Genomic DNA, 71,379 nt, shown 5'->3' with positions numbered 1-71,379 from the left:
AATGTGGGCGCTTGGCAACTGGCATGTATTTAGGACAGTCGCACTGTCTTGGGATCATGTGATCACCATCTGTAACCTTCCCAGCTGTTTCTGACAAGCAACGTCAATGGGGGAAGCCGGGTTCGGATAACCACCCACAGATTAGATTGGATTGGATTGGGTTAGATTAGATTGAGTTGGGTTAGACTAGACTAGACTTGGTTAGATTAGATTAGGGTTTGGCTAGTTGGCGGGTCGAATCCCGAGTGCCACGTAGCAGAGTGAGCGCCTGTTACTCGTCCCAGCTTCTGCCAACCTAGCAGTTCGAAAGCACATAAAAATGCAAGTAGAAAAATAGGGACCACTACGGTGGGAAGGTAACAGCGTTCCGTGCGCCTTTGGCGTCTAGTCATGCCAGCCACATGACTACGGAGACGTCCTCGGACAAGCGCTGGCTCTTCGGCTTTGAAACGGAGATGACCACCGGCCCCTAGAGTTGGAAACGACTAGCACGCATGTGCGGGGGAACCTTTACCTTTACAATTAGTCTAGAGAGAAGATGGACTAGGGGTGACATGATAGCAGTATTCCAGTATTTGAGGGGTTGCCACAGAGGAGGGGGTCAACCTATTTACCAAAGAACCTGTAGGTAGGGCAAGAAACAACAGATGGAAACTAATCAAGGAGAGAAGCAACCTGGACTTAAGGAGAAACCTCTTGACAGTGAGGACGATCAACCAGTGGAACCGCTTTGCCTTCAGAAGTTGTGGGTGCTTCATTACTGGAGGCTTTTAGGAAGAGATGGGATGGTCACTTGTCTGGAATGGTATAGGGCCTCCTGCTTGAGCAGGGGGCTGGACTAGATGACCTCCAAGGTCTCTTGCAGCTCTATTCTGATTGATTTGCTTAACAACTTTGGTAAGAAAGGTCGTAAAATGGGGCAAAACTCACTTCACAACTGCCTTACTTAAAAAAGGTAAATTTTGGACTTAACCGTGGTCGTAAGTCAAGGACTGCCTCTAAACGAGCGTTGAAGCAGTGACTTTATTAAGTACGATGGTACAGACAGACAGAGAACCCACTTGGGAACGGGCTGCCTTTAAAGGCCTTTTATATAACTCCAGGCCCAGCAGCGCCATTTTTCCTGTCAGCATGAAGGTTGACTTTCGAGGGGAACATCCTTTCACATCTTCACTGAGACATATTTCAATGCCCATCACTGCATCTTTCTGAATGAAACCCTGGAACTATTTCCCAAACTTCTTGAAGTCAGCTCCTTGATGGGATTAATGAAGTAAGCACAGGTAGTCCTCGACTTCAGTGACCATTCAGTTACGGCACCGAAAAAAAGTGACTTACAACCGTTTTTCCACTTACGGCCACTAGATGGCCATATGATCAAATTTCAGACGATTTGACAACTGATTTACATTTTGACAGTGGCAATGTCCCCAGGATCACGTGATCCTCTTTTGTGAGCTTCCGGAAAAGCAAAGTCGATGAGAAAGCCAAGTTCACTGAACAACTGTGTTACTAGTTTAACGACTGCAGGGATTCACGTAACAACTGGGGCAAGAATATTCGTTAAATGGGGCAAAGTTCACTTAACAAAAGTCTCACTCAGCAACAGAAACTTTGGACTCAATTGTGGTCAGTTGAGGACTAGCAGTGTACCTCACGTCTGACCTCTCCTCAAAATTCTTGCTTCCCAGGCATCTTCCCCACACTGGGAACGTCTGTATGGCCCTTCAACAATATGACATCTGGTACCGTATTAAGGCTGTCTCTAGCATGAATTCTCTGGTGAGTTTTTAAGTTTCCCATCTGACTGAAGCTTTTCCCACACTGGGTACATTTATATGGCGTCTCCCCAGTATGAATTCTCTGGTGTATCTTCAAAACATTAGTATGAGTAAAGCATTTCCCACACTGAGAACATTTGTACGGTCTCTCTCCGGTATGAGTTCGTTGATGTCTCTTCAGAATCCCCGTTTCCCGGAAGCATTTGTCACAATGGGAACACTTGTACGGCTTCTCTCCGGTGTGAATTCGCTGGTGCTTCCTCAACGTTCCCATCAGATTGAAGCCTTTCCCACACTGCGAACACTTGTACGGGGTCTCCCCGGTGTGGATTCTGAGATGCCTCTTCAAAATTCCCGTTTCTCTGAAGCATTTCCCACAATGAGAGCATTTGTAGGTCTCCCCGGTGTGAATTCTCTCGTGTATTTTCAAACAGTTGGTGTGACTGAAGCATTTCTCACACTGGGAGCATTTGTAGGGTCTCTCGCCAGTGTGAATCCTTTGGTGGGTCTTCAGATTTCCTGACTGATTGAAGCATTTCCCGCAGTGGGAACATTTGTACGGCTTCTCCCCGGTGTGAATTTTCTGGTGCTGCTTCCAGTATTTTGCTTTATTGAAGCATTTGCCGCACTGAGAACACTCGTACCAGCCTTCTTCGGTTTTGCAAGCAAGGGTTTTGCAGAGCGAGTTCACCCTGCTGTTGGTTTTGGCATGTTCGGGAGAGTTATGTGTTTCTCCAAGATGGTTACTCGGAGGTGTATTCGCGTTATTAACCGCTGCATTCCCAGTGATTTCAAACCTTTTCTCAATTACCATGTTTTTTTTATTCGTGCTTGTATGCTGGTAGCTGTCCTCAAACCTCTGAGGATGTTGCTCCAATTTCTCCATAGAAGGCACTGGATTCAGCTCCATGTGGTAGAGGTATCCTCTCTCATACTGGGAAAACAAGGGCATGTTATTCTCCTTGGAAATAGTGGCCTTTTCAGTAATAGCAGTAGTAAATTCCTGTTGTAGTGAAGTACGTTGGTTCTCACACCCCAGGGCAGGCTTTTGCTGCTGCTGCTCTCTTGACTTGTAACCTTTTTCTTCCATTTCTATTCTTATTGGGAGATTCCCAGAATTAAACTGTGGATCTCTCTTGCATGCTGACTCCGGTTCCTCTCGATTCTCAGAATTCTCCATTTTGATCTCTGTTCCTAGTCGGTTCTCTACAGAGGAAGAGAAAGAAATGTTAAAAGTGAGATTATGTTGTGATTCAGTGTCAGCCTGTGCTCCCAGCAGCTGAGTCCAATGAATCTGAGGAGGAGGAGGAGGGGGGGGGTGTTGGAGAGCCTTTGGTGTCGGAGGGAGGCTCTGATGCACTGCAGGACTCTTAGCCTGGCGCCTCCAGTTATGTTCCTCATGAGGCTCAGCTGTGTGAGGAGGAGGTGTTGGACTCAGAGGAGTCACAGCTGAATCTGTTCAGAGACGCTAGAAGCAGAAGGCAATCCAGCAGAACAGAGCAGAGAAAATCAATGAGGCAACTCAGTGAAGAGAAGGAAGTGAGAAGCCACGCCTTGGGACTGATAATAAAAGGGGAAGGTGTGGGTGGGGCTGGTTGCTGAAGGCAACCGTTTGAAGACACTCAAAGAGAATCCTGGTCTGTTCTTGCTAATCTGTTTGACTCTTTGTTTGTTAACTCTTGTTTGATGTTTTGAATCATTTTTGAAGGAAATATTCTGTTGCCTTTTTGTTTGAACTGTAAATAAATTTGGGTTGGGTTTTTCCAGCCTATTGATTGTTTAAAGGAAGAAGGGGTTGTCCCTGACACACAAACAAGGCTGGTCGTAGGCTGGAACAGAACACATTACTTGCCTCCAAGATGTTTCTAATCTTCTTCGGAATGGTTTTTCCTTCCTATGCCTGTCTTTCTGACTCAATGATTATATTAAAATCCCTCCTTACTAGTAATCACATCTCAGCCTTTTGAGTCAGACCCGGTTAAGGTAACAGACCCGAAGGAATACCGCAATCCTGTTTTATTGATTTAAATCAGTGTTTCTCATCCTTGGCAACTTTAAAGCTGTGTGGACTTCAACTCCCAGAATTCCCCAGCCAGGCTGGGGAATTCTGGGAGTTGAAGTCCACACAGCTTAAAGTTGCCAAGGTTGAGAAACACTGATCATATTGAAGTTCTCCGCCAGAAATGTGGATTTTTACATTACAGTCTTCGACTTGCAACCCATAACTGAGCCTGATTGTTAAGTTGGGCCGGTTGTTAAACAAGACCGTGCCCGATTTTATAAATTGTCTTTTTTTTTGAGGCGGTCGTTAAGCAACTGCTGTGGTCATTAAGCCAATCCATTGTCCACAACGGGTACTTTTTGCCGGAAACCAAAGCAAACATTGGTTTCTAGCAAAAATAATTGTAAATCATGTTCGTGTGACCGCCGGTTGCTGCAGATGGCCAGAAATGTGGGCACTCAAAAAGTGATCATGTGTCTGCAGGAGAGAGGGGCGGCCATTGGAACTTTGAATCCAGATCCTGCTGACTCAGGAATTCTGGGAGTTAAAGTCCATGAGTCATAAAAGAGCCGAGGTTGCCTACCTCTAAGGCCATGCTGTAGATCAGGGGTGTCAAACTGCCAGCCCACGGGCCGGATGTGTCAGGGCGAAACCGCCCCCACCCCGTTGCCGTCAATGGGAAAAAAGTTGAGATACGTTGCGACACGTCACATGAGGTTGCGAGTTTGACACCCCTGCTGTAGATACATCACCCAATGAAAACGTTACTCGCTAAGAAGGTTAGAAACTCTGGGGGGTGTCTTCTGAGGGCACGATAAGCCCTTTGCATAAACATGTGTATTCTGGATTTTCCTTCACTATGCAGTGTCTCCTTCTTGCTCTTTCCTAAAGGATCACACCAACTCCTGCTTTTGTCTAGAGTAGGGGTCCCCAACCTGAGGACCGTGGCCCACTAGTGGGCTGTGAGGAGTTTGTAACAGGGCCGTGGAAACGGCTGGTACATGCGCGCATCCTTATGTGTGTCAGCAGCGAGCGAGCGAGCTCGTGCATGCATGTTGTCAACATTGCTAACATTGAATGTTCTTGCTTGACAAGAGATGAAGAAGCAGCTATTTCATATGTTAAACTTGTGTATTGCTTTAAGAGATAGGGTTAAGGCTGGGAGGAGGAAGATTGTACCTCAAGGCCATCTGAAATTAAAGAAGATAAGAACTTGGCTGGTTGTCTAACGGAAGGGAAACTGATTCCTTATATTAATTGGAGAATATGATTAATGACAAAATTAGAAAGGTGGAGAATTGTGTTTAATATGCTCTGCAAGGGGGCGGAGATTTCAGATTCCAGCTTCCTTCGAGCAAGTTTTTGCCGCTGTATTAGGCTAAATAAAGGACTTTTAAGGTAAAGAATGCCTCAGAGTCACTTGAAAAGCTCATACGTCGGAAACCTGACACATGTTCCATTTGCGTGAGCGGCAGCCGCGAATGGAGCGCTGTGTGTGTGTCTGCTTGCCAGCAGCTGGCCCAAACGATCCGCTTCCCTTCCCCACCAGTCCACAAAGCCAGAAAAGTTGGGGAACTCCGATCTAGAGCAGGGAGTCTCCAAAGTTGGCAACTTTAAGACTTGCGGATTGCCACTCCCAGAATTCCCCAGCCAGACCCCTGATCTAGAGGTGTGCAGCGTGAGGTAATTTATTTTGCTGATAGCTACGTTAAATGGCTAATAAGGATTAAAAATATTTTAAAACACCCCAAATTAAGCTTTTTTCTATATAAGGTAAAGGTTCCCCCCGCACGTTTGTGCTAGTCGTTTCCGACTCTAGGGGCCGGTGCTCATCTCCGTTTCAAAGCCAGCGTTTGTCTGAGGACGTCTCCGAGGTTATGTGGCCGGCATGACTAGACGCCAAAGGTGCACGGAACGCTGTTACCTTCCCACCGTAGTGGTCCCTATTTTTCTACTTGCATTTTTACGTGCTTTCGAACTGCTAGGTTGGCAGAAGCTGGGACGAGTAACAGGCGCTCACTCTGTTACGCGGCACTTGGGATTCAACCCGCCAAACTGCCGACCTTCTGATCGACAAGCTCAGCGTCCTAACCCACTGAGCCACCGCGTCCCTTTTTTCTATATACTACAGGCTATTCTAGAATATCCTATTGCCATTAGATAAAATTTTAAAACAGGATATTGATATATATTAGTGAAAATATATTTTGAATTTTATTGACTGGCCTATAACTAGAAATATACTAACTTGTTTATTTTGAGTATGTAATTACTAAGGGAACTAGAGAGGGCATCTCTGTTGATGTAACCTGAACTATTTGTAACTGGTTATTTTTTATTTTAACTACCCAACCACCATATTGTTTCACAAATACATTTACATGTAAATATTAAAAAATCAATAAAACTTGTATATATATAAAAAAATTTAAAAAAACCTTGTGAAAATTCTTTGCGTGGTTACTTTTTCCAGCTGCCTTCCTAACACGTCCATGTGAAATTACTCAGCCTACCTAAGGACCTTTTTACTCCTGCCTTTGCGTTTGAGAAGAAGCTTAGGGAACGTTCCCAGGGTGCTATTCAGCTCCCAGAAGGAAAACTGGATCCTTTGCTAGGATAGCTGGGTTAATGCATTGTTCTCCTTACCTAAATCACCTACGTTGTCGTGTTCCTCCTGTAGGACTTGCCAAGCGACCGGCTGTTGAACTGGCTGTGTCACCTTCCACTTGGTTGCCTGCAAACCCGCCTCTGACTCCTTGTGACCCATGAATTCCTACAAAGAATAAGAGGCAGCCAAGGCCTTCCCATCAGAGATTCTGCTGCAGAAAAACAGGATGAAGGTAAAGCTTCGCATTCGCTACAAAATCTGGAACAATTCATATTACAAAAAATCAAGACCACTGACCACGGTTTATAGTTTCGGGAGCAACAGAGATCTCCTCTCCTATTAATATTTGGGGTGGGTGGGTGGGTGGGGTAAACAGCAACCCATATTTTAGCACGTGACCCAAATTTATTTTTACCGAGTTAAGTTGGCCGAAGTTCCGTGTCCAGAACGGTCCTCAATTTACACCCATTTGTTTAGCGACTGTATTGAACATACAACGGCACTGAAGAAATTTTACTTATGATCATTTTCCCCACTTGTGACCGTTGCAGCCATTGCTGTGGTCACATGATTAAAATTTGGACACTTAGCAACTGGCATGTATTTATGACCATTGCAGTGTCCCAGGGTCATGTGACCAACTTTTGCGGCTTTCTGACAAGCAAAGTCAATGGGGAAGACAGATTCACTTAACAATCGTGTTACTAACTTAACAATGGTAGTCATTCACTTAAAAACTGTGGCAAGAAATGTCGTAAAAATGGGGCAAAACTCACTTGACAACGGCTTAGCAATGGAAAAATCTAGCAATCTAGATTAATAGTATGAGGAAATGATAGTATGAGGGAATAGAATAGAATAGAATAGAATAGAATAGAATAGAATAGAATAGAATAGAATAGAATAGAATAGAATAGAATAGAATAGAATAGAATAGAATAGAATAGAATATATGGAATGGAATGGAATGGAATGGAATGGAATGGAATGGAATGGAATGGAATAGAATAGAATAGAATAGAATAGAATAGAATAGAATAGAATAGAATAGAATAGAATAGAATAGAATAGAATAGAATAGAATAGAATAGAATATATGGAATGGAATGGAATGGAATAGAATGGAATAGAATAGAATAGAATAGAATAGAATAGAATAGAATAGAATAGAATAGAATAGAATAAAATAGAATAGAATAGAATAGAATAGAATATATGGAATGGAATGGAATGGAATGGAATGGAATAGAATAGAATAGAATAGAATAGAATAGAATAGAATAGAATAGAATAGAATAGAATAGAATAGGAATTGGAAGGGACCTTGGAGGTCTTCTAGTCCAACCCCCTGCTCAGGCAGGAAACCCTATACCATTTCGGACAAATGGCTGTCCAATCTGTTCTTAAAAACTCCCAATGTTGATCAAGGTCAAGCACATATAAAAAGGATATATCTTGCATTGATAGAAATTGATTCAGAGACGGAACTTGTTAAAGATTGCATGATAAAGTGGGCTCAGAATATTCAAGAAGTCATTACAATGGATACTTGGGAAAAGATCTGGGTGAGAAATGTAAAATTTACACAGGCCCAAAATTTAAGAGAGAACTTTTACAAAATGTTTCATAGGTGGCACTTAGATCCTAAAAAATTAGCAAGTATGTATCCGAATTGCCAGCCCAAATGTTGGAGGTGTGGCTGTGAGGATGCAACGTATTTTCATATATGGTGGACTTGTAAAAGGGTTAAAGCTTTTTGGATTAAAATTTGGTGGAATATGCAAAAAATATTCAAGAAAAGGATAAAGTTTTGTCCGCAACTGTTTTTATTGGGTATTATCACAGATACTACCGTTGTGGACACTAAGTTGATGTTGAATTTAATTACGGCAGCGAGACTTTTAGTAGCGCAATATTGGAAGAAGGAAGAACTGCCGACTATAGAAGAATGGACTTTAAAAGTTTCCAACTTGGCGGAAATGGCAAAGATCTCAGCGTATTTGAAAGACCAATCGCAACAGAGATACATTGTGGAGTGGAGAAGATGGATTGATTATATCCAGAATAAATATGGGACAAAAAAGTTTCATTTAGCATTTGAATAAGTAGCGGATATAATGTATAACTAGCTTGTAGTCATTTTATTAAGAGTTAAAGTGCGATAGAACTTAATATTTTATAGTTGTTTGCATATTTTAGATTATGTTTGTTTGTATTTTTATACCCTGTATTTTGCTCTGGGAAGTCGGGAAGGGGGGAGGAGAGGGGAGGGTTGGGGGGGTTGGGGAGAGGGGAGGGGGGTTTGTATTTAAAAATGTATTATAAAACTTTTCAATAAAAGAAAAAACTTCCAATGTTGGAGCATTCACAACTTCTGGAGGCAGGTTGTTCCACTGGTTAATTGTTCTGTCAGGAAATTTCTCCTGAGTTCTAGGTTGCTTCTCTCCTTGGTGAGTTTCCATCCGTTGCTTCTTATCCTGCCTTCAGGTGCTTTGGAAAATAGCTTGACTCCCTCTTCTTTGTGGTAGCCCCTGAGATACTGGAACTCTGCTATCATGTCATCCCTAGTCCTTCTTTTCATTAAACTAGACATACACAATTCCAGCAACCGTTCCTTATATGTTTTAGCCTCCAGTCCCCTGATCATCTTTGTTGCTCTTCTCTGCACTCTTTCTAGAATCTCAATGTCTTTTTTACATGGTGGTGACCAAAACTGGACGCAATATTCCAAGTGTGGCCTTACCAAGGCCTTGTAAAGTGCTAGCAACACTTCAGGTGATCTTGATTCTACCCCTCTGTTGATGCGGCCTAGCACTGTGACTGTGAGAGACGGTAGGAAGAGCCACAGACTAGACAAGGAAGCAGAGAAGCAGAAGCTAAGTCTACAGCAGGAATGGGATGGGTAAAATAGCACTAGCACGTAGACTTATACGCCGCGTCACGGTGCTTCGCAGCCCTCTCTAAGCGGTTTTACAGAGTCAGCATATTTGCCCCCAACCATCTGGGTCCTCATTTTACCAACCTCGGAAGGATGGAAGGCTGAGCCAACTTTGAGTTGGTTGGGATCGAACTCCTGGCAGTGAGCAGAGTCAACCTGCTGTACTGCATTCTAACACTGCGCCACCATGTCTCCCAACCGTGTCTTCTAAAAAGGACACCCCCTAGTTTTTTGGATTGTAAATGTAAGAGGGGGAGAGAGATTTACTTTCTCACTTGCCAGATTTTGTTAATAGTTAGAGCTAGTACTTCTGGGTCTGCTTCTTGTCTGGACTATCTCACAAGGCTGATGTCACTGTTGCAAGTCTGTCTGTCCTCAACTATCCACAAATAAATAGCTGGCATTCTAGTTAAAAACAATGCCAACCAATTATTGTTTAATCCGAAACGGTATTTTCCAACCTTGGCAATTTTTAAGATGTGCGGACTTCAACTCCCAGAATTCTCCATCAAGCATCCTGGGAATTCTGGGAGTTGAAGTCCACACATCTTAAATATTGCCCGGGTTGAGAATCACGGATCTAAAGGGAGCAGTGCAAGCAGCCAAGAACAGCTCTTTATCTTGATGCAGCCTTCTCCCAAATCTGGTACCAAGCAAACTGTTTCACAAGGTTGACATACACACCTCTCTCGGTGCGGATTGGACCATCCCAAATCGTTCGGAAGGAAATAATTGGATGGAGTGATTCAAGGATTTGACTTCATGTCCTGCGGGTGAGAATCAAGGCATTACAATAAGAACATGTTTACCCCTTTTCTCTTGGTGGTTAGAAATGCATACAATTTGTACCAAAAGGAACTGCAGTGTCTAATCTTCCAAAATCGGCCCAAGTTCAAGAAATGTTAAAAATATTTAATCATGTTCCACATCTATTTAGCTCCCTAAAAATGCTTTACAAAGAGGGAAGTACAGTGTACGCATAATGTACAAGTCCAAAATTCTGGATTCATATTATTTGATCCTGTTACAATTCTCTTTTGGTTTCAACTCCTCACATCTGTTAATACAGCCTTGGAGAAAATATGGTTTTAAAATATAGTTGCAAAAATATTGAATTTGACTTCTGATGCAAGAATGCTGCCTCTGTGGAACCTGGGGATTGGCTACCATTATTAGATAATTCTCAGACGACCAATGGCAATTGGAATCAGAATTGATGTCACTAAGCGACATGGTCATTGGGTTTGGGTAGATTAAAAAGTGGTATTGTCAAGGATGAAACTTCGGCAGCTATGTGCCTCTGTAATTCAACTTGCCTTTAGATAAAGTGGGGGAGGCGTTACTTTTATGTGGGTAGATGGAGAAACGAAACGTCTTCGATTCAGCTGCAGACTGTGGGAGCCTGAAGCCTTGTCAAGGACACCAGAACAGGTGTGGATTTGAAGCAGATAGTTTCCATAACAAAACGGACTTGTTGATATGGATTACGTAAGATGTTGGGGGTTTAGCTGGGAAAACTATTGTTTAAATCTATGGTGTGGGAAACTCAGAGGTAGTTTTGCTTCGACATAACCATGCAGCGTATTCAATAAACAGTATGATTTTCGGAAACGGAAAAAACTGAGTTTTTTTCTTGAGCTGGATGTCGACAGGTATATATGGCACAATAAAAATGAAAAAATAGAAAATTATGTTTTATATGATCTAGATTTTATATTTATGTATTTAAGGAATGTATGGGGCTGCCAAATCAAACAATTATGACTGTGGGCAATTTTACCAATATTACCAATACAGGTAGTCCTCACTTGATTGCAACTCCATTCCTAAGTGTTCTCATCGTAAAGGGAAACCCGACATGACCATGTCCAACTTACAATGTCCACTCCAATTGCAGTCATTAAGCAAATCACCCGAGGTTGTTAAGCACAACATCACATGACCATTGACTTATGACTTCTCACCAGCTTCCCCACTGACTTTGCTTGCTGGAAGCCTGCAATGAAGCCTGCAAATGGTGATCATGTGAGCACAGGATATGCAGCATTATAAGCGTGAGCCAACTGACAAGCTGCCTTAATTGTGATCATGTGACCCCAGGGCAGGGGTTAGGCAACCTTGGCTCTTGTATGACTTGTGGACTTCAACTCCCAGAACTCCTGAGCCAGCCATGCTGAGGGGAAAGGGAGAGGTTTCCAAGCTGAGCCATGCTGGCTTAGGAATTCTGGGAGTTGAAGTCCACGAGTCATAAAAGAGCCAAGGTTGCCTACCCCTGCCCCAGGGGATACTTCAACAACTGCAAGTTCAAGCGCTGGCCATAAAAAATATTTTTTTTAGCATGTCGTTAACTGTGAACGGTTGCTGAAGCAAAGACTGCCTGGATCTTAAAGAACAGAATCAGTGGGTTAGGACGCTGAGCTTGTCGATCGGAAGGTCGGCAGTTTGGCGGGTCGAATCCCGAGTGCCGCGTAACAGAGTGAGCGCCTGTTACTCGTCCCAGCTTCTGCCAACCTAGCAGTTCGAAAGCACGTAAAAATGCAAGTAGAAAAATAGGGACCACTCCGGTGGGAAGGTAACAGCGTTCCGTGCGCCTTTGGCGTCCAGTCATGCCGGCCACATGACCACGGAGACGTCCTCGGACAAGCGCTGGCTCTTCGGCTTTGAAACGGAGATGAGCACCGGCCCCTAGAGTCGGAAACGACTAGCACGCATGTGCGGGGGAACCTTTACCTTTTTACTATGTTAATGCTATAAGACTTTTCTCTTTGTTAAACTTTTAGTGTATTTTAGTGGAAGCTTTTACTGTATTTATTTAGCGCTCTTGTTTATAAATTTTTATTGCACTTGTCGGGGCCTTTAATATTTGCTTTTTAAAAATCTCACTAGAATCTACAATAGAAATACAGTACATTAAAAGGCCTCCAGAAAACCAATCAAGGGAACAACACTTAGCCACAGATTTTGGCTCCCTGGCCTCAGCATCCCAAATATAAAAAGCTGCATTTTCTCCCTCCAGAGTCTTCTTACCTGACACGCTGATTTCCACTTCTTCATTTTCTCTCTTCACGGCCTCCAAGGTCTCTTTCTCTGAATATAAGAAATCGACATGTTCTTCATTCATTGAGCCCTGAAAGAGTAACACACTCCTTCTCACAACAAAGGGACTCCTTTGCTTACCCCCCCAAAAAAATCTCTCACTGGTCCCCCCTCCCAACGCCTACGAGGCTTGTTGAAGGTGAATCAAGCTACAATATTAACCTGGTCCTTAAAAGTTTTGGATTAGGACAAGTGGTCCTCGACTTACGACCACAGTTGTGCCCCAAATTTCTGTTGCTAAGCAAGACAGTTGTTAAGTGAGTCTTGCTCCATTTTACGACCTTTCTCGCCACTGCTGTGAAGCGAATTACTGCAATTAAGGGAGTCATTTTGTCACTAAGCGAATCTAGCTTCCTCCATTGACTTGGCTTGTCGGAAGCCAGCTGGGAATGTGACAAGAGGGCGATCACATAACCCCGGGACAATGCTATTGTCATAAATACATGTCAGTTGCCAAGCGTCCAAAATTTTGATTGTGTAGCTATGGCAGGGGTAGGCAACCTTGGCTTTTATGACTCGTGGACTTCAACTCCCACAATTCCTGAGCCAGCCACGCTGAGGGGAAAGGGAGAGGTTTCCAAGCTGAGCCATGCTGGCTCAGGAATTCTGGGAACTGAAGTCCACGAGTCATAAAAGAGCCAAGGTGGCCTACCCCTGGGCTATGGGGATGCTGCAATGTCGTAACTGCGAAACATGGTCATAGGTCACTTTTTTCAGTGCCACTGTAAGTATGAACTTTCACTAAATGGTTACCTGTATTCTTCGTGTCCCTCCATCCCAGTGGTTTGTAAAATGTTTCACCCAATTACCTAGTCCATTTTATGCACTTGAATATTAACTCCATTAAAAAAATGACAAAGAATTACAAATTGTTCCTCTACCCCAGACAATGATATGATATAGGAAGCCCTGAACCAAGTTATTTAGTCAACCAAGTTGTGTCAACCAAATTTATAACCGGTCCTCACACGACCATCGCAGAGTTCCCACAGTTTGGATGCTTGGCAACTGGTTGCAGTGCCCTTGGGTCATATGATCAGCTTTTGCGACTTTCTGACAAGCACAGTCAATGGGGGAAGTCAGATTCACTTAACAACCATGTTACCAACCCCTGCAGTGATTCACTTAACGAGTGTAGCCAGAAAGGCTGTAAAACGGGGCAAAACTCAGTTAGCAACCGTCTCACTTAGCAACAGAAATTTTGGGCTCCAATAAGGGTCGAGGACTACCTGTATATTGTCAAACATACCTGATGTGACCCTGATTCGGCCTCTTGTTGGTTCCCCAGGAAGTCCTCCACCAGGGCCACCACCTGGGAGCACGTCTCAGGTCTTCTAACTTGAACCCAACTCCGGAGCTTTGGAGGCAGGCTAGCCAGGAATTGCTCCAAGATCAAGAGCTCCAAAATCTGCTCTTTGGAGCGTCTCTGCGGCTTCAGCCACTGGCAGCAAAGCTCCTGAAGTTGGCTTTGAACCCTTCGTGGGTCTTCCACCTCCTGGCAGCAGAACTGCCTGAAGCGCTGACGCTGGGCCTCCATTCTCACGGCTTCCCCTTTCAAGATGGCGGCCTTCACCTTCCCATAGTTGTCCCGCTCTCCGATTTCCAGCTTCTGAAAGGCCGCTTCGGCTTCACCGCTCAGGGCCGGCAGGAGGCAGGCCACCCACTGCTCTCTGGGCCACCGGCAGGCTTGGGCCACTTGCTCGAAGGAGGCCAGGAAGACCTTGGGGTCTTCCCAAGGAGAGGCCTCCGATAACCGGGACTTGCCGTCTCCTGGGTGAACCGGTTGCAGCGTCTTGAGGAACTGTTGCCACTGCGTCTCCCAGCACTCCTCCATCCCCACGAAGAGGGCCCTCTCGCTGGTCTCAAAGGTGCCCCGTCCTGCTTGTTCAGACATAAACCGAGGCTGAATGGCAGAAGGGGGTTTTCCAGTGGCCTCCGGCCCTTTCTCTGGATGTAAGGCTTTTTTCTCCATTGCCAAGTTATCTGCCGTCAGCCCTCCGAAATCTAGAGGCAGAGCATGTTCAAAGTGGATCGTTTGGTTATCCTTTTAACCCCACGCCACGTTTTAGAGACCCCACTAAACCTTAGGAGAAAAGTATTTTAAAAAAGCGGGTTTGATTTCCTGCCCAGGGAGTCCTCGACTGATGACTGGTCGCTTAGTGATCGTTCAAACTTACAACAGATCTAGCTTGGGGCTCCTTATGACCAGGATTCAAAGTTACCTCGGCATTCACATGAACAAACTGCACTTAATGGATATTTGCAGGGTCCTGAGGTCATGCCTCCTTAAGTAACACCAGCTGCCTGCAATTAGTGCAGGTTCGCATCCCACCAGGCTCAAGGTTGACTCAGCCTTCCATCCTTCCGAGGTAGGTAAAATGAGGACCCAGATTGTTGGGGGCAATTAAGCTGACTTTGTAATAATGCCGCTGGGGTGTGTGTGAAAGCCCTAATAAGCAGGCATATACATAGAATGAAGGCTACTGCTAAGCTTGTAAGCCGCCCTGAGTCTTCGGAGAAGGGCGGGATATAAATGGAATTAAAATAAATAAAAAAATAAAAATGTGACTCTGTCTTACGACAGTTTTGTTGAAAACTGCACCTATTAGCCTACCACTGAGTCACTTAACAACCGTTTGCTTAACGACCTTGATGGTCACTTTACAACTGCCAGGCTCGCTTAATGACCACTGCAAAAAAGATCGTGAAATCAGGTTGGTCATGTGACCGACCCATCTTATGACTGCCACGACTTAGAGGACCGTGATGAGCAGATTCCATTACAGTCATAAGTCAAGGCCTACAAAGCCCTGTAAATCAGCTGTGGAGAGAATATCTCCTGAAATAATCTAAAAAAATCTTGGGGCAGAAAGGGGATAAGATGTACGTTCAATCAGAAATGATTTTCTGGCTTCTATTTACCCGTTTCATTCACTTCTGAATTTTATTCATTCTCTGTAACAGCTTCATCTCTTTAAAAACCAAGTTTTGTTCCCAAGCCCAGGGGAGTTAATGTTTATTATTTGTTTAATATGCCCTGTTTTATTTTGTTGATTTTGCTGTTAGATTAGTCAGGGCTGTTCGGTTTAATATTTTTTAAGCTGCTTTTAGGTTTTCTCTAGTTTTGTACCCTGCCAAAATCCAGCCAAGTTGGGCAGCTAATAAATTTAAATCAATCTGGGTTTGCAGGCTGCGCCCCCCCCCTGCAAATGATCCCGAGCAGCAGCCAATTCCTCCAACCCATAATTGGGAGATTTTACGCATACACATAAAACAATCCCAAACTGCTAAAACTACAGTAAGGACCTAGCTAAGTCGGGGGAATCCAATTTAAATCCAATAAATTGGAATCTCCCCCTCCACAGGAATAGATGCAGGTTTTCAAGGCTTCCTGGCCTGATGGGCGATGGGTTTGGGTTTTTATTGCTTTTTATGTATTTTAACTGATTGTTATAGTTCTTTGGGCATCTTGTTTAATCTCTTTTCATTTTTGTATTCTTGTCTTTTAACATGTATTGCCCTGTTCACCGCCCTGAGTCCTTCGGGAGAAGGGCGGTATACAAATAAAATTATTATTATTATTATTATTATTATTATTATTATTATTATTATTATTATTATTATTATTATTATTATTATTTATTATTATTATTGTTTATTATTATTTATTATTATTATTATTATTATTCCTCGCGTAGCCCCCTCTGGATAAAAAGCACTTTTAACATCCCGCAACTTTAAAGGGCAAAAAAAAAAACCATCCCTCGACACTTTTAGGGTTTATTATCATCCCCCCACTCCACGACAGAAACCTCTGCAGGGGTCTTCAAACTTGGCCCTTTTATGACTTGTGGACTTCAACTCCCAGAATTCCTCAGCCAGGCATGCTGGCTGAGGAATTCTGGGAGTTGAAGTCCACAAGTCTTAAAGTATGCTGGCTAGGGAATTCTGGGAGCTGAAGTTCTCAAGGCTTAAACTATGCTGGCTGGGGAATTCTGGGAGTTGAACTCCACAAGCCTTCAAGCAGGAGTCTTCAAACTTGGCCCTTTTATGACTTGTGCACTTCAACTCCCAGAATTCCTCAGCCAGGCTTCAAACTTGGCCCTTTTATGACTTGTGCACTTCAACTCCCAGAATTCCTCAGCCAGGCATGCTGGCTGAGGAATTCTGGGAGTTGAAGTCCACAAGTCATAAAAGGGCCATGTTTGAAGACCCCTGCTCTAGAGAATCATTGTTTACGCTTCACTTCTTCCCTTTTATACCCCACTCCGGGAAGGGTACCCCAAAACCAATGCCTTTGTCTCCCTGAAAAGTCAAAAAGGCGAGGAGGGGCTTTGCTTCCAGCCCCGGGGGTGGGTGGGTGTGGGGTGTAGGGTTGGGGGGTGTCCCCGCGCTTGCTGCCGCCTTCTCCCGCAAGAGCTCCGTACCTTTTTGGGGCCAGCCCGGGACAGCGAGGACGGAGGAGGGTGGCGGTCTCCCCATCCTCCCCCGCGACCCGCCGAGACCCCCCGCCCCCGAACTGCACGCCGGCTTGAAAAAATGCAAGCAACGCAACGCAGTGAAAACGCAACGCAACGCACGTAATGCAATGCACCTAGCCCAGCACCCCCTCTTGGCTTGGGCGAGACGGAGCCAACCGGGGCTGCAGGAAGGAGACTGGGGCTCCCCAAAACGGAGGGCGGAGGCCTCCCCGTGCAACGCTGCGCCCGCGGCTACATTGCAAGACGGAGGCGATCCTGCAGCAGCAGCAACAGCAGAGATTAGAGGAGCCCGTACCGCAAAGACGACCGCCTTCCTGCCGCCTCCGTCGGACGGACGAGAGATCCCCCCCCCGGGACGCCCCCTGCACCCGGTCCAGGCAGCCGCTTTGCTTTCCCCCCCCCACCGACCTCCCCCCCGCCCCCCCGCTACGCCATTCCCCGTCCTCCCTTGTCTTTGCGCTCCGCCGCTGACCGGGCGGAAGAGCGCCCGCGGGCGCCCCCTCCCGGACTGGGTGACTTATTTTATTTATTTTATTTTAATCCCATTTATATCCCGCCCTTCTCCGAAGACTCAGGGCGGCTTACAATCTAAGCACAAATCAATGTGCTTAACAATAGCCTTCATTCTATGTATATGCCTGCTTATTAGGGCTTTTGGGCCCCCCCAAGCGGCATTATTACAAAGTCAGCTTATTGCCCCCAACAATCTGGGTCCATAATAATAATAATAATAATAATAATAATAATAATAATAATAATAATAATAATAATAATAATAATAATAATAATAATAATAATAATAATAATAATAATAATAATATGTTGGAAGGGACCTTGGAGGTGATCTAGTCCAACCCTCTGCTAAGGCAGGAAACCCTATACCATTTCAGACAAATGGCTGTCCAGTCTCTTCTTAAAAACTTCCAGTGTTGGAGCATTCACCACTTCTGGAGGCAGGTTGTTCCACTGGTTAATTGTTCTAACTGTCAGGAAGTTTCTCCTTAGTTTTATTTTATTTTATTTTTATTTTTATTCCATTTATATCCCGCCCTTCTCCGAAGACTCAGGGCGGCTTACAAGCTTAGCAGTAGCCTTCATTCTATGTATATGCCTGCTTATTAGGGCTTTCACACACACCCCCAAGCGGCATTATTACAAAGTCAGCTTATTGCCCCCAACAATCTGGGTCCTCATTTTACCTACCTCGGAAGGATGGAAGGCTGAGTCAACCTTGAGCCTGGTGGGATGCGAACCTGCACTAATTGCAGGCAGCTGGTGTTACTTAAGGAGGCTCCACCAAGGCTCATACCTTAGTTCTAGGTTGCTTCTCTCCTTGACTAGTTTCCACTTCTCGGAGGTTGCGTGGTTAAGAATAAACAGAGCTAAAGAGAGAGCTGGAAGGGACCTTGGAGGTCTTCTAGTCTGACCGCCGGCCCAAGCAGGAATACTGCAACCAGTTTTGGACAGCGTACTACCAAAAAAAAAAAAAAAAGAGGCGGAGACTTTGGAAAAAGTTCAGAGAAGAGCAGCTATGGTGATCCAAGGGCTGGAGACTAAAACATACAGGACTTGGGTTTGGCTAGCTCAGGGGTAGTAGGCAACCTGGGCACTTTTATGACTCGTGGACTTCTGGGAGTTGAAGTCCGCGAGTCACAAAAGAGCCCAGGTTGCCTACCCCTGGGCTAGCTAGTCTAAAGGAAAGAAGAAACGGGGGAATTCTGGGAGTTGAAGTCCGCGAGTCACAAAAGAGCCCAAGTTGCCTACCCCTGGGCTAGCTAGTCTAAAGGAAAGAAGAAACGGGGGAATTCTGGGAGTTGAAGTCCGCGAGTCACAAAAGAGCCCAAGTTGCCTACCCCTGGGCTAGCTAGTCTAAAGAAAAGAAGAAACGGGGGAATGCTGGGAGTTGAAGTCCGCGAGTCATAAAAGAGCCCAAGTTGCCTACCCCTGGGCTAGCTAGTCTAAAGAAAAGAAGAAACGGGGGAATTCTGGGAGTTGAAGTCCACGAGTCACAAAAGAGCCCAGGTTGCCTACCCCTGGGCTAGCTAGTCTAAAGGAAAGAAGAAACGGGGGAATTCTGGGAGTTGAAGTCCGCGAGTCACAAAAGAGCCCAGGTTGCCTACCCCTGGGCTAGCTAGTCTAAAGGAAAGAAGAAACGGGGGAATTCTGGGAGTTGAAGTCCGCGAGTCATAAAAGAGCCCAAGTTGCCTACCCCTGGGCTAGCTAGTCTAAAGAAAAGAAGAAACAGGGGAATGCTGGGAGTTGAAGTCCGCGAGTCATAAAAGAGCCCAAGTTGCCTACCCCTGGGCTAGCTAGTCTAAAGAAAAGAAGAAACGGGGGAATTCTGGGAGTTGAAGTCCGCGAGTCATAAAAGAGCCCAGGTTGCCTACCCCTGGGCTAGCTAGTCTAAAGAAAAGAAGAAACGGGGGAATTCTGGGAGTTGAAGTCCGCGAGTCATAAAAGAGCCCAGGTTGCCTACCCCTGGGCTAGCTAGTCTAAAGGAAAGAAGAAACGGGGGAATTCTGGGAGTTGAAGTCCGCGAGTCATAAAAGAGCCCAAGTTGCCTACCCCTGGGCTAGCTAGTCTAAAGAAAAGAAGAAACGGGGGAGACATGATAGCAGTGTTCCAGGATTTGAGGGCCTGCCACAAAGAAGAGAGTGTCAAAACTGTTCTGCAACGCACCAGAGGGCGGGACAAGAAACAATGGCTGGAAACTGATCAAAGAGAGAAGCAACCTGGAATTAAGGAGAAACTTCCTGACAGTGAGGACGATTAACCAGTGGAAAGGTTTGCCTTCAGAAATTGTAGGCGCTCCATCACTGGAGGTTTTAAAGAAGAGGCTGTCACTTGTCTGATATGGTATAGCTCAGGGGTAGGCAACCTCGGCTCTTTTATGACTCATGGACTTCAACTCCCAGAATTCCTGAGTCAGCATGGCTCAGCTTGGAAACCTCTCCCTTTCCCCTCAGCGTGGCTGCCTGAAGAATTCTGGGAGTTGAAGTCCACGAGTCATAAAGCGGCCTAGGCCAGGGGTAGGCCACCTTGGCTCTTTTGTGACTCGTGGACTTCAACTCCCAGAATTCCTGAGTCAGCATAGCTATGCTGACTCAGGAACTCTGGGAGTTGAAGTCCATGAGTCATAAAAGAGCTGAGGTTGCCTACCCCTGGTATAGGTTCTCCTGCTTGAGTGGGGGTGGGAGGTGGGGGGGGCTGGACTAGAAGACCTCCAAGGTCCTTTCCAGATTCTATTCTATTCTATTCTAATTCTAATTCTAATTCTAATTCTATTCTGTTATGTTCTATTCTTCTGTTATATTCCAGACAAGTGGCTGTCCAGTCTCTTCTTAAAAAAGCCCATTGATGAAGCACCTATAACTGTAGTGGCGAATCTGTGGCACGCCGCAGGGCCTTCTCTGTGGGCACATGCGCCGTCGCCCCAGTCCTAGGCCTTCAGCTAGGTTTTATAAAACCTTTTCACTTTAGGCCTCCACCGCCGTGTGCCAAAAAAAAAAGATTCAATCAATCAATCAATTTCAACTTCTCGGGGGTGAAAAAAAAGATCTCGCAAAGTTGGAATTGCTTGATTGAACTTTTTAGTCCCACCCAGTCTGCCGTTATCACCACAGCCACGCCCACCCAATGGGCCACACCCACTCGGCACCCGATGATACATAAGTGGGGTTTGGGTTGCAGTTAGGGCACTCAGTCTCTAAAAGGTTCGCCATCACTGACCTATAACGTCCGGTGGCAAGCTGTTCCACTGGTTAATTGTCCTCACTGTCAGGAAGTTTCTCCTTAATTCCAGGTTGCTTCTCTCTTTTAACTGGGGTTTTTATTTTAAGGGATAATTTAATCTTTTTAAATTGTTTTTTAACTTTTGTATTTTGTACTATTTGGATTTTAAATACCCTGTAAACCGCCCTGAGTCATTCGGGAAAGGGCGGTATATAAATTTATTAAAATTAAAATTAAATTAAAAATTAAATTAGTTTCCATCCATTGTTTCTCGTCTTGCGTTCTGCTGCTTTGGAAAATATGTTGACCCACTATTCTTTGTGGCAACAATTGGGCGAATGGATGGAGACTTCCGGTGGCGGCGCGGCGCCGAAGACAGCCTCTCCTGGCTGCCCGCGGCTCAGCTGTTTGTTTTTTCGCCCGAAACAGCGCCGATCAGCTGTTCGGGCGAAATTGAAGCCCCCTCCTCGGGAGAAGAGGAGGGGGTGAGGCCCCAGGTAGGGGTAGAGTTCTCCGAGGCCGCCTGAGCGTGGAGCTTGGGCGGCTGGAGGATTGAACTCCCCCGAAGCCTGGGTTGCTCCCAGCTGGCCGGCGTCTCTGCTCCGAACTTCTTGGAGCAGAGCCAGGCGTCTGCGAACCATCCCTGCCTGAAGAAAGAACTATGATTTAAAGGAGCAGGCAGAGCGGTACAAGAGGGAAAGGTGAAGAGGATTATTTTACTATACTTTCTAGCTTTTTGGACTTTTTAAACTTTAAGTGAAAGTGCGTCATAATTGAGGACTAAAAGATGGCGGCGAAACCTCCCCCTAAAACTCTTCGGAGCGGTGGATCCTCGCTGGTGCAACAATCATCACTACAGGCGTTGCACCCTCCTGAAGTGCTGACACCGAAGGATTTACGAGATGCTCTGGATAAACTTTTGGAATCAATCAATCAATCAATGGGTGATAAATTTGCACAGATGGAGGAGAAATTGGAGAAATTGGAGGAGAGAATGGAAGAGAGGATGGAACAGAAGTTCAGCGTGATGAAGGTAGACATTTTGTCTTCAGTGCATAAAGTGGCGGGATGTGTGGAAGAATTAGATGAAAAAATGGATGATCTGGCTCAAAGGAACGCTATATTAGAAGTAAAAGCACGGGAGAATGAAAATGCAAGAGACAAAATGGAAAGGGAGTTAAGCCTAGCCCAATATTACCAGATGCAGTTTGCTGTTAGAATCAGAGGGTTAAAAGAGAATATTAAAGAAGATTTAAAGCAGCTGATCTCTGAGGCTCTTGAAGTGGTATTAAACCAGCCAGCATCTGAAATAAGAGTAGCTATGGATAAAGTGTTTCGGGTGAACTCATGGATTGCCAGACAGAGAAAGTTGCCTAGAGATGTGGTGGTTTATTTTGCAAAAAGAGAGATTAGAGATCAAGTTATACAAGCTGCCTATGATGCTAAAGTGGTGATTGCTGAACAAGAAGTTTTGGTTTTAAAAGAAATTCCTCCAAGGATTTTAAGGGGAAGGAAGGACTATACATTTCTCGTGCATGAGCTTAAGCAAAGAGATATAAGGTTCAGATGGGAGATTCCAGATGGGCTGATGGTGATGCATGAAGGCAAAAGGAATCGGCTGATTACTGTGAAGCAAGCGCGTGATTTCTACAATAATGTCTTAAAAGCAACCCCATCAACACTTCTGGAAGCTGGAAAGGGAACGGGAGAAGGAGAACATCAAGAGGATGAAACAGAGGAAAGTGGTCCTGGAGCAGATCAAGCTACAACTTCTTTGGATGATCCTAGAGAGCAAAGAGTAACGCGTGCTGCTTTAAAACGAGCAAAGAAAATAAAAGAACAAGATCAGCAAAAGTCTTCAGATTCTTCACAACGTACGCAAGCTGTGGGAGGAGCACGGCCTAAAGAAATTAGCCCTATCAAAGCTGTGCTCCAAGAGCTTTGGGAGGATATGCATGGCAACTAAATTCCTAACTTGGAATGTTAATGGACTAAATTCACCGCAGAAGAGGAAGAAAGTTTTTCAATATTTAAAACAATTTAAGATAGATGTTATATGTTTGCAAGAAACGCATATTAGAGTTTTGGATCAAAAGCATTTATTGAACTCGAGACTGGGTACGCAATTTGTTGCCTCTGCAGAGAATAAGAAAAATGGAGTGGTTGTTTATGTTAAAAGTGCCTTAACAGCAGACTTAATTGAAGCAGATAAGCATGGAAGATATGTTATGATTGAGCTGTTGTTAGAAGGTAAAAAGACGCTTCTAGTTGGATTATATGCACCTAACCAACAACAAGCTGATTTTTTTAGCTTACTCCACACAAAGCTTACCCAGTTGGATTATAAATCTTTTATTTTTATGGGAGACTGGAATGGTGTTTTGGATGTACAGTTGGACAAGGCTGGAGCTTTTAAGCGCATTCCAAGTCATGCTAGACTGCCTAAATCTTTTTTTGAAATGAAGGATGACCTGGAATTGCGAGATATTTGGCGTGAGAGGCATTTGCAGGAGAAGGATTATACTTTTTATTCTGATAGACACCAATCTTTTTCGAGGATTGATTTTATTTTGTTGACTAATGATTTTTTTTTGAGAACTAAAAAGGTGAAGATTTGTGCAAGAACTATTTCTGACCACAGTCCAGTTTGGTTGGAGATTGATAAGGAGAAAAGAGACAGGCGCTCATGGCGTGTAAATGAGAATTTGTTTAGAAATCAGAGAAATGTGGAAGAATGCAAACAGCGGATGAAGGACTTTTTTGAGATTAATATGAATAAGGGTACCTCTATGGATATGGTTTGGGATGCTAGCAAGGCCTATATGAGAGGGGTGTTGATATATATGAATAATAGACATAGACGTGCAGTGGAAACTAGAAGGAAAGAACTGGAGAATGAAATAAAGGAAAAAGAAAAGGCTTTGATTCTGAATCCAGAGGATGTGAAGGTCAAGGAGGCTATTAGACTGCTAAGAGGACAATTTGATAAATTAATGGCAGATCAAGTGGCAACCAATCTGCGGTTTGCTAAGCACAATACTTTTTGCAACGCTAATAAGCCAGGCAGATGGTTAGCTTATAGACTGAGGAAAAAACAAAGGGCCTCTAATATAGATAAGATTGACTATAAAGGAAGGGTTGTGTTTCAACAGAATCTTATTAAGGATGCTTTTGTGGATTTTTATTCGAAATTATATACTAAAGAGGAAATTAATGTAAAAGATATTGACATATATTTGGAGAATGCTAGCATCCCAGTTCTTACGCAAGTACAAAAAGAGGGGATTAATCAACTGATTACAGAAGAAGAAATTCTTACAGCAATTAAGGAATTGAAGTTGGATAAAGCGCCAGGTACGGATGGCTTGACTGCAGCCTATTATAAAAATTTACAACTTGAGATGATAAAGCCGTTAAAGGAACTGTTTCAGACAATTCAGAGGGGGGGAAAGGTGCCACCGTCTTGGAGAACAGCTTTTATTTCTTTGATTCCGAAGGAAGACCAGGATGCTACTCAAGTTAAAAATTACAGACCGATATCGCTTTTGAACACAGATTATAAGATATTTGCTAAGGTTTTGGCTAATAGACTGATGAGGGTTCTGCAACAGGTGATTCATGGGGATCAAACGGGGTTTATTAGTGGTAGGCAAATGAAAAATAATGTGAGACATATAGTTGATGTTTTAGAGTTTTTGGAAAGGCACAACCAGATCTCTGCAGCGCTAATTTTTTTAGATGCTGAAAAGGCCTTTGATCAATTGAATTGGCAATTTTTGTTGAAAGTTTTAGATAAAATGGATTTTGGGGAAAATTTTTTACAGCCGATTAGGGCATTATATCAAAAACAAACTGCCCGAATCATAGTTAACAATAGCTTGACAGCAGCATGTAACATTGAGAAGGGCACAAGGCAAGGGTGTCCGTTATCGCCCTTGTTATTTGTGTTAACATTAGAGATACTATTGGTTAAGATTCGGAGTTCGGAAAAAATCAAGGGGATACAAGTTGGAGATCAGGACTATAGATTGAGAGCATTTGCAGATGATCTGGTTGTTACAGTGACCCAGCCAGAGAACTCTGTTGTGGACCTGATGGAGATAATAACACAATATGGGAAGGTTTCTGGATTTAAGGTAAATACACAGAAAACTAAAATTTTGGCTAGAAATATGACAGTTTCACAGAAGGCTCTCTTAGAAGGATTAACTGGATTTGAGATTGTTAAGAGGGTTAAATATTTGGGGGTGATTTTGTCGCCCTCTAATACAAAGCTATATAAAAATAATTATGAAAAACTATGGGGGAAAATTCAAAAAGAATTGGAGAGTTGGCAAAAATTGCAATTGTCTTTGTTGGGACGGATTGCAGCAGTGAAAATGAATGTCCTGCCCAAATTTTTATTTTTGTTTCAAATGATACCGATTCTTAAGAAAGATTCTAATTTGGAGGAATGGCAGCGTGGTATCAATAAATTTGTGTGGGCAGGGAAAAAACCACGAGTTAAACTTAAGATTATGCAGGATACTCGTGAGAGAGGTGGTCTTAAATTGCCTAATTTTAAATTATATTATGAAGCTGCTGCATTAGTAGGAATAAGTGATTGGATTAATTTGACGCAAGGGAGGTTATTAAATCTTGAGGGCCATGATTTGTGGTTTGGCTGGCATGCATATTTGTTGTATGATAAGAAGGTAGACAATGTGTTTAGGGTGCATATTTTAAGACAGGCATTGCTGAGAGTTTGGAAGAAGTATTGACATAAGTTGAGTTGCAAGATACCATTGTGGGCAATTCCAAAACACGCAATAGAAAATATACATGCTGGCCTTAAACATGATGTGACTACGTACAAGGAGATTCTAACTTTGGAAAGAAATGTCTGGTGTTTGAAGTCATATAGCCTCTTGCGAGAAGAGAAGGTTGTTCAAAACTGGTTTCAATATACTCAGCTATGGGCCAGGTGGAAAGAAGACCAGAAAAATGGTTTTACAATGACTGATGAAAATTTGATAAAGCAAGTTAGAAATCAGGGACCAGCATATATCAAACGGATATATCTTGCATTGATAGAGATTGACTCAGAGACAGAGCTTGTTAAGGATTGCATGATAAAATGGGCCCAAAACATCCAGGAAGTTATCACAATGGACATGTGGGAAAAGATTTGGGTGAGGAACGTAAAATTTACTCAAGCTCAAAATCTAAGAGAGAACTTTTACAAAATGTTTTATAGATGGCATTTAGATCCTAAAAAGCTTGCAAGTATGTATCCGAATTATCAGCCTAAATGTTGGAGGTGCGGTGATGAAGATGCAACATATTTTCACATATGGTGGACTTGCAAAAAGGTTAAGGCTTTTTGGATAAAAGTCTGGTGGAACATGCAGAAGATTTTTAAACAGAGGTTAAAGTTTTGTCCGCAATTTTTTTTGTTGGGAATAATTACAGATGCCACAGTTGTGGACACCAAGTTGATGTTGAATTTAATTACGGCAGCAAGACTTTTGATAGGCCAATATTGGAAGAAAGAGGAATTGCCGACCATAGAAGAGTGGACTTTAAAGGTTTCCGACCTGGCAGAGATGGCGAAGATTTCGGCCTATTTGAAAGAGCATTCGCAAGAACGCTATATTATGGAATGGAGAAAATGGATTGAGTTTATCCAGAACAAGTATAGGGTTAAGAAGTTTTATGTAGCATTCGAATAAGTCTTCTTTCGTTTTTTTTTTCTTTTTTATTCTAGTTTTTTATATATAGTTAATATTGTTAAGGTGTGTCTTATCCTATATAAGCTAGAGAGTAATGGATTTTAGATTTTATAGTGGGTAGTATATGGTTGTTTATGATTGCCTTTTTATAGATATATACCTTGTATTTAGCTCTGGGAAGTCGGGGGGGGAGGGGGGGATGGAGGGAGGGGAGGAGGGAGGGAGGTTGGGGGGAGGTGGGGGGGGAGCAGGGAGGGGGAAGGGGGGTTTTTTAAAGGAAAACTGTATTTTAAAACTTTTCAATAAAAAAAAAATTGGGCGAATGGATGCTACACCACCTGAGTTGGCTTTTACCTGGAGGGGATAGGAATGAGCTAAAGGGACATGAACTTCCCTGGACAAAGGGTGAACCCCAGAATGGAGAGATGTATTTGGGGGCCGTTTGATGAGCCCATTTCTTTCCCTGGTCTATTGCATTTGTCTCCCGGCCATGAGAAAAAATCTTTGTGGAAGAGCAGAAGAAAATAAGACAGGGAAAGCATTTGAAAGTGAAAGAGCCTGGTTAGGGTTGGTACAGGTTGTAAGAGCATGCACCATCTTATTGCACTGAGATAACCCAGGAGTAAAGACAGTAAACAGTGGCCTATATTACATGGTGGTTTATATTACACTTATCTACAATATCATACACCAGGAACAATATACATACATGTGTTAATACAGCAGTTACAGCAGGAAAACAGAAGAGAGAGAGAGAACACAGTAACAGAGCCTTCTCTTTTATACAAAGGCTCTTAAAGAGACGCAGACCCTGCTGAGTCATTCCCAACATTACATCATACATCTTACATTACATCATCTGGTTAGATTTAAATTATTACCTTGACACAGGTAATCCTCAAACTTACAACCATTCGATAAGTGAACATTCGAAGTTACAACGGCCCTGAAAATAATGACACAATCATTTTCAATACTTTGCACGAGCATCCCTATGGTGACGTGATCAAAATTCAGATGCTTGGCAACTGGCATGTACTTATGGCAGTTGCAGTATCCCGGGGCCATCTGATCCCCTTTTTCCACTTTCTGAGAAGCAAAGCCCATGGGGAAGCCAGTTTCACTTAATCAGGTGACTAATTTATCAGCTGAAATTATTCACTTAACTGTGGCAAGGAAGGTCGTAAAACAGGGCAAAACTCACTTAGCAAATGTTTTGCTTAGCAACGGAAATTTTGGGCTCAATTGTGGTTGTTAAGTCGAGGACTAGCTGTAAGCTAGCTACTCCAGATGAATACATTATACTCACTATTCCTGATTCCACTGCCTGTTCTCCTCTGCTACAAATATTTCAAAATTTTAGACTCAAGTCCTCCTCTCTGCAAAAATTTTAAAAAATGGACTAAGCATGGAAGATACGTTGGCTGTGATGGCCGGCCAGCCATGTTCTTGCATTCAGCACTTTCATTAGCTTTGCACCAGGAAAAGAAAGCAGGTGGTTGACATTGAAGAAATTGATCAGAGAAGGTTTTGAAGAACTAAAGATGTCTTTGGATGTATTTATTTTTATTTTTATCCCATAAATAAAGCGTTTAAGCAAGTGCCACCCATGAACACCAGGGCACCCTCAAGGCCTCAGAGAAGCGGAGGTGTTTCTCTAGCAACAATCTGGGAACAACTAAATGTTGTCTTTAGAAGAAAATATTGATCAAATAATGAATGTAGTGATCTTTAGCAAAAATCTGGGTTTAATTGAGTTGTATCAACTGCTTACACTTCTCGAGCTGTGTTCTCTTGCTGGTTTTACAGGTGGTCCTTGACTTATGACCACAGTTTCTGTTGCTGAGTGACACATTTTGCCCCATTTATTGACCTTTCTTGCCAGAGCTGTTAAGTGAATCAATGCAGCTAGTAACACCGTTGTTAAGTGAATCTGGCTTCCCCTTTTGACTTTGCTTGTCAGAAGGTCACAAAAGGGGATCCCATCATCCTGGGACACTGCAACTGTCATAAATATGAGTCAGTTACCAAGCATCTGAATCTTGATCACGTGGCCCTGGGGATGCTGGAAGGGTTGTGTGAAAAATGGTCGTAAGTCACTGTTTTCAATGCCATTGTAACTTCACCCAGTCACTAAATGAACTGTTGTAAATGGAGGACTACCTGTGCTATCTCAACGGACCATCTCGCCCAATGTATTGTATCGCTTTCTTCTTTTGCTGAGTGTTATGCTTTTATTGCCTGGCTGGGCAGGGGAAAGCTTGAGACTTCTGATCCTTTTCTAACTAATACTCAGAAAAGGAGAAGAACCAGTAGCAAGAGATTTTCTGAGGAGGTGTGAAGCAGTGAGGAAGTGGTGAAGTCACACACAATCTGTCGCATCTTCAAAGGAGCTGCCGGCTGGGAGGTGACCCAAAGACAGGGTGATCTTCAAACTTGGGCCTTTTATTAATTGTGGACTTCAACTCCCAGAATTCCTCAGCCAGGCAGGCTGGCTAAGGAATTCCGGGACTTGAAATCCACAAGTCATAAAAGGGCCAAGTTTGAAGATCCCTGCCCAAAGACAATTAAAAATGGCCTCCCTCCCTCGGTCAGTTCAGATGTTTCTCCTGATTCACCTAGATCAGGGATAGGCAACCTCGACTCTTTTATGACTCATGGACTTCAACTCCCAGCTGACTGAGGAATTCTGGGAGTTGAAGTCCATGAGTCATAAAAGAGCCGAGGTTGCCTACCCCTGACCTAGATCCATTTCTAATGGGCTTGGCCTGGAAAAAGAGGCCCTTGTATGTTAGAAACAAACAGGGAAGCCCACATTTATATATATTTTATATTTATATTTTATTACATTTATATACCGCCCTTTCCCGAAGGACTCAGGGCGGTATATAAAATGAAAGAGGCAGTGAAAATGTTTGGACAGGCGACAGTTAGCAACAGAGATGATTAGGAGACTGGAGACTAAAACATATAAGGAACGGCTGCTGGAATTGGGTATGTCTAGTTTAATGAAGAGAAAGATGGGGGGGGGGACATGATAGCAGTGTTTCAGTATCTCAAGGGCTGCCACAAAAAGGAGGGAGTCAAGCTATTCTCCAAAGCACCCAAAGGCAGGACAAGAAGTAACGGATGGAAACTAACCAAGGAGAGAAGCAACCTAGAACTAAGGAGAAACTTCCTGACAGTTAGAACAATTAATCAGTGGAAACAACCTGCCTCCAGAAGCTGTGAATGCTCCAACACTGGAAGTTTTTAAGAAGAGACTGGACAGCCATTTGTCCGAAAAGGTATAGGGTTTCCTGCCTGAGCAGGGGGTTGGACTAGATGACCTCCAAGGTCCCTTCCAACTTTTATTATTATTATTTTATTATTATTATTGTTGTTGTTGTTGTTGTTATCATCTTGTCTTGCAGATGCTTGGAATGGAACGAGGGATCAGTAAAAGGGACAGAAATAACCCCAAAATTAGTTTATCCAGGATGCCTCACTTGGTTGTCAATTTCCTGGATTTGCCCATAGCATAATCATAAATTGCTTAAATTATATACAAAAAAAATCTAACCAACATTCAAAGTAATCCATTTTACTGATTCCGTATTTACCGTGCGAATACACAGGTAGTCCTCAACTTACAACCACATTTGACCTCAAAATTTCTGTTGCTAAGTGGCACATTTGTTAAGCAGATTTTGCCCAATTTTGCGACCTTTCTTGTCACTGTTATTAAGTGAATCACTGCGGTTATTAAGTTAATAACCCGGTTGTTAAGTGAAGCTGGCTTCCCCAATGACTTTGCATGTCAGGAGGTTGCAAAGGGGGAATCACATGACCCCTGGGACACTGCAACTGTCATAAATATGAGCCAGTTGCCAAGTGTTTGAATTTGGATCAGGTAACCATGTGGATGCTTCAATGGTCATAAGTGTGAAAAACGGCCGTGAGTCACTTTTTTCAGTGATGTTTTAACTTTGAATGGTCACTAAACGGACTGTTGTAAGTTGAGGATTACCTGTAGTCAGTCACTGGGTGTTTGACTAACTTGGCTGAGTATGCCAGGGTGGGCAACTATGGCAATTTTACGACCTGTGGACTTCAACTCCCAGAATTCCTCAGCCAGCCATGCTCATCATGAGCCATGCTGGCTCAGGAATTCTGGGAGTTGAAGTCCACAGGTCATAAAGTCGCCATAGTTGCCCATCCCTGGAATATTATTTTATTTATTTATTTATGGGATTTATATCCCGCCCTATCTCCCGAGGGACTCAGGGCGGCTAACAACATCAAAACTTAAAGGTCTCTGTACAGTAAATTAAAAAAATAAAATTTGAAATAAATTAAAATAAATTAAAGAATAAAGTTAGAATTGTAAATATAATTAAAATCCCTGTGAATATGCTCTGTGAACCCAACCATTTAAAAAGCTGACGCTTAAACAAAAAAATTGAGGGGTTACTACCAGTTTAACCAAGGCAAACTTTTGATGTGTAAATAAAAAGTGGGATGAGCTCAGTGTAAATAAATTCATTTATTGTCTTGTAAATAAATCTCTTCACCTGTATAGCAATTCTGTCGTTTGATTTAATCCCTCCACCCCATACAGTCACAAAACATCTTGCCTAGAGGACAGGAGCTGCAACTACTTTGATAAGATCAAGCACACCTAGAAATGACAATAACATTTACCCAGCAGTCTCATACTCAGCACAAGGTGTGGCAGAAATTCTGTTAACGGAGTGTTTCTTGACCATAGCAACTTTTAAGATATGTGGACTTCAGCTCCCACCTGGCTGAGGAATTCTGCAAGCTGGACTCCACATATCTTAAAGTTGCTGAGGGTAAGAAACACTGGCTTAGAGATATAAGGACTATCACGGAATACGGGCATTTGTGGATTCAAATTCTACAAAAAGCACAAATGTTTGGACGCTTCAATAGGGAAGATTCCGTCAGCAATCATAATTAAGATCAATTCTAGACACGAAAGTCACCGGTACAGTGAATGACGGGTCATCTTCATTCCAAAAGCTCCAGACACATTGGACACCTGAAAGAGAACATGTTATAACAGGAACACAAGTTTTGGCAAACAATGTGCTCATGTCTGCACATGCTATCTCGAAACAGTTGTGCACCACGCAATCATGGAAAAATTGAATTCTATGCAGAAATTACATTTGTTATGTTATAATAATAATAAGTTGGAAGGGACCTTGGAGGTCATCTAGTCCAACCCCCTGCTAAGGCAGGAAACCCTATACCATTTCAGACAAATGGCTGTCCAGTCTCTTCTTAAAAACTTCCAGTGTTGGAGCATTCACCACTTCTGGAGGCAGGTTGTTCCACTGGTTAGTTGTTCTAATGTTGGTTGATTCTTACCTGCCCGGCCCCCAAGCAGCAGATAAAAAGCATCATTGTCCTCAGCTGGAGGAGGCTGCGGCTGTACAGATCATTTTTAAAGAATTACAGGTAATTCTCCACTCACCACCAGTCATATAGCAGCCAAGAGACTAACATATCTGTTGTTAAAAAGAATCATTCAAGATGCTGATGCTTAATAAATTGGTATTCTTTAATGCAAAAAATATATATATAATGAGCTCCCCAAAAGCTACTCAGCAGCAGGTTTGAAATTCACATGTCTTCCATCCAGTGCTTTTTTGGTAAAAGAAAAAGGTGCCGGAACTCACACATGTCATACAACCCGCCTTGCCTACCCTACAAGGTTCCATCCAAAAAAGGTGCCGGAACTCCGTTCTGAGCGTTCTATGAGAAAAAAAGCCCCGCTTCCATCGTAGGTCCCAAGTTCCTAAACAGGGTCCGAGGGCAGTGAAAGCTTTGTAAAGTCTGATCGGGAATCTACTATATGTTGTCATAAGAGGCCATGTGGCTTACTGGAAATTGCTTATTTAATTATTTGTTAGGTTAACACTCCCTCTGGCCTTCAAAAGCATCAAGGTGAATAAATAACAAGGAATAAGTAGCAAGCATCCCCTTCATGGATTACTGCCTTGTCGTGGCGAAGGGGCTTGCGTAATTCAATGAAGCTATGAGCTATGCCGTGCAGGGCCACCCAAGACGGACAGGTCATAGCAGAGAGTTCTGACAAAACGTGATCCACTGGAGGAGGAAATGGCAACCCACTCCAGTATCTTTGCCATGAAAACCCTATGGACAGTACCAAAAGGCAAAACGATATGACGCTGGAAGATGAGCCCCTCAGGTCGGAAGGCGTCCAATATGCTACTGGGGAAGAGCAGAGGGCTAGTACTAGTAGCGCCAGAAAGAATGAAGCGACTGGGCCAAAGCCGAAAGGACGCTCAGCTGTGGATATGTCTGGTGGTGAAAGGAAAGTCCGATGCTGTAAAGATTTTTTCTCCATAGGAACCTGGAATGTAAGATCCATGAATCAAGGAAAGCTGGACGTGGTCAAACAAGAGATGACAAGACTAAACATTGACATCTTAGGTATCAGCGAACTAAAATGGACAGGAATGGGTGAATTTAATTCAGATGACCATCAGGTATACTACTGTGGGCAAGAATCCTTCAGAAGAAATGGAGTAGCCTTCATAGTCAATAAAAGAGTAGGAAAAGCAATACTGGGATACAATCCTCAAAATGACAGAATGATCTCAGTTCGAATCCAAGGCAAACCATTCAATATCACAGTAGTCCAAGTCTATGCCCCAACCACCAGTGCTGAAGAGGATGAAATTGACCAGTTCTATGAAGCACTACAGCACCTTATAGAACTAACACCAAAAAATGATGTTCTTATCATCATGGGGGATTGGAATGCTAAAGTAGGAAGCCAAAAGATAACTGGAATAACAGGCAAGTTTGGCCTTGGAGTGCAAAATGAAGCAGGGCACAGGCTGATAGAATTCTGTCAAGAGAATACGATGGTCATAGCAAACACTCTTTTCCAACAACCCAAGAGACGGCTCTACACATGGACATCACCAGATGGTCAACACAGAAATCAGATTGACTATATGCTCTGCAGCCAAAGATGGAGAAGCTCTATACAGTCAGTAAAAACAAGACCAGGAGCTGACTGTGGCTCAGACCATGAGCTTCTCCTTGCAAAGTTTAGGCTTAAACTGAAGAAAGTAGGGAAAAGCACTAGGCCACTCAGGTATGAATTAAATCATATCCCTGTTGAATATACAGTAGAGGTGACAAATAGATTTAAGGAATTAGATCTGATAGACAGAGTGCCTGAAGAACTATGGACAGAGGTTCGCGACATTGTACAAGAGGTAGCAACCAAAACCATCCCAAAGAAAAAGAAATGCAAGAAAGCAAAATGGCTGTCTGAGGAAGCTTTGCAAATAGCTGAGGAAAGGAGGGAAGCGAAAGGCAAGGGAGAAAAAGAAAGATACACCCAATTGAATGCAGAATTCCAGAGAATAGCTAGGAGAGATAAGAATGCCTTCTTAAATGAACAGTGCAAAGAAATAGAAGAAAACAATAGAATAGGGAGGACCAGAGATCTTTTCAAGAAAATTGGAGAAATGAAGGGAACGTTTAATGCAAAAATGGGCATGATAAAGGACCAAAATGGCAGGGACCTAACAGAGGCAGAAGAGATTAAGAAGAGGTGGCAAAATTACACAGAAGAACTATACAAGAATGAGCTTAACGTCCCTGATAATTACAATGAGGTGGTCACTGACCTCGAGCCAGACATCCTAGAATGTGAAGTGAAGTGGGCCTTAGAAAAGCTGAGCAACAACAAAGCTAGTGGAAGTGACAGTATTCCAGCTGAGCTATTCAAAATCTTAAAAGACAATGCAGTAAAAGTGCTACACTCAATTTGCCAGCAAATTTGGAAAACTCAACAATGGCCACAGGATTGGAAAAGATCAGTTTACATTCCAATTCCAAAGAAAGGCAGTGCCAAAGAATGTTCAAACTATCGCACCATTGCACTCATTTCTCATGCTAGTAAAGTCATGCTTAAAATCCTACAAGCTAGACTTCAGCAGTATGTGGATTGAGAACTACCAGAAGTGCAGGCAGGATTTCGAAGAGGCAGAGGAACTAGAGATCAAATTGCCAACATACGCTGGATCATGGAGAAAGCTAGGGAGTTCCAGAAAAACATCTACTTCTGCTTCATTGACTATGCTAAAGCCTTTGATTGTGTGGATCATAACAAACTGTGGCAAGTTCTTAAAGAGATGGGAGTACCAGACCATCTTATTTGTCTCTTGAGAAACCTATATGCGGGCCAAGAAGCAACAGTGAGAACTGGACACGGAACCACTGATTGGTTCAAAATTGGGAAAGGAGTCCGGCAAGGCTGTATACTGTCGCCCTGCCTATTTAACTTATATGCAGAGCACATCATGAGAAAGGCAGGGCTAGATGAATCAAAAGCTGGAATTAAGATTGCCGGAAGAAATATCAACAACCTAAGATACGCAGATGATACCACTCTAATGGCAGAAAGTGAAGAAGAACTAAAGAGCCTCTTGTTGCAGGTGAAGAAGGAGAGTGCAAAACTTGGGTTGAAACTTAACATTAAGAAAACCAAGATCATGGCATCTGGCCCTCTCAATTCCTGGCAAATAGATGGGGAAGAAATGGAGGTAGTGACAGATTTTATTTTCCTGGGCTCCAAGATCACTGCAGATGGGGACTGTAGCCAAGAAATTAAAAGACGCTTGCTCCTGGGGAGGAAAGCCATGGCAAATCTAGACAGCACACTAAAAAGCAGAGACATCACCCTGTCAACAAAAGTGCGTATAGTCAAGGCTATGGTCTTCCCAGTTGCAATGTATGGCAGTGAAAGTTGGACCATAAGAAAGGCTGAGCGCCAAAGAATTGAGGCCTTTGAACTGTGGTGCTGGAGAAGACTCCTGCGAGTCCCTTGGACCGCAAGGCGATCAAACCGGTCAGTCCTAGAGGAGATCAATCCTGACTGCTCTTTAGAAGGCCAGATCCTGAAGCTAAAACTCAAGTACTTTGGCCACCTAATGAGAAGGAAGGACTCACTGGAGAAGAGCCTAATGCTGGGAAAGATCGAGGGCAATAGAAGAAGGGGACGACAGAGAATGAGGTGGCTGGATGGAGTCACTGAAGCAGTAGGCGTGAGCTTAAATGGACTCCAGAAGATGGTAGAGGACAGGAAGGCCTGGAGGAATGTTGTCCATAGGGTCGCGATGGGTCGGACACGACTTCGCAGCTAACAACAACAACAACAAAGTAGCAAGAAATCACAAAGAGTTTTTCTCACCGGAGAGCAAGCACAAAATTGACTCATTGGGAACACAGGAAAAATGAAATACAAGATGACAAAACCCGCACTGTCTCACACATCCTCTCTCACATCAGAGTTTTTAGAGGTTTTTGACGGACAGCATGAAATGTTTGACCCAGTTTTACAGCTCTAGCAAAAGGGCAATTGCTGGGAGGAACAAAACTTTTTAAATTTCATTTGGAAAAGCCCAGACAACAGAGGACTTCTCTGTAGCTTTTATCAAAACTGTGTTGATACATTTCATTCTTATTTTTTCTAACTCACCATTACAGTATGCTTTTCACTGGAAATGCCCTTCCACGCCATTATTCCCAAACCAGAGGCCCTGGGTTGTGCTGTTCCTATGTGGGTTCTCTAATTAGCATTCTCCCTTAAACTTTTTTTCATTAAAGTGTAGGCTACTATAGATTCTCTTATAGAAATTTTGCACCTGTGCCATATGGGTGTACTCAGGCTGAGAACACCTGAATCCTCTCTTTTAAGTAAAGGTTCTCTGCTGTCAGGTTGAAGATTTTACCTCACGGAGAACTTTAACATGGAATGTCATCAAAGGTGCTTTTTCAAAAGGCAACAGGTCTTGTGTTTTTTTTTCCTTTAAAAAAACTTTTCGATTCTCATCCAAACAGCTTTTTCAGAACTGAAGAAGCTTCTTGGATCAGAAGTGAAATGTTTTCAAAAAAAAAAACAAACAAGAAATTCCTGTTGCCTTTTGGAAAAGCACCTTTGGAACAGCCGTGACCTGAATGATTGAAAATCTCCATAGACATTTTAATACAGAACAAAGTGTCAGGAAGAGGCTTTTAGATCATCCCAATCCACAGGAATCCAGACCCTGTTTGAATACATTTGGAGAAAAGGTGTCCAGCGTAAGTGGTCCAACATCACAAGCTTTCTTATTCCTGATGAATGGTTTGAAGTTCCCTGGAGTTTATCTGGAATCTACTTCCTTACATTCGTTCTCCTACTTTACACTCTGGAATGTAAGGGAACATGTCAGCGTGAGTATTGCCAAGAGTATTCCTTGCAAATATAAGGAAGTGGAAATCTTTAGAGGTTCTTCAAGGCCTCTCCTAGACATTGTTTTTTTGAGACCTTCGGCTAGGTTATAGGTCTGCAACCCATGGCTCCGGAGCCGCATGCGGCTCTTTCAGCCATCTCCTGCGGCTCCCAGTCCTCTGCCATGTGCAGTCCAAAAAAAAAGTGGGACTAAAAAGTTCAACCAATCAATTCACATATGCAGGGTAGGTGCATATCTCGCCTTGGCTCCACTCTTCAGTCAAACCCTGTTCTGCGCATGCGCGCATGTACGCATATGCGCACACATTTTTTGCGGCTCCCAGTTTTTCCTTTTGTGAGGGAACCGGTTCCGAGTGGCTCTTTCACTGTTTCAGGTTGCTGACCCCTGGGCTAGGTGTTCCACAAGTGTGAGATTTTTTTTAATGTTTCTTCAAAATTCTTGCCCCATAGAAGCTTTTCCCACTTTGATAACATTGATATGGTCATTTTCCAGGATGAATTCTTGAATGATATTAAGGCTCTCTCGGGCATGGATTCTCTGATGCCTCTTCAAATTTCCTCTCTCGTTAAAGCATTTCTGGCAGTGAGAACATTTGTACGGCTTCTCTCCCGTGTGAATTCGCTGGTGTTTCTTCAATGTGCCCAATCGATTGAAGCCCTTCCCGCACTGAGAACATTTGTAGGGTCTTTCACCCGTGTGGGTTCTCTGATGTCTCTTCAGGATTCCCGACAGGCTGAAGCATTTCCCACACTGGGAACACGTGTATGGTCGTTCTCCAGTGTGAATCCTTAGATGCCTCTTCAGGATTCCCGTCTCTCTGAAGCATTTCCCACACTGAGAACATTTGTAGGTCTCCCCAGTATGAATCCTCTGGTGCATCTTCAAACAGTTGGTGTGACTGAAGCACTTCCCACACTGGGAACATTTGTAGGGTCTCTCCCCAGTGTGAATCCTTTGGTGGGTCTTCAGATTTCCCGACTGATTGAAACACTTCCCACACTGCAGGCATTTGTACGGCTTCTCCCCGGTGTGAATTTTCTGATGCTGCTTCCAGTATTTTGCCTTGTTGAAGCCCTTCCCACAGTGGGAACACTCGTACCATTCCTCTTCAGGAGCGCACACCGGAAACCTGCTGAGTGAGTTTGTGTTAGTCAAGGTTTTCCCACATTCAGGAGAATTGTTCTGCGTTTCTCCGAGATGCTTCAAGTTATTCCCTGTTTCATTCTCAGAGATGTCAACCCTTCGCTCGCTTACGATGTGTTTCTCCTCTCGATTCACGTTTGAAGTATGCTGGTAGCTGTCCTTAAACCTTTGCGGACACTGCTGCAATTTCTCCATAGAAGGCACTGCATTCAGATCCACTTGAGAGTGGCATCTTCTATCATATTGAGAGAATAAGGGCACATTATTCTTTTTGGACATAGTGGCCTCTTCAGTAATAGCAGGAGTAAATTCCTGCTGAAGCGAAGTATGGGCGGGCTTCTGCTGTTGCTGCTGCTCTCTTGACTTGTAACCTTTTTCTTCCATTGCGATTTTTATTGGGCGATTCCCAGAACTAAACTGTGGATCTCTCTGGCATGTTGACTCCAGTTCCTCTCCTTGATTCTCAGAATTCTCCACTTTGATCTCTGTTCCTAGTCGGTTTTCTACAGAGGAAGAGAAAGAAGTGTTAACAGTGAGATTACTTGCCTCTGAGATGTTTCTAATCTCCCTCGGAATGGTTTTTCCTTCCCATGCCTGTCTTTCTGACTCAACGATTATATTAAAATCCCTCCTTACTAGTAAGCACAAAGAACATCTCGGCCTTTTGAGGCAGACCCGGTTAAGGTAACAGACCCGAAGGAATACCGCAATCCTATTTTATTGATTTAAATCAGTGTTTCTCAACCTTGCCAACTATAAAGCTGTGTGGACTGCAACTCCCAGAATTCCCCAGCCAGCACATGCTTAAAGTTACCAAGGTTGTGAAATACCGATCTAAGTTATAATAATAAGATTCTTGAAAGCCTGGCTGCATTGCCCCTTGCTTCCTTTACACGCTTAATTTAGACTTGTCTGAAACTGTCCGTAGGTGTCAAGGGGGTTGATGGGTAAGCAGAAGGTTGCAAATGGTTGCAGATGGACTGACACACACAAACATACACACACTTCCCAAGTCTCAAGTACGTGTTATGTGGGAATGCCAGTCTTACATGCTGATTGGTTGATCCGATTTCTTGTTGGGAGGCGGCCGGAAGGCAAGGCACATTCAAACAACAAAATGGAAGTTGTGGAGGGGAGTCTTGCTGGTGAAAAGAATGGATATAAACATTTGTATGATGTAATGGATAAATGCTACAAAAAACAGGCGCTAACGGCCCATTCACGGAGGGGAATTGTAAAAACTTTGGAGGAAGTGGCCAAATAAATGTTATTTGTTTGCTGTTTACATTGGTGTGTTTAAAGGGGTTATGTCCGTAAACAAGCGTCTGTCTGCTTGGATAATCATTTACACAAACTCTATCATTTCAGCCTGAGGATGTCACTCCAAGTCCTGTAGAGCAAAATTCCTTGGGCTGAACCTTGAAAAAGGAGGACGTTTCATCCGTACCACACCTCGCACCCAGGGACTCAAGTGTTTTCCCACCATGCATCAGTGATGATGGGGGCTCAACCAGTTTAGCTGCTGTGTCATCCAGAAAGGCACACATCCTCCAGTTAGGAAAGAGGAGGAAGGAGATAGGAAGGGATGAGATCCCAGATGTTTTTGTCATCTCTGCACCAGGAGCAGCTTCAAACTGGAATGATGTTACCCCTGCGCTCCACTAACGATCGTCGCAATGACAAATATGCAACTTTGACCCTGGTTGTTCCAGTCTCTTTGCGGCAGCTTCCCTCAGAACGCGTAGAAGCCACAAAATGCCAGCTCTTCACTGTGTGCTCGCTGAGCCATGCTCCCAATATTGGCGACAGTTCAAAAGCGTTTCATTTTTACTGTTCGAAAATCCATTTTGCGTTAATGTTTTTGTATTGCGTTTTCATTCCTTTTTGTTCAGATGGTTTGAAATGATTATGCTTTGTACGCTTTTTTTTACATCTAAATATATTGTACTTCTAGAATTGTCTTGTGTGGTACAGCAACCAAACAGGACTTCAAAGGATAGTTAGGACTGCCGAAAAAACAATTGCTACCAGCCCACCTTCCATTGGAGACCTGTGTTCTGCATGAGCCCGAAAGAGAGCTGAGAAAATATCTACAGACCCCTCAGATCCTGGACATAAAACTGTTTCAACTCCTCCCCTCAGGAAGCCACGACAAGGGGACGGCATGCCAAAAGAACTAGACACAGGGACGTTTTTTTCCTTCATGCCATCACTTTGCTGAACATTTGATTCCCGCAGTCACATAAAATATTAGTACCGTTTATAAAGCCTTAAGGGACGCGGTGGCTCAGTGGGTTAGGACGCTGAGCTTGTCGATCAGGTCGGCAGTTTGGCGGGTCGAATCCCGAGTGCCGCGTAACAGAGTGAGCGCCTGTTACTCGTCCCAGCTTCTGCCAACCTAGCAGTTTGAAAGCACGTAAAAAATGCAAGTAGAAAAATAGGGACCACTACGGTGGGAAGGTAACAGCGTTCCGTGCGCCTTTGGCGTCTAGTCATGCCGGCCACATGACCACGGAGACGTCCTCAGACAAGCGCTGGCTCTTCGGCTTTGAAACGGAGATGAACACCAGCCCTTAGAGTCAGAAACGACTAGCACGCATGTGCGGGGGAACCTTTACCTTTACCTTATAAAGCCTTAGTAAGGCCACACCTGGAATACTGCATCCAACTTAAAGATGCTGCCATTTTGGGAAAAGTGGAAAGAGAAGCAACCAAGGTGATTCAAGACCTGCAGACTAAAAGATAGGAAGAACGATTGTAGGATTTGTCTACAGCAGGGCTTTTCAACCACTGGTATGGGCACCACCTGTGGTACATTGGCACCTGGCAGGTGGTACACGACCATCCTAGAAAAGTGGTAGTGGGGGGGGGGAATGAGCTGAACCGGTGGTAGCACCGCACAAGCCTGAGCAAGAGATGGCTGGAGCTGCAGGGCTGTCAGGGCTCAGCGGAAGCGCCAGGATCAGTGCCAGGCTTCAGCTGGAGCTCGGAGCTGATCCTGGTGCTGCTGAGCCCAGATCAGCTGGAATGTTGCAGCATCTCCAGGGTCTTGTGATTTACATTCAGATGCTTGGCAACTGATTCTTATTTATGATGGTCAGTGTCCCAGGATCATGTGAAATGACCAAAACCTGCTGCAACCACCCAGCAGATGGGGGGAATAAAAACCAAACACCCCCACCCCACCCCCGCTGCCAATCCTCAACAGAAATGCTCACAACAATGAAAACCTCGGACAGGAGGAAGATCACCGATGGGCGGGCAGGCAGGTGTCCTGCTCAGCTGTGGTTGGGGGGCACATTTTCCAGTGCCATTGTAACTTCGAACAGTCACTAAGTGAACTGTTGTAAGTCAAGGACTACCTGTACTTCATCACTTTTTTCTTTTCTTTTTTTTGGGTCAAGTTTTTGACACCTTGCTAGGCGACTGGTGGTACTCGGATGTTGCCATATCCTAAAAGTGGTACAATGGGTGAAAAGGTTGAAAAGCCCTGGTTTACAGCACGGGTGTCAAACTCGCCGCATCACGTGACATGTCGCAATGTATCGTGACTTTTTTCCCATTGCTGGAGCTGGGGTTGGGGCGGCCTCCATATGATGCAACCGGCCTGAGGGCTGGCAGTTTGACACCCCTGGTCTACAGACTTTTCTACAGTCTAGAGCAGACATGTCAAACACAAGTCCCGGGGGCCAGATCCGGCCCGCGAAGTGGTTTTATGTGGCCCGCGAAGCCATCCTGGAAACAGTGAGGGAACGGCCCCCACTGCCTTGGCCCTGGCCCAGAGACCCTCCTTCTGCCAGAGACCCTCAGATCTGTCCCACTCTTGCCCAGGCCCCTATAGGCACCCTTGATGTGAATGATGTAGAACTGGCCACGCCCACCCAGTAGGCCATACGCACTCTAGCCACACCCACCCAGTAGGCCACACCCACCCTGGCCATACCCACCCGGCCCCCTGAGGGCAACCGCAATGCTGATGCGGCCCTCAATGAAATTGAGTCTGACACCCCTGCTCTAGAGAAAAGAAAGACTGGGGGGGGGAAACATGATAGTGGTATTCCAGTATTTGAGAGGTTGCCATCAAGAGTAGACGGTCAACTTAATTTTCCAAAGCACCTGAAGGCTGGACAAGAAACAACAGATGGAAACTAATCAAGGATAGTGGCAACCTGGAATGAAGGAGGAACTTCTTAACAGTGAGGACAATTAACCAGTGGAACAACTTGGGAGTCAGAAGTTGTGGGGGCTTCATCACTGGAAGCTTTTAAGAAGAGACTGGATAACCACCTGTCTGAAATGGTATAAGATCTCCTGCATGAGCAGCAGGCTGGACTAGAAGACCTCCAAGGTCCCTTCCTGCTATGTTGTCATTGCTAAGCAACAGTTGTCATTTCTGACCCGTTTTATGACCTTTCTTCCCACCGTTAAGTGAATCACTGCAGATGTTGGTAACACGGGTGTTAAAAAGTGAATCTGGCTTCCTCATCGATTTTGCTTGTCAGAAGGTTGCAAAAGGTGATCACGGGACGCTGCAGCCGTCATACATACATACATGCCAGTGGCCAAGCATCCAAATCACATAACCACAGGGGATGCTACAATGGTTGTTAAGTGTGAAAAACGGTCACGAATCACATTTTTCAGTGCCACTTGTTAACTTTGAACAGTCACTAAACGAGTAGTAAGTCGAGAACTACCTGCATATAATGCAGAGTACTATCCTGGGCTCACTATGGAAAAGGGAGATTTCAGTGGGACTCCCAAGATGAAGTGGAAATCGATTCCTAAGTAACCAAACCAGCCATCGAAAAGCTGGAATTATAGCTAAAAATAAAATAGAACATATACTGCTTAAACTCAATGGTCAGAGATGGGCAGCCAAGGATATAAGCCTTTATGAAGAAAAGCAACTAAGATGATGAAAGGCCTGAAGACTAAACTATGTGAACAATTGCCGAATTTGGGTTTGGCTCATCTAGAGAAAAGAAGGACCAGCGGTGACAAGATAGCAGTCTTCCAATATCTCAGGGGCTGCCCCAAAGAAGAGGGAGTCAAGCTGTTCTCCAAAGCACCTGACGGCAGGACAAGAAGTAACAGATGGAAACTAACCAAAGAGAGAAGCAACCTAGAACTGAAGATAAATTTTCTGACAGAACAATTAAATCAGTGGAACAACTTGCCTCCAGAAGCTGTGAATGCTCCAAACACTGGAAGTTTTAAGAAGAGACTGGACAGCCGTTTGTCTGAAATGGTATAGGGCCAGGGGTGCCAAACAGTCGGCCTATGGGGCAGATGCATCATGCCGAAACTGCGCCCACCCCAACTCCGGCAATGGGGAAAGTCATGATACATCGCGACACATCGTGACGTTGCGAGTTTGACACCCATGGTATAGGGTTTCCTGCCTGACTGAGCAGGGGGTTGGACTAGACCTCAAAGCTCCCTTCCAAACTCTATTATTATTATTATAAACTAATCAAAGAGAAACAACCTGGAACTAAGGAGAAACTTCCTAAAAGTGAGGACAATTAAACCAGTGAAACAGCTTTGCCTTCAGAAGTTGTGGGCGGTCCATCACTGGAGGTTTTTAAGAAGAGTCTCTTGTCTGAAATGGGATACAGTCCTCTGCTTGAGTAGGGGGTTGGACTAGAAGACCTCCAAGGTCCCTTCCAGCTATATTGTGATTGAGTTCTCTTATGTTTAAGTACAGTATTAACCTTGTGAACTCTAAAGCTTCCTCCTTCCGTTATGTATTCAAGATGGACAGTGATTAATATTTATGTTACTTATATGTAAGGGTGTAGGTCTATACATATGTTGTATATAGTATGTTTTAAATGTGTTGTGTATGTGTACACTTTTGACAGCAAGCAACTAAATTTCATTTTTAATGTGTGCTGTTGTGCCCACGGGAAAAAAACGACAAAAATAACATCTTGTATATTTACCTATGAGGTATACCTGTATTACTTTTATCCTCATTTGTTCCACCTTCTCTTATTGATATCATTATTATTGCTTTGTTATTATGATTATTATTACTTTATTGTTTTGTGTGTACGCTGATAGCTTATGCACCGGAGACAAATTCCCTGTGTGTCTACTCACACTTGGCCAATAAAGTATTCTATTCTAACATTGAACAGAATACTTTATTGGCCAAGTGTAAGTAGACACACAGGGAATTTATCTCCGGCGCATAAAGCTATCAGCGTACACGCAAAACAATAAAGTAATACAATAGTACCAAATGAAGGCTAAAATAAATTACCGTCCATCTACGATAAGGTATTTGTGAAGTTCTTTCCTATGAAAAGGAACGTAGATTAGAATTTAGTTTTATTCAGCATTACTTGTTATTACAGCTATTATTTAAATTACCTGATATAGCAGATTTCTGAGTTGTGGTTTGTTTGTTTTTTTTTAAAAAAAAATCTCTAGCACCTTTACATGTAGAAAAACGTAGAGCAAAGCTTGGTTTATATTCAAGACAAAACACTGACCAAGGTGCTTCTGTTAGAAAATTTATTAACAATGATAACTTTTGTGGGTGCATAGTTTAGGCCACGTCAATTCTCTGCTACATTTAAAAGACTGCATCCTGGCAGGGCACCTTCCCTGCTGGAGTACGGAAAAACTCAACAGGTCCCTGCAGGTGAATGTGATGCTCTGGTGTTTGACAGGTGTCAGAACCAACAAGCTCACCTGCCTCCTCCGTTCTCCCCTCCTGTATCCCACCAGATATTGAAACAAGTGTCTACAAAGTTTGGTGGCACATATCTTGCTGTCCGTGTGGGGTGGCCTCAGTACCAATGAGGTAATTGTGAAGAACAACACCTGCCTTGACCGCGTCAGTACTGGAAAAAAGTCGATGGGCCGCTCAAGAATCTGCCATCTTGCAGCCAGAATTCCAGAGGAGTTCTCTATGACAGCAGCCCCCCCCCAACCCTTCAGGCACCAGGGACCGGTTCCGTGGGGAGAGGTTTTTCCGTGGACCGGTGGGCGCATGGTTGCGCAAGCTGCCTGCGTCCCCCGGATGGGGGCTTCGCTTCTTTGTGCGGCCCAGTTTTTAGCATGCCGCGGCCCGGTGCTGGTCCATGGCCCGGGGTTTTGGGGGACCCTTGCTCTATGATCCGTCTTTCTCTTGAATGACAGGAGTTATACAAGGGAGACTGCCTCTCAAGACTGGAATCTGCAGAAGAGGGGGGGAAAAAAGCATATTATTATTCAAAAGTATTAGGTGAAGGGATTGTTTCAGCATTGACACTCCTCAATTTGTGGTATCAGCATCCCAAAAAAATAAAACAAAAAGTTGGTTTAAAAACAAAGATAATACAGGCAATCCTGGACTTACGACCACAATTTCTAAGCGAGACACTTGTTAAGTGAGCCTTGCCCACCTTTTTTGCCACAGTTGTTAAATTAATACCACGGTTGTAAAGCGAATCTGGTTTCCCCCATTGACTTGGCCTGTCAGAAGGTCGCAAATGTGATCGTGTGACCACGGGGTGCTGCAACCGTCATAACTATGAGCCAGTTACTAAGAGTCCAAGTTTTGATCACGTGACCGTGAAAAGGTCACTTTTAACGTTAAATGGCCTCTAAAACAAATGATTGTTGTTAAGGAGGGATGGGTGGGTGAAGATCCGTTCTCCGAGCTTGTGGGGTTGGTTTCTGAATGTTTCATTACCAGGCTAGGTAACATCTTGGGATGGAGTTTAGGAGATGTCGGTGTCAGTGTTCTGTTTGTGAGGGCTTCAGGTGTGGGTGTGTCAAGTGAGGGCCTTGTGATGGGTCAGGTGCGGGTCATCAGTGAAGTCTTATGATGGGGAGGTTACATCAGGTCAGGGTCATCGGGAGGTGAATTCCTGGGGGGGAGAGGGGGGGGGCGTGTGCTGTATGGTTGTGGGTCGGTGCCATCTCTGGTTGGCTGTGCGGTTGACCTGGATTCTGAGGGGTGCGTAGGCTGGTTGTAGGTCAATGAAGATGGTTCCCTAGTCTGGTAAGGAAACGTTCGGAAACCAACCCACAAGCTCGGGGAACGAACCTTCATCCCTCGTCCTACACCTGAGCCACTACTGCAAATAGTCATAAGTCAAGGACTACCTGTATAGCAAAACTGCAATTTAAATAAGCCCACCTTGGAATGGCTCCATGAGGTTGACAGGCAGCGGAAAGGCGGCACCTCAAGACGACGATGCACGCTATTTTGATGTTTGCCCCAGCAAGATCACCAGGTGGAGGGAAGCCCAGTTTGCCTTTGAGCAGGACTCTGCCAAGGTGTCCCTCCTGAAAAACACCCCCGTTGTTCTCTCATCTGCAGGCATCAACCATAGTGGATTTCTACTGGGCATCACATGCGGCCATCAGCATTATGGAACAGTGTCCTTTGTACTTGGAAGACATCCCCACAACGAGGCAGGGCTTTTAATTGGTACGTGTTTTCTGCCAATTGCTCCAACGCAATTTGGGAAATCCCACAGTCTTCAAAGGGAGTCCACGGCAACATTCAGCCACCGCTGTAGTTTGGGGAAGGACGCAAACTCAACCCGCTTGACTAACTTCAGTCGGGATTAATCAGGGCCCTCATCCCGTTGCTTGCAGTCGCGCTCTGTCGAGAAGCACCACCGGCTAGGAGCCACCGCTAGTCGCTCAGCTGCGCTTATTGGGGAACTGTGGCTGGACAGGGGGACAATGTGTGGCCCTATGCAGTGCAGGGGTGTGTGTCAGACAACCGGTGTGGCAACATGCAAAAATACTTGGAAGTCGTCTCCTCATCCACTGAGTATAAATGCCACACAAGCCAAGTTATATTCATCCTGGTTTTTTTGCCTGGATGTATTCAGAGGCCACCTATATACAGTTAGTCCTCAACTTATGGCCATAATTGAGCCCCGAACGTTTTGTTGCTAAGTGAGACAGGTTGCTAAATTTGGTTTTTCCCGTTGATTTTGCTCAGCAGCAGGTCACAAAAGGGAATCGCGTGACCCCGGGAGACACTGCAAACGACATAAATAGGAGTCAGTTGCCAAGTGTTTGAATTATGGCCATGTGACTCTGGGGGAGGGGGGCTGCAACGGTCGTAAGTGGGGGGAAAAAAAGGTCGTAAGTCACTTTTCTCAGGGCTGTCGTAATGTCAAATGGCTGTCTAAATGAATGATGAAAGTTGAGGACTACCCGTGTCATTTTTTTTTCTCCTTTTTCTGCCACCGTAGGTTGCAGCATATTTCTCGGCATAGTGCTGCCACAGCTGATCCATTTTAGGCCATGGCAATATTCGGGTGCCACCAGGGGCTCGGCAAGGTGTCAAAAACACGATAATCATAGGGCGGGAAAAAGGGGGGGGAATGATAAAAGTGCACCCACTTACCACACACTTTTAATGGGAAACGTGTGCCTGTTTCTCTGAGACTAATCTTTGCACTCGTGGCTGGAGAGTGCTTACCGACAGAATTAAGTCAGATTCCACCTGAAGACAGCTCCGTTCCTTAGTTCTTATACATCTGAGTGAAGAGAACACCTTCTCGCACAAGTACGTGGAGCAAAATGGCAGTAAGGCCGCGATAGCTTTCCCCCCCACTGCTGGGTACCGTTTGGCCACTTGGCTCCAGAACTCAGACAGTGTTTTTTCATTGAACAGTTCCTTCAAACTGCGGTTTGATGTCACTTCCAGTAGGGCTTCTTGCTCTGGAGAGGAAAGGTCAGCGTTCACAACATTGTCCATAACGAAGGGCGATGCAACCCAGCGAATTCCAGTATCGCATCCCCCTGACACGAATGGAAAATACAAGGCAAGCTCGGTGTGCAATTTTTCCAAATGATTTCTGATGGCTGCTATAATGCCCTCAGTGTCAACAATAGAATTTAGTTCAACGAAGTCTGAAACATTGGGAAAGGATGCAATATTTCCTTTCTTTACTTGGCCTATCCAGAGGGCGATTTTTTTGTGGAAGGCACAAACTTTGTCTTCCATAACAAACACGTTATGACCGTGGCCCTGCAGCGACCAATTAAATTCATTTAGTTTTTTAAATATGTCAGCCAAATAGGCAAGGCCGGACACCCAGGAGACGTTTTCAAACTTTTCTGCTAGGGGTGATGAAACATTTGTCAGGAACAGGTGCGTTTCATCTCGTAGCTCGAATAATCTCGATAACGTTTCACCTCTTGACAACCAACGTACTTCGGTATGAAAGAGAAGAGTGTTGTGCTCAGAATCCAAATCCTTGCATAATTGCCGGAATAAACGTCCATTCACTGGCCGGCTTTTGATGCAATTTATTATTTTTGTAGCATCCTCCAGAATCTCATGTAACACTGGGCTCATCCGTTTAGAAGCAAGTGCATGTCTATGCAAGATGCAATGATTTGAAACAATGGAACTGTTTCTTCTCTTAGCTTGTGCTATCACATCCGAAGCTCTTCCTGTAATAGCTGCTGCACCATCGGAACAAATTGCTACACACCAAGTCCATAATATTCCATGTTTACTGAAAAAACTGTCGATTATTGTGAATATTTCTTGCCCAGTCATTCTGCCAGGTAGTGGGCGGCAAAATAATATGTGTTCCAGTATGCCGTCTGAATCAGGAACACGCACAAAGACAATTAATTGTGCTTCACCAGCAAGGTCAGTGCCTTCGTCCAATTGAAATGCAAATTTTTCTGCTGCCGTGATCTTTTCCACCACTTGTTGAATAACATCTGTGGCCATATCTTGTATTCGTCTTTGGACGGTGTTATCAGAACATGGAATATTACGAATGGCATTAGCCATTTTTTCATCAAAGAGAATTGAAGCAATTTCAATGGCAGAGGGAACCACGACTTCTTCAAAGATGTTGTGAGGCTTATTTTGTTTAGCTGCTATCAAGGACAATTCATAAGATGCTTCCAGACACTTTTTCGAGATGTTTGTGGTAGCAGCCCGGTGTTTTATAAATTCGTCTCTCTTTATCACGAAAAATTCTATTGGCTTTTTGTTGTACTCTTTATGTCTTGTGGTAAAATGTCTCTGGAGCAAAGAAGGCTTCATGGAATGCTTCGATAATACTTGATTGCAGATAACACAAACAGGAATCTGCTGGTCGTTCTCTTCCAGGAAATAAAATCCAAATTTCAAATAATCTTCACTGTATTTTCGATTTGGTGGTGCTTTTAATTTCTTCGGTGGCGGTTCCGCTGCTGAATCACTTTCACTTTGCACTGATGAACATATGATAAATTTATCCATATTTATTAATATGCGCCATTACCTTGGTGGTCAGGTGGCTGGTCGGCTATTCTTCCCCTCCCCCTCTCCTCTGCCTTTCTCCTCACTGCCTGCTGGCCTCTCTTTCCACAGCCTCTGCTCCTTCGCCTGATCCCTCTGCTTGTCTCTCCTCTTCTCCCTCTTTTCCTCACTGTTTCTCTCTCTCTTTTCTCACTGTTTGTCTCCTCCTTCTTTCTCCTCACCCTTCTCTCACAGAAACCTCTCCTCTTCTCCCTCTCTTTCTCTCTCCATCAACTTTTTTTTCTCTCCCTCTCCCGCCAAAACCTCCTCCTTTTATATCCTCTCCTCTCTCCGCCCTCCTTCTCCTTTTCTGGGTGAGCCAGAAGCGCTAATTTGTATGTAGCCACATGTGCCAATCCTGGGGCTTCTGCCGAGCTCCCACAGCCCTGCAGCTCCAGCTGAGTCTTCCCTCAGGCCTGTGTGGTGGCGCTTCAGCTTGTTCCCTCCCCCCGCTACACTTGTCTAGGGGTCGCATATCATCTGCCAGGTGCCACTGGTGGTACGTGCACCGCCAGTTGAAAAGTCCTGATGTAGAAGTCTAAATTGTGTCTAATACTAAAGAACATCAAGACAGGATAATCTTGAATTTCTCCCTCATCCCTTCCTGTATTTCTGAATAAAGCTTAGGTTTTTGTGATGGCTACCTCCATACTTCTCCATACATACTCTGAGCCACTTTGAGGTAAATACATTTGCTAAAATAAACTTAATTTAGATTTAATATATATTTAATGCTCTCTGGGCAGCATGTGAATTTAATAAATAAATAAGGCCACCCAGACTTGTTTTGGATTGTGAGCTGGGCAATATATACATTTAATAAATAAATAAAATAATGCAAATATGAATTTCAAGTAAAGATGAAAAATATTTTTTAGCATTCTTTGCACTGCTATGTTCCCTTCTCAGCGCTTTCTTCGTCTTTCAGTCCGAATGAGTAAAAACAAAACAACATCTCTTTTGCTTCTTTGGAGGGAGGTCAGTAGGTAGGGTCCTATTTACTTACAATAGGAACAATTGAAAGTGTTCCTATTGAAAGTAAATAGACAATAGGAACACTTTCTGATTATCCACTCATCCCTTTCTTCCAAAAGGCATGTGTTCCTTACTGAATGCTCCAATTCACATTTTTTTGGGAGGTAGATAAATGGAAGTAAAGATGTGGCTATTTACTTATCAATTTATATGTTTCCCATCTCACCCAGTGCTGACTCTAGGTAGCTTACAACTAAATAAAAACAAGATAAAACATTAAAATAATAAATATTAACATTAATGTAAAAATAAATGTTAAGACTAATCTTGTTTCCAAACAAGATGGGGAGTAATCTAAACTAATCTAACCTAACATAACCCAACAAATAGGATAGGATAGGAATGGTATGGAATGGAATGGAATGGAACAGAATAGAGAACAGAGTACAGTAGAGTAGAGTAGAATAGAACAGAACAGAACAGGGATGGGATGGGATAAGGATAGGATAGGGATAGGGATAGGATAGGATAGGGAATGGGATAAGAATAGGATAGGATAGAATAGGGATGGGATGGGATAGGATAGGATAGAATAAGAATAGGATGGGATGAGATAGAATAGAATAGAATAGGGATGGGACAGGACAGAACGGAAAAGAACAGAACAGAACAGAACGGAATAGTTGAGAGGCTAACCCTTGCCAATTTGACTGAATGGCAAATCCCCCCTTACTAGAGTCAACGTTTGTCTGCTCCGACTGGAGATCCTCCTCTATCCTTCCAGGAACAGGCAGGACCGACTTCACCCCAGCTGCTGGCAAGCAAGCATCTCTTTCCTTCGGGTCTGTGACCTCCTGCATAAAGTAAGAGACAATCATCCCCTTCTGAACAAGATGTCAGCCTAGATGTACAAACTCAGAATTTTGACTATAATTAAAGAATCAACTACACAAAACATAACAGAAGTGGAACAATTAAATACTATGACAGAGGATTCAACTGACCAAGAAATACAGTCAATGAAAAATCCAGAAAAGGGACTGACAACATTGAAAACTGAAAAGACTTTCTATATAAACCAGAAAAAACTTGAGGAGCAAGAAGAAGAACAGACCGAAGAGAAGACAAACATACCAGGACAATTATGCAGATTTGGAATAATTGACAATTTATTAGCTTTTCCAAAAAAAATGGCAACAGGATGGTCTCTTTTATTTCAAATAATATATATAATAACAGAGGGAGATCTATTTAATGACCTAAAAGCACTGACAGGGAGAGCAAGATGGCAAAGAAAGAAAGCTAGAATAAGGCTGAAGAAAATTGGGGGTTTCCTTTATCAGTGAGGATTTTATATTACTAATTAAAATAGAATATATTTAAATAGACAAGATGTGTACTTTGAACATCAGATTTTGTTATGAACTGACATAAAGAAAACTTTGATCATTTAAAACTTGGAAGTATAAATATTAAAAGTTGAATTTGAATATTGATGGGAAATTAAAATTTGGGGAAAACAAATAAATAGGATATTGTTTATAAAGATTGAATGTAAAAGTAATTTACGTAATACGCTAAAAATTTATTGATAAATGCAGCAAATATTTTATTTAATTGAGATAGTAACTGTATTAGCTTAAATATGAGATAATAGACATCAAGAGAAAAAAGAGGAAATATTTGATGTTGAAATAGAGGAAATTTGGAAACTAATTGAAAATAAGAAATGATATATTGTATTATTAATTAGATGATGTAAGATGGTGGGAAATAGAATACACTGAAATAGATAAGATGTGTATTTTGAATATTAGACTTTGTTAAGAATTGTGATAAAGGAAACTTTGTTTACCAAAAATTGGGAAATAATAAATATCAAATGTTAAATTTAAATATTGATGGGAAACTAAAAATTGGGGAAAAACTAATTACAGGACATTGATTGTTTATAAAGATTGAATGTTAAAGTGACTAGAATATGTATAAGCTAAAAATTTATTGATAAATGTAACAATGCTATCTTTACTTAATGGATACAATAAGAATCGTATTAGTTTAAATATGAGACAGTAGATATTAAGGGAAAAGGAGAGGAAATATTTGATGTGGTAGTTTGAGACTTGTACTCAAGATTTTTGTATGTTATTGAATTATTGATTAACCCAGCCGCCACGTTGCTTTTTAAATACTTAAATGTAAAATTAGAAAATCAATAAAACATTACAGAAAAAGAAAAAAGAAAAACGGTCATGAATCACATTGCTCAGTGCCACTGTTAACTTTGAACAGTCACTAAACAAGTAGTTGTAAGTCAAGGACTACTATCCTAGGCTCACTATCCAAAGGAGATTTCAGTAGGACTTTAATTCCATTAAAAAGCTGGAATTTTAGCGAAAGATAAAATAGAACTTACACTGTTTTAACACAGAGGTCCCCAACCCCCGTTCCGTGGACCTGGACTGGCACCGGGCTGCGGCATGCCAGAAACTGGGCCGCACAAATAAGTGAAGCCCCATCCATGGGATGCAGGCAACACATGAAGCCATACCCCCTTCGGTCCGCAGAAAAACCTCTCCCCACAGAACCGGTCCCTGGTGCCTAAAAGGTTGGGGGCCTCTGGTTTAACCTCAATGAAGTCAGAGATGGGCAGCCAAGAATAAGCCTTTATGAAGAACAGCAACTAACATGATTAAAGGAGACTAAAACATATGAAGAAAGTTTGCAGGATTTGGGTTTGGTTAGTCTAGAGAAAAGAAGGATAGGGGGGACATGATAGCAGTATTCCAGGATCTGAGGGCTTGCCACAAAGAAGAGGGGGTCAAATTATTTTCCAAAGCACCAGAAGGCAACAATGGATGAAAACTAATCAAGGACAGAAGCAACCTGGAACTAAGGAGAAACTTCTTAACAGTAAGGACAATTAACCAGTGGAACAGCTTGCCTTCAGAAGTTGTGGGTCCTTCATCCCTGGAGGTTTTTAAAAAGAGACAGCCCCTTGTCTGAAATGGTATAGCAGCTTTTAGAGACCGAGTGCCCAAACTGCAACCAAAACCCACTTATCGCCAGGTGCCGGGCGGGCATGGCCCACTGGGTGGGCATGGCTGCAGCAGACACAGCATACTGGGTGGGCATGGCCAGGGTGGGTGTGACTACCTCCACATTGCGGAGGGATGCGGAAGTGGCTGGCAGACGCGGTAGGTACCCAGGTGTGCAAGGGGAATGCGCTCCACCTGTGGGCCAAGGGCAAGACTCTCAAGGGGGCTGAGATGACCAGTGGCAACCTGCTCTCCAACCAAAAAGAGATGGGACTGAGTAGGCGTGTCCAGCGGTCTGCATCGCATGCTCCCCCAACTCTGTATGCTGGAGGGTTTAAGCAAACCTAGCAACTGGAGTGGGGATCCCACCCAAAACAAATGTGCTTCTTGGGTAACCTTGCAGCACGACAGAAGTGACCAAAACCTGATGCAACCACCCAGCAGATGGGGGAGAAATAAAAAACAAAACAGCCCCCACCCCACCCCCGCCAATTCTCAACAGAAATGCTCATGACAATGAAAGCCTCGGACAGTAAGAAGAGGGCGGGCAGGTGGGCATCTTGCTCAGCTGATGGCTTGGGGTGGAAGGGGGCAGTTACACCCCCTCCCAAATTAAAGTTAAAATAGAAGAGTGTCTCATTATGGTTTTCTTCCCCTTCTAGCTGCAGTTTAAATATGTAAAAGGCCACAAAAGAAACAACTTGGCTTTCTCTCATTTTAATTCAGAAGGCAGGAAAGGGAGAGGGGCTGGGGCAGCGCAATAGGCGAACGGTGATGGCGCAAAGCTTCTAGCTATGCAGGGGGCCATTGGGGGGGCATGTTCTCTTTAAAAAAAGAGCAAAACGAGGCAAAAAGTAAAAATCCCCCATTCACTCCACCTCCCAGAGACACAATAACATAGCTTTCAATGATACAAACAACTTTTTATTGAAAGGCAAGTTTGCATTTGGCATGCTTTTGAACAATTACGATTTTTGCTGTTGTATGTATGCTGACAATTTGTCTAATATTGGCTCATACTTTGTAAGTTTGAGAGCAACACATGCAGCACTCAGGTCATCTGTTAAGTCTGTTTCTGGTGTCAAGATTTGATATAATTCAAAGCTGAAAACAGCTGCTCACAAGCATAAGATGATCCAAAGTAAGGAAAGCAATCCCAAGTGTTTTCATTGACTTAAAATTATTTGGCAGAGAATTCCACTTTTAAGGATTTCATTTTCAGAACTAACTGTGCTGTCCTTTGTCATCCCTTCTATCTTCTCAAGTGTTTCATGCAGGTCATAGAATTTATTTTTCTAGACAAGAGTTTTCTTGAAATTCCAATAGCTCCATTTTCAGATTTCCTAAATCTAACCAGTGTAAGCAGGAAAGATCAAGTTCTTCAAATTTGGCTTTATCTGAAGAAGTAACAAAACACAGGATTGTCTCCATCTTACGGAACTGTAAAAATATGTGACTAAAATCCACTTTTGCAGCTGCTACAGTGCTAGAAAATTCCTTGTAGATTTCCTGATGGCTTGCAGAATTGTCTGCAACTGTTGTAGAATTTTCTAAATGCATTTTTATGTTTGGAAAATATTTCAGCTGCCCATTTTCAAGGTCTCTTTCAAAAACCTGCAGTTTTCTCTCAAATGTTTTGATATCACAAAACATCCTTTCTGCTGTTTTCCCTACACCTTGTAATTGTTTGTTCAGTACATTGAAGTGTAAAATATTTTTTAAAAACATGAGGTTGGTAACCAAGGCCATATTAGTGAGTTGTGGATATTCCTGCCCTTTTTCGTTCATAAACAGCCTAATTTCATCCAAGCAGGCTACAAATCTCTCCAGGACTCATCCTCTGCTCAGCCACCGGACATTATTGTACATAAACAATTATACTGTGCCTAAACCTCAAGAAGTGCTTGAAACTGTCGACAATTCAGAGTATGAGCCATGATGTAATTCACCATTTTTGTGACATCTTTGAGGGCATCGTCAATTTTTTTTGTTGCTTTCCCTGGCACAAAGAGCTTCTTGATGTATAATACTATGGAACTGAATGACTTGAGGTTTTGTTTCTTTAACAAAGAACTGTATGAAACCAGATGTTGCCCACCATAGAAGGTGCCCCATCACTAGTAATTGAAACCACTTTTTTGTAATATATTTTATTGATTTTTAAAAAACATAAATCACTTAATAATTGGTGAACAGTGTGTTGTTTGGGTTTACATTTGTAAAACAATCACTAACAATTGATTTCTATAATCCATAATCCACATAATGGTTTTAGTTGATTTCCTCTTTTCCCAAAATATCCTCATTTGCAAACATTGAGTTAACACAATTCTTATTGTTTTGATAGATAACAATTAAATATATTTTTTCTCTCAATATTCCTAGAAATAATAATCGCATTCATACAATATTTTATTTCTATCCAATCATTCGGGTTGCCTTATTAAGGATCCTGTTACAGTCCTTATTTTGTTTCTCCCACCAAATTCTAGGCATTCTTACTGGTTAAGATTTTCTCAAAAATTAATTACATTTTTAAAATTAACTATTTTTTTCACATGAACCATTTCACTTTTCCATTTCCAAAATGAACAATTTATCGTTAGAATAAAAGTCTTAAACTGTTCAAACAATTTTAGATTTATCCAGATTTAAGTTTTAAGTTTCAGGTTTTATATTTATTTCACTTCCATATATTCTGATCCTCCAGAAAAAGATTTAATTTGCCACTTCTGTTAGTATAAGGGTGGGGCGGAAATCCCCCTCCTTCCCTTTCGGAGGCATTTTGCTTCTTGGGGATGTTTTCCAGGAAATTAAATATTGAAAAGAGAAGATCGAATTCCTCACCCAGTTGCAAGCACGCTGTTCACAGTTGTGCTGGTTAGTACTTTTGGACTTCGGTTGCTAGTAGCTTGAGCTGGTCGATGCAGTACAGCCAGCCTTTCTCCTGGCGGGTTAGAAGGCTTTCCCCAAGTCGAACGGAGCAGCTGGTGCCGTTCCAGAATCGCTGGAGCACCCTTCTTTCTTCGCCACCTCTCTTAGACCCCATTTAGGGTCCCCTAGCAGGGCAAAATTAACCACGGGGGTATGGAGAATCCGCAAGCCTGTGACCGGTCGCTACCGCGCAAACCCGGAAGTCATGAAACCACCTTTTCTGGTCTTATGTCTTCTGACAAAAAAGCCTCCTTCCACAGAATTGTAAATATCTATCCCTTGTGTTCTTTCAGGCAAAGACACCAGTTTCACCAGCTCCTCTCTCATGATGTCACCAACAGCATAACGCAAAATTACTGCTAGCCTTGCATGATTATTTATATCACTGCTTTTGTCCAAGCACATGGAGTAACAGGCTGCCTTTTGTAAGTCAGCGGTGAGCTGCTGACTTAACATCACTTTCCATGCGCTGGACTCATATCTTTAACAGTATTTATGCTAAGTGGCATCTCAGAGATGCGTTGAATAATTTTATCTTTGTTTGGGAAATCATGAAAAAGATAATCACTCCCAGACAACATGGCCATTTTGATAATATCCCCATCAGCTGTGCCCAGTGGAATTTTAAAACTGGGAGCTGTCAAATGATTTGTTTTGGGAAGAGAGTTGGAAAAACTAGGATGCTGGGAATGATACTTCCTCAATTTCCCCTCAAGAAACTCTTTTCTTTTAGTAGCATCAAGTTTAGCAACACTTTTGTGGTTGGTGTCCAAGTGCCGTTTGACACTTGATGTGCGACACACAACACTTTTGTTGCATAGAACACATAACGCTTTCCCATCGTGTTCAATCACTCCAAATGAATTTGTCCAGGCCTCTTGGAATGATCTTCCACTATCTGTTTTTGCTTTTTTTGCTGGACTCATTTTTGAGTGTTCAAGACTTGGAGTCTACAAAAACACAAAATTTAAAAAAAATGAAGCACCCAATACAAATCTATCCCTATAGCAAAAATAACTTAACACTATTAGTTAACACTAAAGAAATGGATATTCCCTGAGTCCACAATCTAGGAGGGGGGAACTAAACAGTGTCTTGGATTTTACAGGTGGTTGGAAAAGTACTTATTCATTTTACCAGATACTGAAAATGGCAAACAAATCTGAAGCAGAACGCTTATACTAGCAGATGCAACTGATATGAAATCTGGACGAAAAATGGCCAATAAAGCATTCTTGGTTGTCTATTTTATCTTTCCTAATAAGCTGTAACCAACTTCCTCTCTTCACTTAGCAAAACCTGTGGGTCCCACGCCTTTCCACATACCTGCAAGACAGCAGCTGCAGTCGCCTAGCAAGGTGTCAAAAACTTGACGACGCCCCCCAAAAGAAAAAAGTGATAAAGTACAGTAGTCCTCGCCTTACAACAGTTCGCTTACTGACTGTTCAGAATGACGACACTGAAAAAAGTGACTTATGACCATTTTTCACACTGTGGTGCACGCCCACCCCACCCCTTGCCGCTGCCACTTTGCATCATCTTGCACGCACATCCCAGGGACGCACGCGGGACGGCAGTGGTGAAAGGTGGGCACACGCCAGACCCCACCTTCCCGAGGATGGGCAATACAGCTTCACTTTCGCAGCTATGTGTCAGCCGGCCTGATGATGCAGGGATCACCGCCGTCTCTGCCCCACGAGGCTGGGCAGCCAGTGTGAGAACTCCGTTGGGGCCTGCTGAAGCCAGCGAGCAACTGAGGCAGCTCCAGACACCTGGCCGCCCCTTGTTCTCCTCCTCCCCCATGTGGCCGGCCGGCCTGATAGTGTGAGAACTCCACTGCCTCGTTGGGGCATGTTGAGGCCAGCAAACAGCCCAGCCGCCCCTTGTCCTCCTCTTCCTCCCCTGCGTGGCTGGCCGGTTGAAACTCACCACTGGTCGCTCGTGCTCGCTCACTCGCTGTCTGCACCAAATGCTGCTCACTCGCTCTCCCGCCAAAACCTGCTCCTTTTGTAGCCTCCCCCCACCCAGCTCTCAAAGCTGTTCCCAGATTCCAAATGCATGGAGCGCGGGAGGGGAGCAGCCCAGCCCTCCGTCCCTCTCTCTGGGGCGACGGCACGCATGCCCATAGAGAGGGCTCCGAGTGCCACCTCTGGCACGTGTGCCATAGCTTCACCACCACGGGTAAATGGTCTACTGCTTCAGCAGGGGGTTGGACTAGAAGATCTCTAAGGTCCCTTCCAGCTCTATTCTGATACGAAAGGCAAAAGCGAAGCTTTCCCCTGTCAAGACGTGTCTCGACTTTAGGGGGTGGTGCTCATCACGGTTTCTTGGCCGAGGGAGCCAGCGTTATCCAAAGATGTTTTGCTGGTCATGTGACCAGCGTGACTATACACCAAGGCGCATGGAACACTTTTACCTTCCCACAGAAGGGGTACCTATTTATCTAGTCACACTTCCATGCTGTTAAAACTGCTAGGTGGGCAGGAACTGGGGCAAGTAACAGGATCTCAACCGGTTGTGTGCCACACAGGTCTCGAACCCAGACAGTCAGTTTTGTCCTTTGTTCTAGGTTGCTTCTCTCCTTGATTAATGTTGTGATTCCGTGCCAGCCTGTGATCCCGGCAGCTGAGTCCGGGGAACCTGAGGAGGAGGAGGGGACTGGGGAGCCATCGGAGGGAGGAAGGCTCTGATGAGCTCCAAGACTTACATTCCAGTGGGGAGCCTGGCCCTTCTGCTCATGCTCAGGATGAGACGCAGCTGGGTGAGAAGGCTGGGTCGGACTCAGAGGACGCACAGCTGGAGGACATGAGAGACGCCCGCAAACGAAGACAGGCCAGGAGAGTAGGCCAGAGGGAGGCAATGGGGCAACTCCGGGGAAGGGGGAGAAGGCATTGAGGGCTGGATTATAAAAAGGGAATGTGTGGGCGGTGCTGGTTGCTGAAGGCAAGCATTGCAAAGTACTTCCCATGAAGTACTTTTTAGTACTTCATGGGATAATGTTCTGTTGGTATTGCCAGTGAATAATTCTCTGTTTTGCATTGGGTTTTGTGTGGGCAATTTTCTCTGTTTCGATTGGGTTTTGTTGCCTTTGTTTTTAGACCATTTGGCAAATTTGTTACCAATATTTAAAAGGGGTTTTGTTTTCTTCTAAGTCTCCAGTTTACTTGTCAAAAGGGGTTTGTTTCCTTGTGCATTTAACAAGGATGTACATTGAAACTTAACATTAAGAAAACCAAGATCATGGCATCCGGCTCTCTCAATTCCTGGCAAATAGATGGGGAAGAAATGGAGGTAGTGACAGATTTTAGTTTCCTGGGCTCCATGATCACCACAGATGGGGACTGCAGCCAAGAAATTAAAAGACGCTTGCTCCTGGGGAGGAAAGCCATGGCAAATCTAGACAGCACACTGAAAAACATAAACATCACCCTGTCAACAAAAGTGCTTATAGTCAAGGCTATGGTCTTCCCAGTTGCAATGTATGGCAGTGAAAGCTGGACCATAAGAAAGGCTGAGCGCCAAAGAATTGAGGCCTTTGAACTCTGGTGCCGGAGAAGACTCCTGCGAGTCCCTTGGACTGCAAGGTGATCAAACCGGTCAGTCCTAGAGGAGATCAACCCTGACTGCTCTTTAGAAGGCCAGATCCTGAAGCTGAAACTCAAATACTTTGGCCACCTAATGAGAAGGAAGGACTCACTGGAGAAGAGCCTAATGCTGGGAAAGATTGAGGGCAAGAGAAGAAGGGGACGACAAAGAATGAGGTGGCTGGATGGAGTCACTGAAGCAGTAGACGTGAGCTTAAATGGACTCCAGAAGATGGTAGAGGACAGGAAGGCCTGGAGGAACGTTGTCCATGGGGTCTCGATGGGTCGGACACGACTTTGCAGCCAACAACAACATAGGCTGGGACAGAACAATTAGTTTCCGTCATCTCTTGTCTATCCTTCTGGTGCTTTGGAAAATAGCTTGAGCCCCTCATCATTGTGGCAGCCCCTCAAATATTGGAACACTGCTATCATGTCTCCCCTAGTCCTTTTCACTAGACTAGATATACCAAATTCCTGCAACCGTTTTTCATAAGATTTAGCCTCCAGGCCCCTAATCGTCTTTGTTGCTTTTCCGCAGCCCATTCCAGAATCTGTATACCTTTTTTATAATATGGCGACCAAAATTAGATAAAAACTTTCCAGCTGACAAGCTCAGTGTCTTTAATCGCTGAGCCCTCATGCTAATATTACATACCCCCAACCTGGTACAGGGCAAACTCTTCTCATAAGGTTGACACACATACCTCTTTCAAAGGAGTTTGGTCCATTTCGGAAGGAAGCAATGAGCTGGGAGGGTCTGGGGATTCGCTTCTAGGTTCTGCAGCTGAAAACAAGACATTACAATAAACTTAAGTGGTTGGACACATAGCCGCACACAAGGCCTGCCGTGCTGTGAATCCTTTCAGAATCCTTCCAGAAGAAAATTTTTGAAATTGTGTGGCTCAGTGGGTTAGGACGCTGAGCTTGTCGATCAGATGGTCGGCAGTTTGGCGGGTCGAATCCCGAGTGCCGCGTAACAGAGTGAGCGCCTGTTACTCGTCCCAGCTTCTGCCAACCTAGCAGTTCGAAAGCACGTAAAAATGCAAGTAGAAAAATAGGGATCACTACGGTGGGAAGGTAACAGCGTTCCGTCCGCTTTTGGCGTCTAGTCACGCTGGCCACCTGACCACGGAGACATCCTCGGACAAGCGCTGGCTCTTCGGCTTTGAAACGGGGATGAGCACCGGCCCCTAGAGTTGGAAATGACTAGCACGCATGTGCGGGGGAACCTTTACCTTAAGGATGAGAAGTTGCCTCTTTTGCCCCCCCACTTTTATTTCCACTTTAGAAATTGCCAATTGCTTTCCTTTTCTTACTTGTCCCTTGTTTGTGCCCGTTTAATTGCTTTTCAGAGTGGACATAGGATGGACCTGAAAGGTTGGACTGGGGTCTGCTTTGATCGAGGAGTTCTGCTCTTGCCAAGATTATTGCAACTCTTACAGAAAACACGGATCGAATCAGGGAAAAAAATAAAAATCTAAAGCAGACATGTCAAACACAAGGCCCGGGGGCCAGATGCGGCCCACGAAGTGGTTTCACGTGGCCCGCGAAGCCATCCTGGAAACAGTTAGGGAACGGCCCCCACTGCCTTGGCCCTGGCCCAGAGGCCCTACTTCTGTCATAGATCCTCAAATCTGCCCCACTCCTGCCCAGGTCCCCATAGGCACCCTTGATGGGAACGATGTAGAGCTGGCCATGCCCACCCAGTAGGCCATATGCACTCTAGCCACGCCCACCCAGGCCATACCCACCCGGCCCCCTGAGGGCAACCGCAATGCTAATGCGGCCCTCAATGAAACTGAGTTTGACACCCCTGATCTAAAGGGACGGTTTCTGATCCAAATCACGCTTCGGCTAAACCAGCATTTCTAAGTTTGACAGCCATACGATGTGTCGACTTGTAACTGTTGTAAATGTGTGAGGGTTTCTAAGCACCTGAATTTTGATCATGGGAAAGTGGAAATGCTGTGAGAAGTCATAATTGTGAGGATCAGTCCTAAATCCTTTTTATTTTACTTTCGCTCAAATTTGAATGGTGGCTAAATAATTGGGTGTGTGTTCAAGACTACCTGTAGGTAACCACTTTACAATAAAGGCAGTACTTGCACTACACCTTATAAAACCTATTAATAATATATAGCTAGTTAACTCAAGTAGAATTCATCAGTGAAAGGTATAAAAGCCAGAGAAATCTGTCCCTAATGCCAAACCACAAATTCATAATGTGCCCCATGGGCAGCTAAGATACTTCCAGAACAGGAATGGTCTGGTCCAGGGGTAGGCAACCTCGGCTCTTTTATGACTCGTGGACTTCAACTCCCAGAATTCCTGAGCCAGCATGGCTCAGCTTGGAAACCTCTCCCTTTCCCTTCAGCATGGCCGGCTCAGGAATTCTAGGAGTTGAAGTCCACAAGTCATAAAAAGAGCCAAGGTTGCCCACCCCTGGTCTGGTCCCATATGTCTCATGAAAATTCTGAGTCATCCCAATCATGGTTGTCCCAAAGGTGCTTTTTCAGGAGGCAACTGGACTTTCTTGTTTTTTCTGAAGACGTTTTGAGTCTCATCCAAGAAATTTCCTCATCTCTGACTGGATCATGGGGAATCGAAGGATTTATACTCCTTGCAGACAGCTGGTCATTTGCATCGTTTTAGAGCAGGGGGTCTTCAAACTTGGTCCTTTTATGACTTGTGGACTTCAACTCCCAGAATTCCTCAGCCAACAATGCTGGCTGAGGAATTCTGGGAGTTGAAGTCCACAAGTCATTAAAGGGCCAAGTTTGAAGAGCCCTGTTTTAGAGAGTCGCTGAGGCCACCTGGGGTTTATCTGTGTCCTCAATAGTCACCTGAGTGGTGCAAATGGGTGTGGAGCTTTTTTGAAACTGCTGAAAGGACTGTTATAGATGGATGATGTCGTATCCTTCAATTTTGTTCAGTTCAGTTTTGACATACATGGCCTCTTTGACCCCTCTTTCAAACTAGCAGTCCTCTCTGTCCAAAATGTGGACTTTGCTGCCTTCAAAAGAGTGGCCTTTGTCTTTTAAGTGCAGATAAGACTGCTGTGTCTTGCCCTGATGGGTTTGTTCTGCTACATCTGCAAGGAATATAAATCCTTCCATTCCCCACCATCCAAAGCTTCTTGGATGAGAAGCAAAACACCTACAAAGAAAGTCCAGTTGCCTCTTCAAATAGCACCCATTAATAGCCCTATAATCCTTGCTCTGGCCACCACTTGTCCGAAATACGTGTCCTACACAGCTCCTCCTTGAAGACTGATCAGAAACTGTCCATAATGAAAGAAGCGGAAGCTAGACTGTTATTAAACCATGCTTCCATTATTATTTTTTGGATTTGTTTTAATTGTGTTTTTTTAATGGATTGCAACCTGCCATGAGGTTTTCTCTATCAGTGTTTTTTAACCCAGGCAACTCTTTAAATGTGTGGACTTCAGCTCCCAGAATTCCCCTGGGGAAAGTTGAAGTCCACACATCTTAAGCTGCTGAGATTGAAAAAGACTGTATTAAGCTGTTGCCTTATAACCGTGACCAAACATTATTCCTTCAGAATTCAGCTACAACACATTTGGTGATCCTCTTAGCCCAGCGGTAGGCAACCTTGACTTCTTTTATGACTCGTGGACTTCAACTCCCAGAATTCCTGAGCCGGCCATGCCGAGGGGAAAGGGAGAGGTTTCCAAGCTGAGCCATGCTGGCTCAGGAATTCTGGGAGTTGAAGTCCACGAGTCATAAAAGAGCCAAGGTGGCCTACGCCTGGCCTAGGCCGCTTTATGACTCGTGGACTTCAACTCCCAGAATTCCTGAGCCAGCCATGCTGAGGGGAAATGAGAGAGGTTTCCAAGCTGAGCCGTGCTGGCTCAGGAATTCTGGGAGTCGAAGTCCCCGAGTCATAAAAGAGCCAAAGTGGCCTATCCCTGATCCTATCCCTATTGCATTTATCGAAATTTGCTCTCCAGGAAACTGATCAAGGTTAAAAAAAAAATCTGCCCTCAGTTTAAGCATCCCATAATGCAGAAGGGATTTGGTGTTTGCCCATTCCTAGGGCGTTTTTACCTGGTATACCGATCTCCACTTCAATGTTTTCTCTCTTCACGGCTACTAAGGGCTGCTCAATGTTTTCTGTCTTCACGACTACTAAGGGCTCCTTCTCGGCGTTTTTTCTCTTCTCGGCTTCTACGGGCTCCTCCTCAGCGTTTTCTCTCTTCACGGCTACTAAGGGCTGCTCCTTGGCGTTTTCTCTCTTCACGGCTACTAAGGGCTGCTCCTTGGTGTTTTTTCTCTTCCCAGCTACTAAGGGCTCCTTCTCGGCATTTTTTCTCTTCCCGGCTACTAAGGAATCCTTCTCGGCACGGTCGAAACTGGTGGGTTCCTCCGTTGGTGGATCCTGAAACAGGGAAGACAAGGCCTACTCGGATCTACAGGGTTCAATGTGCCCCAAAGGCAAGAATCTCGGGGGCTGATTATCTGGTTCTCATGAAAGTTATTGGATTATGCAAATGAGTTACATAATACTACGCTCGAAATTCTTGCTCAGCATTCTTAGTATCACTGGGTTTGCCTTGCAGGAAATGCTGCACCGATGAATTTTCTCCCTGGAATTAAGCTCGCGTAACATTGCTCCGCAAGGAATAAAAAGTGGAAACATTAGCATAGCAATAGCACTTAAGACTTACATACTGCTTCAAACCGGTCAGTCCTAGAGGAAATTAACCCTGACTGCTCTTTAGAAGGCCAGATCCTGAAGTTGAAACTCAAATACTTTGGCCACCTAATGAGAAGGAAGGACTCACTGGAGAAGAGCCTAATGTTGGGAAAGGTTGAGGGCAAGAGAAGAAGGGGACGACAGAGAATGAGGTGGCTGGATGGAGTCACTGAAGCAGTAGGCGTGAGCTTAAATGGACTCCAGAAGATGGTAGAGGACAGGAAGGCCTGGAGGAACATTGTCCATAGGGTCGCGATAGATCGGACACAACTTCGCAGCTAACAACACTCCTTCACAGCCCTCTCTAAGCGGTTTACAGAGTCAGCATATTTGCCCTCCACAATCTGGGTCCTCATTTTACCGACCTCGGACAGATGGAAGGCTGAGTCAACCTTGAGCTGGTGAGACTCGAACTGCCGACAGTCAGCAGAAGTAGCCTGTAAGGCTGCCTTCTAACCATTGCGCCACCACAGCTTGAGACTCTTTGTCCAGGTAGTCCTCGACTTAACGACCACAACTTGAGCCCAAAATGTCCATTACTAAGCAAGGCAGCTTTTAAATGAGTTGTGCCTGCTTTTACCATCTTTTTTGCCACTGTTGTTAAGGAAGTCTCTGCAGTTGCTAAGTGACGCATGAGTCATTAAGTGAATCTGGCTTTCCCCACTGATTTACTGTCGGATGCTGGCTGGGAAGGTTACAAGCGGTGATCACATGATTCCGGGACACTGCAACTGTCATCAATAGGTGTGAGTTGCCAAGTGCCCAAATTTTGATCACAAGATCATGGGGATGCTACACCAGTTGTTAAGTGTGAAAATCGGTCGTAAGTCATTTATTTTCAGGGCCATTATAACCTGTTTCACTAATTTAATTTAATTTAATTTATTGAGATTTCTATACCGCCCTTCTCCCTAAGGGACTCAGGGCGGTTCACAGGGCATATATAAATAACAATACAAAAATTAAAAAACAATTAAATCAATGCCCAAGTTAAAACAAGAATGATAAAACAAGCCTATAAAAACCCATATACCCCCATCAGGCCAGACCCGCTAGTTCAAATAAATGGGTCTTCAACCCGCGACGGAAGGATCGGAGGTCTGATGCCGTCCGGAGCTCAACCGGCAGTTGGTTCCATAATGCCGGAGCACCCACAGAGAAGGCCCTCCCCCTGGGGGCCACCAGTCGACATTCCTTGACCGGAGGCACCCTGAGGAGGCCCTCTCTGTGGGCACGCACAGGGCGGAGGGGAGTCGACGCCGGCAGCAGGTGGTCCTTGAGGTATCGCGGACCCATGCCATGTAGGGACTTAAAGATCATAACCAGAACCTTGAACCTTACCCGGAAGACAACTGGTAACCAATGAAGCTCACGGAGCAAAGGTGTAACATGGGAGTACCGGGAAACTCCCAAGACAACTCTCGCGGCCGCATTCTGTACCAGTTGGAGCCTCCGAGTAGTCTTCAAGGGAAGCCCCATGTAGAGAGCATTACAGTAGTCTAGGCGAGAGGTCACGAGCGCATGAGTGACCGTACATAAGGCCTCCCGGTCCAGATAGGGCCGCAACTGGCGCACCAGGCGAACCTGGGCAAAAGCCCCCCTAGTCACGGCCACTATATGATCCTCCAAAGTGAGTCGTGAATCTAGGAGGACTCCCAAGTTGCGAGCCCTATCCACAGGGGGTAAAAGCTCACCCCCCATAGAAAGAGATGGAACATCCCAGGTGTCCCGGGAAGCCGGAATGTACAGCCACTCAGTCTTGTCAGGGTTGAGTTGAAGTCTGTTCCTCCCCATCCAGACCCGAACCGCCTCCAGGCAACGGGACATCACAGCGAGGGCATCACTGGGGTGGTTTGGGGTCGAAATAAAAAGTTGGGTATCATCAGCATATTGATGATACCCAACTCCAAAACCACGAATGATCTCACCCAGCGGTTTCATATAGATGTTGAACAGGAGAGGCGAGAGGACCGACCCCTGAGGAACTCCACAAGCGAGAGTCCTAGGGGTCGACCTCTGCCCCCCTGCCAACACCAACTGTGAGCGTCCCAGGAGATAGGAGGAGAACCACTGAAAAACCGTGCCTCCCACTCCCAATCCCCTGAGACGCCGCAGCAGGATACCATGGTCGATGGTATCGAAAGCCGCCGAGAGGTCTAATAGGACTAGGACAGAGGAATATCCCCTATCCCGAGCCCTCCAGAGATCATTCACCAGAGCGACCAATGCCGTCTCCGTGCTGTGCCCGGGCCTGAAACCCGATTGGTAAGGGTCCAGGGTTCTTGAAACTTGGCCCTTTTATGACTTGTGGACTTCGACTCCCAGAATTCCTCAGCCAGCATTGAAGTCCACAAGTCATAAAAGGGCCACATTTGAAGACCCCTGTCTTAAAGCATGCTCGCTGGGAAATTCTGGGAGTTGAAGCCCACAAGTCATAAGAGGGCCAAGTTTCAAGAACCCTGCACTAAAACAAATGGTTGTAATTTGAGGACAGTTGGTTCAGGTAGGATAATTTCACCACTGGTGGTTAAATGGGAACAAATTCAGCTTTCAGCCAGTCAATTAATGCAGGTAGTCCTCATCTTATGTCTGTAATTTCCACTGCTAAGCCGGGTGGTTACTGAGTTGTGCCCCATTGTACGACCATTTTCATCATGGTCGTTAAGCGAATCACTGCGGAATCATATGCAGTCATTAAGTGGCTTTCTCCATTGACTTTACTTGTTGAAGCTGGCTGAGGTCACACATGGTGATCACGTGACCTAAGGACACGGTGTAACTGTTGTAACTGCATGCTGGTTGACAAGTTCCTGAATTTTGGCTTTGTAACTATGAAAATAGTGAGGCTCATAAGTCCAGGCACCAGTTGTAAGTCACTTTTTTCAATGCCATTGCAACTTCGAACAGACACAAAACAAATGGTTGTGACACAAGGAACATCTGTAGTAGCACCATGTTTAGGCTCTGAAGTTAAGCCTGTCTCAGCCCAGTTACTACCTGGAGAGTAACTGGAATAGTATCAGGAAGTCCTACAAACATGGTCAGGTTTTTTAAGTTTTTAAGCAAACCTTGTGGATTTATCTGAATGTGAAGTATCTGAATATATTTAATCAAAGTGAAGTCACTAGGCCGAACTAACTACAAAACACGAGGCAAGAATACATAAAGAGTCTTAACTGCATGAAATGGCAACGACGACTTCAAATGAAAGAAAAGGAAAAAGGACTTGGACAGTTATGACGCCAACAGAACAACTTCAGAAATATTGATGGTCGTGGTTAAAATTCTCACAATCAACAAAAATCACAATACAGGGAGCGCACAACTTAAAACAGTTAATTTGGTGACTATTCAAAGTTACAACGGCACTGAAAAAAGTGACTTACGACCGTTTTCACACTTACGACGGTTGTAGCATCCCCGTGGTCACATGATCAAAATTCAGGTGCTTGGCCACTGACTCACATTTATGACGGCTGCAGTGTCCCGGGGTCAGGTGTTCCCTTTTGCGATCTTCTAACAAGCAAAGCCAACGGGGAAGCCAGACTCATTTAACAACCATGTTACTAACTTAACAAATGCAATGATTCCCTTAACAACTAGGGCAAGAAAAGTGGTAAAACGGAGCAAACTCCTCACTTAACAGATGTTTCACTTAGCAACATAAACGTTGGGCTCAATTGTGGTCGTAACTCGAGGATTACCTGTAGACTGAACTTATATCATTGCCAGTAAGTATTACGAGTGTTTCTAGCATTGAGGTCCGTTTGAGTCGTGCAAATGCAAACACCAAGGTCGGTATCATCAAATCATACCTGACGTGCTTCTGATCTGGTCTCTTGCTGGCACCTCAGGGACTCTTCCACCAAGGCCACCGCCTGGGAACACGTGTCCGGCCTCCTGGCTTGAACCCAGCTCTTGAGCTCTGGCGGGAGGCTGGCCAGGAACTGCTCCAGGATCAGCAGCTCCAGGATCTGCTCTTTGGTGTGTCTCTCTGGCTTCAGCCACAGGTGGCAAAGCTCTTTGACTTGCTTGTAAACCCCCTCAGGATCTTCCACCTCCTGGCAGCAGAACTGCCTGAAGCGCCGACGCTGGCCCTCCGTCTTCACGGCTTCCCCTTTCAAGATGGCGGCCTTCACCTTCCCATAGCTGTCCCGTTCTCCGATTTCCAGCTTCTCAAAGGCCTCTTTGGCTTCTCCACAAAGGGCTGGCAGGAGATGGGCTACCCACTCTGCTCTGGGCCATCGGCAGGCTGCGGCCACCTGTTCAAATGAGGCCAGGAAAACCTTGGGGTCTTCCCATGGAGAGGCCTCCGACATCTGGGACTTGCCCTCTCCTGGTTGAACCACTTCCAGCGTCTTGAGGAACTGCTGCCATTGCATTTCCCAGCGCTCCTCCATCCCAACGAAGGGGTGGGTGGGTGTCCTCTCGCTCCTCTCAAATTTGCTTGTTCAAATGTTGAGCTGCAAAAACCGAACTCCTCGATTCTTGTATATCTCTGGCCCTCCCCTCTTAATTCGTTTTCTCTCTGGATGACCTTCGCAGATCTAAAATTTAGAGCATTTTCAGATTAGACCGTTTTCAGCAAAATATCACAAGGTGATGCAGCGTTTCCGTGTCCCATCCTATTCTGAAATTATTACTTAATAAAGTGCGAAAGAGCAGATACTTGCCCGTTCTTCTCTCCTTGTTGTCTTGTGTTAAACTGGGGGGGGGGGTGTCCTTTGGTGCTTTCCAATCCGTTCCCCAATCTATCTGAAAGAAGCCTTACCAGTAAGCTGACAGGCCCCATCCAGTTTATACCACAAAATATGGGTAGAATATAAAATAATAATCAAAGGAAGCCTTTAAAAACATTGAGCACTTTAAAAGACTAGGACACGATGAAGATTCTCAATTATCCAGGTCACGGTTGCCCCAAAGATGCCTTTCTCCAAAAGGCAACTAGACATTCTTGGGAGGTGTTTTGTTTTTTTTTGCTTTTCTTTTGAAAATGTTTCGCTTCTCATCCAAGAAGAACCTGAAGAAGCTTCTTGGATAAGAAGCCAAATATTTTCAAAGAAAAAAAAAAAGACAACAAAGTCCAGTTGCCTTTTGGAGAAAAACACTTTGGGGACTTTAAAGGCTACCCACGTGATCTTCTCGGAGTCCTTGCTGCCATAGGAGCTTGCGAGAACTGATGATGTTACCAAACACCGCTAATGGACGACGCTTAAAAGCAAACCACCATCTCAAGAGAGCATCAAGGACCCCGTAGAGTTTAGGGGGTCTTCAGACTTGGCCCTTTCATGACTTGTGGACTTCAACTCCCAGAATTCCTCAGTCAGCATACCTGCCCGAGGAACTCTGGGAGTTGAAGTCCACAAGTCACAACGGGGCCAAGTTTGAAGGCCCCTGCGGTAGTTTTAACCCTGAGTTTAAGGGGGGCGCTCTCTTCTATCGCAACGGATCTTAACTTTGGCAAATCCAAGTGGACCTACGTTTTTTTTAAACAGGTGAAAAAAATAGGATGCTGGCTGCGGATCCACCAGATTAAAAAAAACCCACCTCTTTCTCTGCGTCTTTTTTTTTATTGAAAAGTTTTACAATACATTTTTGAATACAAACCCCCCCTCCCCTCTCCCCAACCCCCCCCCAACCCTCCCCTCCCCTCCCCGACTTCCCATAGCAAAATACAGGGTATAAAAATACAAAGAAACATAATCTAAAATATGCAAACAACCATAAAATATTAAATTCTATCGCACTTCTAACTCTTGGTAAAATAACTACAGGCTAAGTTACACATCATATATATCCGCTACTTATTCAAACGCTAAGTGAAACTTTTTTAGTCCCATCTTTATTCTGGATGCAATCAATCCATCTTCTTCTCCCCTCCACAATGTATCTCTGTCTTTCAAATACGTTGAGATCTTTGCCATTTCCGCCAAGGTCCTTTCTCTGCGTCTTTATTCGGGCATGGGGGAAATGCAAAACGGCCTGTCCCCTTCTCCTCTTCCCCCCACCCCAAAAGGGTTAAGCCGGAATCAGCCCACTTGCCGCCTCCCCACCACCACCCCCCAGCAGCCCGGTGCCGGCCCTGCAGAGGCGGCCACCCGCAGGAGAGACGGACAGAAAAAGGGGAGGAGGGCGGGGAGATCGCCCCCTTCCTCCTTCCGAGCCCCAGAACCCCGTCTTCCCCCGACCGCCGAGACCCCCGGCCTGCACCGTTGCGTTGGAAAGGCGAGCGAGGCGCGCAGCTCAACGCTCTGGTGTGCAATGCAATGCAACGCAATGCAACGCAATAATGCAATGCAATAATGCAATGCAATGCAATAATGCAATGCAACTCGCCCAGGCTCCTTTGGCTCCGGGGACGATCCCGGACGAGGGGGGGAGGGGAGGGGAAGGGAAGGCGAGATCCACAGAGGCGGAGGCCTCACGCCGCTCCGCCGCAGCTCCGGAGCAACCCGCCGCCTTCCCCGCGCAGGGTTGCAAGGCTGGAGGCAGCCCTGCTCTGCCCAGCCCGGCCCGGCCCGTACCGGCAGCGGCGGGACCCGCGCGGCCCTTCTCCTCCTCGGCGCCGTCCGGTGGGTGGGTGGGCGTGCGAGCGCTGGAAGCCACCCCGGGACTGGCGGCCGCAGCTGCGCCCATCGATCCCCGGCCTCGCTTCGCTTTGACGCTCCGCCTCTGAGTCGGCGGAAGGGAGCCCGCGGGCGCCCCCTCCCGCCCGGCCGCGGCTCTGCCTCCTTCCCCCGCAGCTCTCTCGGGCCGGATGGAGATTATCCGAATCGGAATCAGAGCTGGAAAGGGACCTTGGGAGGTCTTCTAGTCCAGCCCCCGCCCCCGCCCCGCTCAAAACAGGAGACCCTATTCCGTTTCAGGCAAGCGACTGTCCGGTCTCTGCTTAAAACAGGAGACCCTATCCCGTTTCAGACAAGCGACTGTCCGGTCTCTGCTTAAAACAGGAGACCCTATCCCGTTTCAGACAAGCGACTGTCCGGTCTCTGCTTAAAACAGGAGACCCTATCCCGTTTCAGACAAGCGACTGTCCGGTCTCTGCTTAAAACAGGAGACCCTATCCCGTTTCAGGCAAG

General features: G+C 44.5%; 2 protein-coding genes across 6 annotated transcripts; both read right to left on the bottom strand.

Annotated features, from left to right (window-relative positions):
• Positions 1–542: 542 nt before the first annotated feature.
• On the bottom strand, positions 543–17,241 carry LOC308661164 (uncharacterized protein). Its single transcript, XM_081315993.1, has 6 exons — positions 17,202–17,241; positions 13,675–14,429; positions 12,357–12,456; positions 10,014–10,096; positions 6,430–6,556; positions 543–2,987 (listed from the first exon to the last, which is right to left on the bottom strand). The coding sequence occupies exons 2-6, from the start codon at positions 14,395–14,397 to the stop codon at positions 1,672–1,674; spliced, it is 2,349 nt and encodes a 782-aa protein (XP_081172119.1). The 5' UTR covers positions 14,398–14,429; positions 17,202–17,241; the 3' UTR covers positions 543–1,671.
• Positions 17,242–44,289: 27,048 nt separating this feature from the next.
• LOC308662390 (zinc finger BED domain-containing protein 5-like) lies at positions 44,290–70,945 on the bottom strand. Of its 5 annotated transcripts, XM_081318139.1 has the most exons (7): positions 70,825–70,945; positions 68,116–68,847; positions 63,652–63,982; positions 60,289–60,368; positions 50,759–50,879; positions 45,919–48,983; positions 44,753–44,970 (listed from the first exon to the last, which is right to left on the bottom strand). In XM_081318139.1, exons 2-6 carry the CDS (start codon positions 68,698–68,700, stop codon positions 47,158–47,160), a joined length of 2,943 nt encoding a protein of 980 aa, XP_081174265.1. In that variant the 5' UTR covers positions 68,701–68,847; positions 70,825–70,945; the 3' UTR covers positions 44,753–44,970; positions 45,919–47,157. The 5 variants fall into 5 exon arrangements, with proteins under 5 accessions (XP_081174269.1, XP_081174265.1, XP_081174266.1 ...); XM_081318143.1 differs by lacking the exon at positions 45,919–48,983 and having other exon boundaries at positions 44,290–44,970; XM_081318140.1 differs by lacking the exon at positions 70,825–70,945 and having other exon boundaries at positions 68,116–68,890.
• Between the last annotated feature and the right edge of the window lie 434 nt (positions 70,946–71,379).

This window comes from Vipera berus (assembly GCF_964194415.1).
Source record: "Vipera berus genome assembly, chromosome: 2".
Classification (NCBI taxonomy): domain Eukaryota; kingdom Metazoa; phylum Chordata; class Lepidosauria; order Squamata; family Viperidae; genus Vipera; species Vipera berus.
The sequence above is the reverse complement of the archived record's forward strand: the minus strand, read 5'-3'. Positions and strand labels throughout refer to the sequence as shown.

Coding starts and splice junctions, on each gene's coding strand:
- LOC308662390 (XM_081318139.1), bottom strand. CDS start 68,700: ATGGAGGAGCGCTGGGAAATGCAATGGCAGCAGTTCCTCAAGACGCTG. Junction 60,369..63,651: donor AGTGGAGATCGGTATACCAG/GTAAAAACGCCC, acceptor TCTTGTTTTCAG/CTGCAGAACCTAGAAGCGAA. Junction 48,984..50,758: donor GCAGACAAACGTTGACTCTA/GTAAGGGGGGAT, acceptor TATGTTCATCAG/TGCAAAGTGAAAGTGATTCA.
- LOC308661164 (XM_081315993.1), bottom strand. CDS start 14,397: ATGGAGAAAAAAGCCTTACATCCAGAGAAAGGGCCGGAGGCCACTGGA. Junction 12,457..13,674: donor CCGAATCAGGGTCACATCAG/GTATGTTTGACA, acceptor TTACTCTTTCAG/GGCTCAATGAATGAAGAACA. Junction 6,557..10,013: donor TCCAATCCGCACCGAGAGAG/GTGTGTATGTCA, acceptor TATTCTTTGTAG/GAATTCATGGGTCACAAGGA.